The sequence below is a fragment of the Musca domestica genome, unplaced genomic scaffold (genome assembly GCF_030504385.1).
Source record: "Musca domestica strain aabys unplaced genomic scaffold, Musca_domestica.polishedcontigs.V.1.1 42, whole genome shotgun sequence".
In the NCBI taxonomy this organism is placed as follows: domain Eukaryota; kingdom Metazoa; phylum Arthropoda; class Insecta; order Diptera; family Muscidae; genus Musca; species Musca domestica.
The window spans coordinates 5035365-5099350 of NW_026712329.1; the positions used below are offsets into that span (position 1 = coordinate 5035365).

At 33.9% G+C, this 63986-nt stretch overlaps 2 protein-coding genes across 5 annotated transcripts; one reads left to right on the plus strand and one right to left on the minus strand.

Annotated features, from left to right (window-relative positions):
- Positions 1-5714: 5714 nt before the first annotated feature.
- On the plus strand, positions 5715-37276 carry LOC101890605 (leucine-rich repeat-containing protein 40). Of its 4 annotated transcripts, XM_059127007.1 has the most exons (11): positions 5715-5969; positions 6507-6843; positions 20502-20689; positions 21739-21942; positions 30781-30904; positions 30972-31141; positions 34259-34665; positions 35766-35909; positions 35978-36166; positions 36422-36613; positions 36673-37276. In XM_059127007.1, exons 2-11 carry the CDS (start codon positions 6687-6689, stop codon positions 36776-36778), a joined length of 1881 nt encoding a protein of 626 aa, XP_058982990.1. In that variant the 5' UTR covers positions 5715-5969; positions 6507-6686; the 3' UTR covers positions 36779-37276. The 4 variants fall into 4 exon arrangements, with proteins under 4 accessions (XP_058982990.1, XP_005186465.1, XP_019893356.1 ...); XM_005186408.4 differs by having other exon boundaries at positions 5715-6843; XM_020037797.2 differs by lacking the exons at positions 5715-5969; positions 6507-6843 and adding an exon at positions 19980-20034.
- A 7-nt stretch (positions 37277-37283) lies between these two features.
- Positions 37284-41056, minus strand: LOC101891475 (cilia- and flagella-associated protein 36). Its single transcript, XM_011295430.3, has 5 exons — positions 40744-41056; positions 40472-40677; positions 40241-40404; positions 37769-37925; positions 37284-37705 (listed from the first exon to the last, which is right to left on the minus strand). Exons 1-5 carry the CDS (start codon positions 40844-40846, stop codon positions 37388-37390), a joined length of 948 nt encoding a protein of 315 aa, XP_011293732.1. The 5' UTR covers positions 40847-41056; the 3' UTR covers positions 37284-37387.
- Between the last annotated feature and the right edge of the window lie 22930 nt (positions 41057-63986).

Genomic DNA, 63986 nt, shown 5'->3' on the forward strand with positions numbered 1-63986 from the left:
GCTTGCCAAACTTAACGGCTTGTTTATTTCTACCTTTTTGTTATTCCTAATACGAAACTTGGCGATATTTATAGGAAACTCCACATCGCCTAGGCATTTGTGCCTCTTCAATTCGGGTTTGTAGTACTCATATGGTGCACAATTTACTTGAAATCGGATAGAGATATATATGGGAGCTATATCCAAATCTGAACCGATCTCAATAAAATTTATCTGAGGTATTTCTAAGCTGTATCTGAGATATTCCCCCAAACATCGTTGTTACAGAGTGCATATTACGGCTGTGGAGGACAAAAATAACAAATCGGATGAATAATGTATATGGGAGCTATAGCTATATCTGAACCGATTTTGATCAAATGTGGTACACTTATTTACGACCAAATGTATGTGCAAAATTACATTACTAAAAAGATGTTTGGTATTGAACATGGAGTTTATCTGACCCCTTTATTTCGGGTTCTCGTTATGCATGTTCTATCCTCTCTGAAATTCTCATTAGGATCCTATATTTAGTATAGCCCTATATGATTACCAACCGAATTGTCTGTAATTGGTATGTTTCTTATACCCTACACAACATAGTGGCAAGAAAATTATGCCTTTGTGCATTTGTTTGTCAGATGGAGAAGAAAACGACATAGACCCATAGTTACTTTTGAGTATCTTTATATCTTTCTGAGTCTATTTTTTTTAAGTATCAGTCTTATATATTTTGACTTGCATAATTTTTGGTCCAAAGGAGTGGACTAATAATGTTAATTTCGTATCTGCACTAAGACTGATATAAATATTACACTTTGCCAGAATTGGACTACTTCGTCACTTTATATGAGATATGTGAAATGATGAAATGTGCATGAGGTACCAGATATAGTGGACCGAAGTAATCCAATTCATCTAATACTGATAAAAATATTGGAATCTACGATATTTGAAGAAATTATTTTAAATTTTTATGCGAATAATTGTTGATCAAAATTAATAATCTTTTGTGTGGGAGAAGTAGGTCGATAGTTTCCACATTCACATCAAATTTCTAGTTGAGAGAAATTTTCAGACATGCCAAGTTTGAAAAAAATCGCCAGATTGTTTCGCCAAAAGATGAAAAGATGAGCCAATATCAAGCCTCTTCGCACCTAATTTTGTGTTAGCATGTTTGATAATAATATAACGATGAACCAAGTTTGAACCAAATAGGATACTCCCTTCGAGAGTTATCGCTGGACCTAGACCGACTCCAAATGTCCTGAACGTAGACCTAGGATCTAAAAATGATAGGTACGTTTCGGACGTATCAAATGATATGTACCCTCTGTAGCCATATCGTTGAGGGTAAAAAATGTAAGGTATAAAGCATGGCATCTCATACTTTATATGAAATTGCAAAAATATTCGGTAAGAGCCATACACACAGCTAAGAAATACTTCTGTAAAATTTAGATAAAATCGGTTAAGATTTATATATGTCTTAACCGATTTATCTAAATTTTACAGAATTATTTCTAAGCTGTGTGTAAGAGCCGGTAAGAGCCATACCGAATATTTTTGATATTACTTTATTATGGCTTTAAAGAAGCATATAATGATTTCTCACACACAATAATCCTCAGTTACCCATCTGCCACAGATCTATACAGGATCTACAGGATCTTCTACTTATATAATGTGTCATCGGGATTCCAAATACAAAAACACTTTCTTATGCAGATAAAAGGTCAATGATATTTTCTAAAAACACCCATGATTGCCTAGAAAATTTTAAATGTCTTTTGCCTATAGACCCTAACCTTAACGGTTATCAACCTTCGCAAAAATCATCAAAGGTCAAAGATCTTCATATAAAGCATTGTACCTCGACAGTAAACATATTTTTTTAGAATGTAGAACTGAAAGTAATTTGCCTTTTAATTCGTTCACCAAACATCTCCCTTTTCGACAATGCCCTTTGACAATAAATCCGACTATTTCAAACAGCAACAATTTCACGTGATATGAATGAATATCAAAACCAAAACCGCAAGACAAGTCAAGACTTCTCAAATTCATGCATCACAAAAACTATCACTTTCAGTTCCTTACATCGAGTACAAAAAAGACGATTAAATAATACGCAGCGGTTAAACGTTAGATCATTTAAATAAATTTAAGCTGATTGATAACAATCAAAGTGCCTATGTTCCGATTTGGATACTATCAAGAGCTTTGCATTTGCTCCACCTCTTCCCATTTAGAATCTTCTGAGGCCCTTGACCTAGGCTCATGTACGCACAATGGGTAAATTAAACACAATGTTGTATTAGAACATGGTATATCCTACCCTCCCATACTCCTCCCACTAACACGCTCTCTGTTGTGTCAATATATCTTTGCCATGTTCACGTGGATCATCTTTGAATTGATCCACAAGTTTTGTGGAATTGTTGACTTTTTTAAATTTATTTGTTTTTTTATTCTCAATTTAAATCTAGGCTAATCTAATCTCAATATCTGGTGACTTTTAATTGATTGCATGGATCACGTTTTATATGAGATATTCTAAGAGAAATATAGAATGGGATTCTAAGATAATGGTCCAATATTAAATGGAAAATGTTTTTTCTAAAAATATTCTTAAAAAATCCACGATCATTGATCTGATATTTTTTCTAAAAATATTCTTAAAAATACAACCTTAATAATCTGCTTATTGAAAAAAAATCGTTCATTGATCTGACAGTGCCTTCAAAAATGTTCTTAACAAAGTAATGATTAGTAAAACTATTCTTGAAAAAAATCGCTTATTGATCTGAATGTGCGTCTAAAAATATTATTTTAAAAATAAATCTTATTGACATGACAGTTCTTCCGAAAAATTTTCTAAAAAATATATGATTATTGAGCAAAACGTTCTTGTAAAAATAAATATGCTTATTTACATTACAGTCCTTTTAAAATTATTCGTAACAAAATCACCGGTCATTGGTCTGATTATCCATTTAATATTATTTTTAAAAAGTCCATAATTTTAAAATATTCTTAAAAATTCTCACTGAAGTTCTCCTTAAAATATTAAAAAAATCACAATTATTGATCTGATAGTTAATTTTAAAATATTCTTACAATTCCACACTTATTGATCTGACATTCCCTTTAAATATTCTAAAAAGACCCACGATTATTTACCTCATATTTTTCTAAAATTATTGTTAAACAAGTAAGCAAAGGCTACAGTCGAGCGGGGCCGACCGTTGAATACCCTACAACACTATAATAAACGATACAGTTTATATAGGCGAGATACTCGAAAGAATTCCACAAGATATTGTGACAAATTATAAAAGATAACCATCAGGTTTCGTTCTCTAATTTTCGAATAATAGCAACTAATGTTGCACTTAAATGGTCTTCCTAGATCTGGAACCAATATTTCTCAAAGACCTATAATCTCCTAGAAGTGGCAAAAGATTAACATTTATTATTGGTTTTTGACTGAAACGCATCTATATGAGATACAGACATTTGACTATATTCTTCAACGAAATCAGCGTTAACGAAATAGTCAGAAGTGCGTCTTTCCTGTATTTGTGAATTCTCCAAAAAGTCACTGGAATCGACATTTTCGTATATATGGCGATCATCTCCAAAAAGAGTAGGCTTCTATTCTGACCCTCATCTTATCCCCATGCAAAATTTCGTAAGGATCGGGCCATAAATGCGATCTGTATATGATATTCTGATGTCATAACTACTTAGTTTTGTTAGCTGTAGAAATATTACCAAATGTTTAATTCAAAATGAAAATATGCCAAAAATATGACAAAATTGAAAAAATATGAGAAAATTTTAGAAAATCAATATTTTCATCTTTAGAGAGATATTTTTATGCGATTTTTTTAGACGTTTTTTCTTTCCAGCCAAGAGGCCATTCTGAATTAATGAGAACTGTCGAAATCAGTTCAGCCGTTCTCGACATATGAGAGATTTTCCAAGCATATCTTCTTTGATAGACATATATATCGCACATATTTTGCTATATATCCGATTTGTTGGATGTTAACATCAATGTAAAGGTCAGAAGTAACCTTGTCATGGCTTTGGGATTTCGCTGGGATTTAAAATATTCGCGGTTTAATGAAAAATTTTGAATTTTTTCAACACAAAATATATGGTCTATTTTACCCGCTAAATATTATCCGATGACCACCCAAATTGGTAGGCTTCTTCCCCGTCCTAAACTCTAGCTACATGCGAAATTCCGCGTCGATTGGTCTATAATTGCGACCTGTATAGCTACTGCAAAATCCGACATTTTTTCAGTATTTGGTCCATTTCAACCCCTAAACATTTGGCGATCATCTCAAAAAGAAATAGGGTTCTATTCTGGCCCAACCCCGACCTCCATTCCAAATTTCGTGAAGATCGGGCCATAATTGCGACCTGTAGAGTGATTACAAATTAACATGGACAGACGGACAGACGGACAGACGGACGGACGGACATACATAGCTAGATCGACTCAGCTCGGCGAGCTAGGATGATCCATATATACTTTCCTATATGGGAAACCAATATTTCGTGGTGTTACATAATTTTTGGCCCAATCAAACTTATAATACCCCCAACACATAGTGTTGTAGGGTATAAAAATCAAATTTTACCCCACACATAAATCAAAAATTATTATCAAGCACTTTATGAAAGTAGAGCTTAAAAAAGAAGACACGTGTATCGGCATTTTGTAAGTTTACATCGAAAAGTAACCAAAATAGAGAGAGCAAGTTCCAACCTCTTCGAAACTTTTTGAAATGTTCGCATTAGGATTCCTTGTATTCCTATATTGTTATATATAATGCCTTCTGCAATATTGCAAATAAAAAACAAGGTATATTTTTGTCGAAATTTTTAACAAGCAAGTAGTCCTTTAAACGGATTCGCAGCAAGTCAAAATATTCTACAAAATTATTTGTCATGAAATTCTACTATTGGCCCTAGTAGAGGTCAAGAATCTAAATCTTACATAAACACCAGAAATCCATATATATTAAAAAACTTATTGCGATTTTGTGCAATATTTTAACTTGCTACGATTCCGTTTATAGGAAGTTTTTTTTTTGTGGCAGTGTTATGATTGCTTTGACTTTCGTTCTAAAAATTACAAAAATCCACGCTTATTTTTTAGACGGTCATTCTTTAACTTTTTAAATCTCATATAAATGCTTTCAAAAAATCTTAATGCAATTGGTCTGACCATTTGGAAGAAATAATCCGAATTCAAAAAGTGTTAAAAATAAAATATTACTGTTACACTTACAATTGTTAATTGCTTTTTTTTCTAAAAACTTATTTGAAAAATCCACCATTATGTATGTGGTATGCTATTCAAAAACATTCTTAAAATCTGCAGTTTTTCCAAAATATGTCTCTTTCCGTCTTCTTTTTTAATCGTCCTTAAAAAAATATGTAAAAAAAATCTGGTGTCAAATGTTGGTTGACTTGTGTATGCACTGCGTTTTTATCTATATCAACAACCATACCAATTTGTGTATATTTTCAACGTCTCACATGAAGATGGCGCTCGTTTGCGATATGGCAACCTCTTTTTTGTGAAAGAAAGAGCAACAAAAACAGAGAGATAAATTCATTCATTCGCCACTCAATTTCCCTAATACTTCTCCCCCAAGGCACACATGTGTATCTGTCGAATACAACTGTCAAATAATAGCCACACTCGAGAAACAACAACGAATTGAGGTGGAAGCAAACAAGTAAAACAAAATTGTAAATTTACGAAATGTGAGATAACAACAAACGGAGAAAAAAAATAATAACAACAAAAATTAGTTTACTAGTTTAGTTTAGTTTGTAATTTTAACGAAGCCCTAACGGATCGGCAGCGGGTCGCAGCAAAATTCAAGTGGAATTCAAAATTCAGCAACAAAAACAAAAATTAAACGCATTGCGGACTTCGTCGTCTCGTTTGTTTGAGTGTATGGAATTTCGCTTTTTATTTTAATATTTTTATTTGGTGGGGTTGTTTGTGATTGGACTCTTCTTTTGGGCCCCCAAATGTATCCGTGACGGAACTCATCATAGTGCAGAGAGTATGTGTGTATGAAGAAGATTGTGGAGAGGCCGGGTTGCAGATAAAATTATGAGGGCATAATAATTTGGTATATTTATTTTTAGTTTAAAAAGAGATGTGAAATTGTTATTTTTTCAATATTAATCAGATAAGGTGTGCTACTGTTGTTGTTTTCCGATTCTTATGAAAACTTGAAATTTGTTGTTTTTCAATTTGAAAATTGCTAAAAAAGTTTAAATTTTGTATGCATTAATATATTTCGGCCGTGTTGTTGTTTTTTTTTTTTTTTTTTGCACTCTCTGTGACCATTGGCAACGTGAAATGCCGCCCGGGCAAAGGCAATCCAGCAACCAACCAAGCGTGACATCAATAAAAATTACACTTTAATTGCAAAGTATTTAGCATTCTTTGTGTGTTGTGTTTGTTTGTGTCGTCTCTACAGAGAAAAGTGAATTTAAATAAAAAAGAAAATTAAGTAATCAAGGTCAATAAAACAAAACAAAAAAAAAAACGACATATTATTTCTGCCCCACAAAAATATCTCACATATCCCCTCTCTTTGAATCCTTGACTCATCGTAAGTGTCGTTGACGCCACAAGTCACCCCAGCACCACCACAACCATGCGCCGCCATTCTCAACGACCCACACTAAGGAATCTTAACCCGGTATTCCATAAACGTGAAAAATCTGAAGACAATACCGCCGTTTCCGACAAGCTATTGAAATTAGCTTGGAAAACGGGGGCATTGAATCTATCCGGCAGGGGCCTGGCCACTGGTAAGTAATAATAATTGAAATCGATACTATTTCAATTCTATTGAGTAGAAAAGAAGGATATTAAAATTCCATTAGCCAACCAGCCGGTCGGGTCTGTGTCATGCGCCATCTGAATTTGTACTACGTCACAATTGTTGTGGACACTCCAATCACCCCTTTTGACTGGCAGAGTTCAATAGATTATTTTTTCAAAAGAATAGAGGATAAAAATAAGCAATTTATTTGTTTCCACAAAACATTCATATCTATATATATAAAAGGAAGTTGTGTTAGTTACTACGCTTATAACTTAAGAACCGCTGGACAGATTTTAACGATTCAAACAAATTCGGAATTGTCTCTTTTCCGAAAAGGATAATATCCAAAAAAAAATCGCGTAAAAATGTGATATATTAACATTTTCATTTTGACTTTTGAATTGTACAATAGTAATGTTTTATTTTGCATGATTTTTTTCCATTTTGACTTACTTTTTTCTAATGTACATTTGTAGTGTTTTTTATATTTTATTTTTGAATTCGAATATTAATACCAATTTATTTAATTGACTTGATTTCTTGAGAACTGAAATTGATGGCGGGTTACATGGAAGTGTAGTACCGAATTATGCGGTGGCGAAACGGAATAGAGGATATCGAAATAATTAAACGCGGTCACACCAAAGTTAAAAGATAATTACTTTTTCAAAATCGCCAAAAACTCACGAAAAAGAGATCTCATTGCACAAATTCTGAAATCGGGAAAAAATCGAAAAAAAATTTTTTTTTCAATGGAATCGATTTTTAAAATGAAATGGAATCGATTTTAAAATATTGACAAACTTTGTAAGGATCTTTAAACATTTGCTGTAAAAAATCAGGTAACAAGTTGAAGATTTTTACAATTTGTTATTCTTTTTTTGTCAATTTTTTTTTCAATTTGTATTATCATATTGAATTCAGTTGATTTTTTGTGAACAAAATAAAGAATAATTTTTCACTATATACAATTTTTCAACAAAAAAATTAAATAAGTGCGTAATAGGATGTTAACTGACATCTACCTTTCAACTCCAGGGCCTATATCGTGGTTCAGCTGGAAGATGCGAACACATTTAAATAATCAAAAATGACCAAAAAAGCCTAATGGGCCTCATCTCAAAGCGTGAACATACCTTTTTTATGTGACAATAATCCGTCCAATAATCCATCAGGAAAATACCAAATATAAAAGGTGCAAAATAGTAGAGCGATTGGGACTTTTATTAAGAAAAGGATTTCTATCCTCTCAGAAATTCTTCCCAAACATTCAAGATACCTTAAATCGCTTTTGCAGGTCATGATATAGATCATAACTCACGGATAAGGGTACAACCCGATTTTATATTTATATAACCATCGTATGATTCAAGCTATTTTTGGGGTCTTAGTCCCTTTTTATTTTTTGGCCCTTATTTGGCATCTTTGTGTCTAAGGGGGTACAGAACCTCTTCGCATAAAATTTGAAATTTTCAGAGTAGGGCCCATATTGGTCTTGAACACATTCATCAATTGATTTGGCTAAAAATTTTTGTTATGCTACCCTGGGGAAGGGAACCATCATACAGATAATTGCCACATAGGAATTATTTAAGTAAAGTCTCCACATTGGAGTATCCCCAAGTCCACTTTCACAACTAATGTGTGGTCAGAAAGGAAAATTTTGTATTCTATTGAATTTGTAACCCCCAAGAGAATATTGGTTGGGAACGTAGATTTGGAATGTACATCTATATGAAATAAATTGTGGAAACATGAACAAATTACAAATATAAGAAAGTAGTACGGGACCGAATATTTGTTGAATGGACATTGAATTATACTATGATGAAAAATATGGACTTTATGGGGTCTCCAATTTACAATTTAAATGGAAAATAAAATTATTTCCCATCTTACGGTAATGGGTGTAAAATACCTATATTTTTGATTTGGCCTCTATTTGTCATATTGGATTATAAGGGGTAGAAGAAAGTTTTCAAAGTAGGTCGATGTTTCGGAGTAGTGCCCATATAAAGGTACCTCCTGATTTTACCATATTTCAAAGGATTTGGCTAAAAATGTGTATTCGGGGGGTGAAAATCTTACACAAAAATGTCAACATATTCACAAATTTTAGAATTTTCTCAATGCAATAGTATACCCTCAAGTCCACCTTTTGGCGGACAAACAGACCGACATGGTTAGGGGGACTTATGAGGACTCTAATGCACAATCTAAGGTGCTAATGGGTTTAAAAAAGTAATTAACTTTGCCTATTCTTAAATCATTCAGCCCTCAATTATGAGGTGTACAAAATACAGTAAATTCCAAATTACTTCTCATTTGACTGTAAAATTTTGCTACGATTTTTACAATACTAAAAATTAATTTGATCCCTTACATGGGGATAAGATTCATATATACTTTTTAATAGATTTGTTAGCACATCCACACATTTGAAGCACACGGTTATAAATGGGTACAGATATTTTAAAACACTTTTAATCGACCAGTACGCGAACACTTCTATCAGTCACATCTGTGAATAATTATGCTTTTAAAAAATATGCATAATAAACAAAAACTACGGGCCGGCAACGCGGACCGGGCCAGCTAGTATATTTATATGCATACATATTAACTCATGAACTTGTATAGGAATATGAATTAAAAAATAAAAACGGGAATAGGCAGGGAAGTTCTTTGAAAAGCATGGAAAATAAACTGAAATTATGCGATGATTGGCCAGTGTTAACCCTATAAAAATATAAGTTGTTCAAACAGCTAACATTCCCGGATAAAATACTGATGGTTCTAAAAAACTTTTATTGTCAATTGTTTCAAATTTGGTATTTAAAGTTCGAAATGAATACTACAGACTACGACAGAAAATTTTGTGAAAATAATGTAATGACAGAAAATTGTCTATGCAGGTCTAGGTCTTCGTATAGCTCCGATATAACGATACCTCCCTATATACGGTATTTTGATAATTTTAGCTACATTATTGACGGTTTATTTCAAGTTTCGAATTTGAATATGGGAATGGCTTATGACAAACAAAGCCTATGTAGGTCCATGTCGTATAGACCCCAATATGACGGCTATATTCGGTATTTTTAAGATTTTAAAAGAATTTTTAACGGATTTTATTTTTTGAAATTTTTCTAAATTCGTTCCAAATCGTGGGGGGTATTCAAAGTTCGGCCCGGCCGAACTAACTGCTTTTTAACTTGTTCTCTTTAAAATCGGATCAAATTAAGATCCGTCATTAAATTTATTATCATAAATTCCACTATTATTTTTTTTAATTACAAACATTTTTTTAAAAAATCCACTATTTTAATATTGAATGCCCTTGAAAAAGTGTTCTTAAAATACAAATCTATTAAATCTATATAAATAAAAGAAATTGATTGACTGACTTAACGATTCACCAACGCCCAGACGAAGCGGCTGAATATAGAATCTAGAAATTTTGAGTGAGGTTCACTCTTTGTCGAAGGTGTCAGAAACTCGTACTAGAAGGGGTACTCTTTGCATTTGAGGAAGCAGTAGAGTTAGAACACTCAAAATTGGAATGAGGGTCACTGATGATGGAGTGTTAGTAGATGTACCAACGCGTTTTTTTTTTTGAAATTCGCACTACAAGGGTGCGAAAAGTACTAAAATGTACTACATTTGGTACAATTTCATATCATGTGATGTGGGAATCAAGGTTGAGGAGTTCGGTAGTTTTGGAAGTGTGTACTCATGTATACGAAAAGTACTAAAAGGTACTAAATTTTGTACAATTTGAATTTGATGGAATGGGGTGAGCTGGAATCCAGAAATTTGAAATGACTGACATTACTGGCAGAGTGTGGAATTGAGATATGGAGTAAGTTTTCAAAGTTTGTACTTATGTGCACGAAAAGTACTAAATGGTACTGAATTTGATACAATTTCGATTTGGATGAACCGATAGAGCTGGAATGCTGACATTTGAAAATAAGATTATTATAGCACTGTAGGACTGAGTTATGTAAGTAGTTTTGGAATTTCGTACTTATGTGTACTGAATGGTACTAAAATTGGTACAATTTAAAATTTGGCAGAGCCGATTGAGTTGGAATCCAGAAATTTGGAAAAATTATAACTGTTGTATTGCTGGATTGGAGTATGTAGGAAATTTTGGAAATTCGTAGTTATGTGTCCTAAATGGTATTAAATTTGGTACAATTTTAATTTTGGGAGAACCGATAGATTTGGAATCCAGAAATTTTGGAAATAAGATTTCTATTGCATTGTATTATGAAGGTAGTTATGGAAATTTATACCTATGTGTTCTGAATAGACTAAATTTGGAAGAATATGGATTTCAGTTAACCAATAGAGCTGGTATCCTGAAGTTTGGAAATAAGATAACTGTCGGAGTGAAGGATTGGGATATGGAAGTAGTTTTGGAAATTTTTACTTATATGTACTAAAAAGTACTAGATTTGGTACAGTTTTAATCGACAGAGTTGGAATCCTAAAATTTGTTAGAGGGTTGGATAGGTTGTATAGAAAGTTTTGGAAATTCATACTTATGTGTACTACATGATACTAAATTTGTAACAACTTGTATTTGGGTGAACGGATAGGGCCGGAATTCTGAAATTTGGAAATAAGATTTCATTGGCATTATATGATTGAGGTATGGAGGTAGCTTTGCAAATTTGGAGTGTTGGATTGCAATCATGAAATTTGCAATTAGGATTACAGTTTAAGTGTAGGATTAGAGTATATACTAAATGATACTAAATCTACATATAGATATAACCACGAAAAAATAAGTGATTGGCTGACTAACTGATTCATAAAGGCTCAGGCGAAACGTGGTGGGGATAAACATTTTGGTATTAGGATTAGGATATTAGGATTTTGAAAATCCTAATGTAATGTGTATATATAGCTTATGAAAAGAACTAGAGTTGTGAATATTGGTTTTGGATCTCTGTGACTATTTAGCGTTTAGATAAGGAGGTGAATTAAAATCCGATAATATAACATAGCAAGTGCTACATGAAATAACGTATCATATGTAGGGTAAATAAACCATTTTAATGGTTTAATTTATAACTTCAAATTAAGAAATAGTGGCCTTTAATTACATACTATATATTTGGGGTAAAAATCACGCATAAAGTTATTTAATATAAATTCCTTTTTCTGCATGCGAAGTACTGGCATTTGCTAGTTTTTTAATAATTACGGAGAAAATCCAGTATATTATAAAAGTAGGGCTAGAAAAGAAGACACGTATTTCGACGTTTTGAAAGCTTACATCGAAAGGTAAATAAAAAGATAAAAGATTCCTCGGAATTCGAATTTGGTACATAGTGTCTTCGGCAATTTTGCAGATAAAAATATTTTGGTCAACAATTTTAACCATCAAGCGAGCCAACAAAGGAGGTTCAGGGAAGCCAGACACACCTATTATTTAAAATCCGCAGTGTAGGTTCCGACATTAATTATAGCCCTTATGGTATTAAAAAATATTCATCAAAAACCACGTTGACATTTTTAAGGCCCTTAAAAATATTATATCACTGATAGCCATTTAAAAAATAGCCTTATATACTTACCATTCACGTATAACTCCCACATATTCGTTCCATCCAATTTAAATTCTAATCGCTTTAAAACAATATAATAACAATCATATTGTCTGGTTAACCCAAAATTTGTGACAATTGTTGAAAATTTTTAATGAATGTCGTCCGCTAATCAAAAGATCTGCAAGACAGCGATTCAAGAAAGAAATTTTGACGGTTAATTTACTAAGAATTGCAAATTCTTGTCTTGACTTTCTTTGAATTTCAAATCACAATTATGTTTGTGACAGCAAACTTTGTTGTCAGATGGGCTTATTGGCCGACCTCATGTTTTGAGTTACCGGAGATTTGTTTTTGTGCAAGAAAAGTTTAACATATTTTTATTTGAAATTCGCTAAATTTTAATTGTTTTAAAATTAAAATAGAATAAATATAGTAGGTATGATATATAAAGGTAGGAATGATATATAAATATAGTAGGTATGATTTAGTCGGCTTCGCCTAACATTTGTCCTTTTCCTACAGAGAAGATCATTACTTTGTTTTTAGTTCAACAACGTAACTTAATTGACCCAATTTTTATTTGTAAGTTTCTCTTGGCTCTCGATTACAATTACGAAGAACTCTTATCTTGGCTTCAAATGACAGGGTTTGATATTTAATTTTGACACTTGGTGTGAAATGTTTACACATTTCAAGCTAATTACCACCCAAAGAAACATTTCCAGTTTTAACACACCGAAACGAAATTCGGTTGAAGGACAGAGTGCAAGCTATTTAAGCGTTTGAAGTGAGATCGGAATGAGTTTAAAGATACCAAAAACGTGACTAAAATGAAACAAGTTTTTGGTAATTGTTTATATTCCGTAAACATAAAATTACCGTTAAAAATAGAGTGTTTTTGTAAAAACAACAAGGCGATAAAAGAGTATAGTTGTTAGACATGGATTCAAAATATTACAAAATCAACTTGAATACTTGTTCGTAATTTATTGCTAGAACTTTATGGATTCATGTCAGTTGTATTGTATGTGTAGGAAATGATGTGGTTAGAAGTGTTGTAAATTACATTTGGGGTCATTAATTTAAAATGGGGATATGCTTTTAAACTTGGGTCCCACCAATGTATTACAGGGTGAGATAAAAAACAGCAACAAATTCAAACGCCATTTTTTATTATTTTTTTTTTTAAATTTTATTGAATGAAAGCAGAAAAGGTCGGAAATAGCATCAAATTTTAGAATAAGTTTAGATTTGTTCGAATTAGCCACCTTTGGCACGAATTATGGTCTTCAAACCAATGAAACCGTCACACGCTGTACGAATGTTGCTCTGCGGTATTTTGGCCCATTCCCGGCGAAGCGCTTAGCGTCTACTTTACTTTGGCGGATAAATTTCGTTAATTACCGAAATTATAAGCATTTTAATTTTAACGATGTTTGTCGGTAACTCAAAAAATGAATTATAGAATTCCACTACTGACCACAATTTTTTCTTATGACAGTCATGTCATATCAACACATGTACACAGTTCCAGAGATTGGATAGGGATATGTATTGTTTTGAATAAAAAACGATTTAAAAAGTATCTGTCGGTTTTGCCGACAGATGTATACCCTCAGTATACGTCAGCTTTTTAAAAAAGTTTGAATAGAATCGCTGAAATGTTTCGCAAGTTATGATAGATACAGACATTTAAACTTTTGACCCTTTGTGGGGGGAGGTACCAGAAGACAGAGCCGATATCTACTATCTTCACAACAGATCTTGTGTTATAGAAATATTAAAATATGCGAAATTTAGAATGATTCAGATGCTCATTTCGTATTTTATGAGAAATATATTTATACAAATATTGACTCATTAGCCAGACCGACGGAACCCTTAGATTGACTCCAAATGCCCGAGGCATCATCATGATATATACCCTCTGTAGCCAATAACAATAATATAACAAACTATGCAAATAGGTCCAAGTTGTGAAATATACCCCATATAATGCTACTTTCCGAAAATCGTCATTCTGATACTTTAATTACATTTGTCAACGGAGAAGTTTCAAAGTTTGAAGTCCCCTATATAACAGAAAAATGTCTATACCTTTTATTGTTATTACCTTAGATGCAAATGTTGACCACGACTGTGCCCTAACGGTCTATCCGCTTAGTCCAATTTTGGTACACTCTTTCCAACTTTTCGGCCTTTAAGTGGTAAGGTGACATATTTTATGACGTGGTGGTAAATTCTACCCCTCTAGATTTTACAAAATTTTTGTAGTATATGTATAAGCTTGAATACTTTAAATTACAATAAATAAAAAAATATTTTTTTTATTTAAACAAAACTTTTATTCATCGTGATAGAAGAGAAAATTTCAGAAAATGTGAAGGGAAGGTAAATTTGACCACCAACTCGTTAGTTAAAGGTTAACATGACCCCATAAAAATAGTCTGAATCGTACGAACTAGGCTGCTAATTGGCCCGTGAAATAAAAGGTTAACCGATCATGCATCTCAATAAGTCCATTGTGCTGTGTGGAACGTAAATAAAGCTCTTGCTTTTTGGACAAAAAAAATATGATGACCATAAACCACACCAAACTGTGACTTTTCCTGGAATTATTTGTAGCTTTTGCAATGCTTCGCTAGAATATGTGGCTTAAATCATCAAACTACCGAATATACGATGATACGGTTGTATGTGTCATTATCGGAAGTTACCGTTATATGGGGGGCTATACCAAAACGTGGACCCGTATATCCTATTTCCAATACCAACCATCCTAGACACAACACAAACTATTGTGTCAACTTTGAAAGCTCTGCATCAAATAATGTGGTCTGTAATTATATCTCTTATAAATTGTGAAATAGGCATGAGATTCTTTTCAAATTTCTTACTTATTTTTTAATTAATTTAATTTTTAATTTATCGGATCAATTCTTCTGTTACCTCTCCCACAACGGGTCAAAATTTTGAATAATTAGGACTCTCATAAATGCGAGATAAGCATCAGATTCTCTTCAAAATTTTCACATCCCAAAATTTTTGATAACACAAGATCTAGTGTGAATATGCGATAAATCGGATAATTTCTTCTGGCACCTCCCCACAAAAGTGATACAATTTTTGAATAACCAAAATGCTTATAAAATGTGAAATAAGTTTCAGATTCTATTTAAATTTCACGCATCGTAATATTTTTATACAAGATCTGGTGAGAAGATTGTAGCTATCGGTCTAGCCCTTCTGGTACCTCCCGAAACAGGTCAGCGATTCCTTTCAATCATGGCATATCTAATTATTTCTCTCAACCAGAGATCTGTTGTGATTATGGAATTTACCGGTTTCTTCTCGAACCTCCCCCACAAAAGGTTAACTTTTTGATTAACAAACATTTTATAAAATTTGTAATAGATCTCTGATTTTCTTTAAATTTTAGATATCGCAATATTCTTTTCAGTATTAGATGAAGTGGAACACTTCGATCCGCTACATCTGGTATAACACTCATATTTCAACATTTTCGAAAAACTATTACATATCTTATACGCTGTAATATTTATATCAGAGTATAATATATATAAGTGTGGATGCATACGAAAGCATTCAGCTGCCCTCGAGAGACATCAATAATGTCATAAAAAATCCGGACAAAGCAATTAAATGAGCGACTGGATTTTAACCAATCTGCTTAGTCCACGGTATAATAATATTTTGAGGACACCCTCTGGTGGCTTAAGGTTTAATGTATTTTCTAAAGATTCAAAAAATTATTTTTTTTTTTTTTTGTGTAAAACTTTCTGTTATTAAAAAGAATCAAATTACCCCTTTTAAATACTTTGGTGCCGAAATCTTTTAAAAAAGTGAAGAAAAAACTCAACAAAAGACAGGTTGGTGAAAAACATACACAACGAGACCAAAGAAGAAATAATGAAGATAAATAAGCCTTGAGGGCAAAATTCCATTATCTCTGCCTCTAATTGTTTACTCATGATTGTGGTCGATATAGCAGCAATGGCTTCAATAAAGTGTTCATAACTTAATTTTTTTAAGCGAATAGATTCAGATTGCCTACAAATAACATACCAAAATACATACACACACATATATATGTATATATGGTGGTCGAGTTGTTGCTTTTCGCTTATGGAGGGTTCATTAAGATCGCTTTTCAATTTTTTCAATTACAAAAGTCAGACCATAGACGCAAGACAGAAGTTAGGTGGTTGTCTGTCTGCCTGTTGCTCTGTCGATAGGCATTGCTGTTGATGCCTGCCCCTGCCCTATGTGTGATTATGGTGAGGTAAATATGCGGGTATTACTGTAAATGAATTATTGTTTGCTGGTTTCGTATTTATTTACAAACCGTGTTGAACGATTGATGATATGAAAGTGAAGTTTGCTATTCTTCATTTTATTTTAAATAATTCATAGACGAAATAATGTTAAATTAATAACACACATCGAGAAATAAAGGCTTCTTTTGCTATGTATGTTAAAAGTATTCTGCGTGAAGGAGTATACTAGCCTCAGAATCGAAATATTTAACAGTCTTGCTAAGTTAGAGAAGGAAATAAATTATAGATCATTACTTAAGGTATCAGCTAATACAGTTTTAATACCCTATATCTGGGTTACTTTTGCCTGACATCAAGTTCAATTCAATACCCTCCATCATGTGAAAATTTGTCTCATGGCCAAACCGGCAATCTCAAAATTTGGAAGTTTCGTTATATGGCTGCTATATATAGTACATGATTTGTTAAGGTAATTAATACATATATAAAAGATAAAAAATAGAGGCCAAAGCCTTAAAAATCAAAATGAAAATCGTTGTTAGGAGGAGGGGGGAGCTACTCAAAAGGTGGATTTAAGTTCAATATTTTTGCGTTAAAATGTGAAAAGTCAAATTTCATTAATTTTTTTTCAGGAATTAAACTACTAAGTAAGTCCCCGAAAAACTCCCTCAAATTTATACAAAGAGTGAAACTCATTCAATTTCGAGCGAGTGCGCTCCGGAGAGCTGAAAAAAATCGAGCGAACTCAATTTTTCGATGTTGCTCAAATATGAGTAAGCCTATTTTCCTCGTTTTTGAGTGGGAGCAAAATTCGTTCGAAATCGAGTAGCATCATCGTTGCCGAGCACTCTTTTAGTTTTTTGTGGTTATATTTCTATGTATGTGTTTTTTCTTCCCTTCCCTTTCCTTACACTAATTTTCAGTCTTAGAGAAATCTCCTGCTCTATTTTGAGCAATTCTCCTCCCACTCCAATTTTTCAAACATAGGTGACAAAAACAAAACCAAAAAGAGTAGATTTCGTAAAAAAACTTCCGCTCTTCGAGCCATCCTGCTCGCGAACAAGTTTCGCTCCCAAGTAAAAATGGAAAAATCTGGGCTCGACTACTGAGAACACAAAGTGTCAAGTTGCATCTGATTTGGCTAGAAATTCATTTAGACCGACTATAATACGGAAATTTAAACCGAAACCATATATTTAAAATAGGGAGGAAAAGCTATATGCGCACTATACCAACAAGTAGATCTACATTGAGTATTTTTTATGAGACGTAAATATAACCAGAGAGCATACGAGTGGTCAGTTTATTTGGTTGAAAAGGGAAGGAAAAAAGCTCAAAAATACATTTATTTCATGAAATATAAGAACCATATTTAAAAAAAAAAAAAAAAAACATTAAAAATATAGAATACTGGGAGGTAACATTGTATGAGGTTTATAAGAAAATGTGGACCTCTTTAAAAAAATTCCATCATAGGAGATGGAACCTGTTACAAACTCTAAGTATCGAAATTCAAACGATTCCGTTTGGATATGTGGCTTAAATCATCCAAATACCGAATATCTGGATGAACGGTTATAGTGAGGTTATAAGAAAACGAGGACCTATATAGACAATGTTCTACCACAGGGGGTAGAACCCGTTACAAAACTCTAAGTCTTGAATTATAAACACTACTGTTAGAAAATGTGTTCTGAATCGCCAAAATACCAAATGTCGGAAGGTGCATTTATATGGAATACGAAAACCTTTACCGACATTGCCCATTTACAAACTTAACCTGCCACTGACAAAGTACGCATATATATCCAAATGTTATCCTTCTATCTCAATTCGTTCGAAAAATCGCGTGATTACAACAAGCTAAATCGACTTAGAATTTCACGCTGATCAAGAATATATATACTTTCCTGGGTCTAACATGAATATTTCAAGGAGTTACAAGGGAAATGACAAAATTAATTACCTTCCATAGCATGGTGAAGGGTATAAAAGCATGGGCTGTTAGTTATGAATTATACTAGGGTTACATGTTTTATGCTCTCAGACATATGGGTATCATTTGAAACGGCCAAACGAAATAACGGTTTTAGATCCTAGGTCTCTTTAAACCGAACCCGTTTCAGTACATTAGGATTCGATCTAGGGATATTCGTCCGTCTGTCTGGCTGCTGCGCACGATAACTCTCGAAGTGAATATCCGATTTGGTGCAATCGCCAAATAATAGAAATAAGAGCCAAATTGTTTTCGATATACTTTCGCATATACCAATTTTTTAACAACAATAGGTCTGGTAAGAAGATGGGATATGTCAATCTTTTTATTCTTGTACCTCCCCACAAAGGTTCAAGATTTTGAATATTTATATATCTCCCAAAATGCGAAATAGGCATTCAATTATCTTCAAATTTCACACATTCCAATATTTTTATTAAAACACAATATCTAATCAGAATATATCAGTCCACTCCTTCTGGTACATCCCTCACAAAAGGTCAATAATCTCGACGCTTGTAAAATGATCGTATATCCCGATATTTCCATACCTAAATTTCAGGGCTATACCTAAACTTGGGGCGATATGGTTTTGAATCCCAAATAAAATGACAGATAGCCTCCAACTTATGGAAGAGTGTATAAAAAGGCTTTATGTGAAACAACCGATCATTTTATATACGAAAGGTTCCAAAAATTCTATCTGAGAATGTCTAGCCTTTGCAACATTGGTCTAGTAGTCTAATTAACAATCAAATCTAAACGTTTTTCTGAAGGGTGTAATTCCAAACCACTGACGGAACGATCTAGGCTCCTTTGCCTTTGAATATTCTTATTGCATACGTGAATTGAATAATTAATTTCCAATGGAAGCCGCAGTCGGAAAATAGAATTGCCTTAAATGACGCTGAGATGTTTTGAACAAAACGTTTGCGGTTAATTGACAGCGAATCGATGCGATTGCGATTCCATAGCTGTGAATTAACATTGATGTGAAAATTGAACATTGAATGCACCGTCAAAGCATAGAGTGAAACTGGTGGAAGTGGAAATATGAGCAGCTACAAGCACCAACAGCAATATTTTCACGGTGGAAAAATATGGGCTTGTGAATCAACTTGACAGTGAACCTCAATGCGGTGCAAAGTCATTTGACACCACAAACAACATATTTTACAGCTAACTGGCTAGCTGGCCAGGCACTCAGTCAGTTGGTTAAGTTAAGTCAGTCAAGCTGTTAACAAGACTCAACAAAACGACGACAACAAAAAACATAATGACCGACAAATGCATTGTCGGTAATAATACCATAAACGGTGAAATAAATTTCATGCCTGGTTAAATGTTTTAACAAAATGAAAATCTCTCATTCATAAACAAAATATGATACGCTCATGACAAACGTTTACAGTAATCGTAGAACTTTTAAAGTGAAAAGAACAACAGCGTTATTTTCTTCTTTCTATTAATCGGAACATCCCCGAAAATCAAGCAAAATAGCTACAATAAAGAAAAAACCCAAGGAGTTGACATCCTTTTGCATGTGTCGTCGTCCTTATCCCAGGCGACGTTATTACCATATACGTCCGCTACATTTGCTGGGTCCCAACCATTCGACCAGTGAAATGGAGAGCGAGGACACAGATAGCAAAGATGAAATTGAATTACCATCGCTGACAACAATTGCAGATGATTGTAGTGTAGCATTTTTTGCATCCTTTTCTGTTTCGATTTTTACTCCAGTTTAATTGCTATTCTTATTAATTTTCTTCTTTTTTTCCAGTACCTGATATAGTCTATGACATCAATGCTAGCGACAAAAATGCTGAGGTCACCTTGGAGTCGCTGGTGGCCAAGGAGGAGGATGCCTGGTGGAATCAATTACCTTTGAATAATCTAGATTTAAGTTCAAATCAACTAATACAGCTTTCGCCAAAAATTGAAAATTTATGTTCGTTAACCACATTGACGGTGAGTAAAGCAAACCAAGGTAAAAAATTAACAAGTCAAAAAGTACCAGTCGGGTTTTCCTACAGATGTATGCCCTCAGCTTTGCATTCTAATTGTTTAAACCGTTGATCCTTTATGATAGAGGTTCCGAAGAAATGGGATAAAATGGAATGCACGAGTTACTATATATATCCGTCTTCATATCAGATCTTCTGTAAGAAGAAATTCTGAGATGTGTTAAATTTGAAGACAACCGGACATTTTATGAGAATTACAATTATTCAACATTTCGACCCTTTGTGCTGAGGTACTTGACGGAGTGGGCCGATATTGTCCATTGGCGCACCTAACCTAGCATTGATAAAAATTTCAGGATTTGCATTTAGCGTTTTATGAACTTCATAACTTTTTTAAATGTTGACCCGTTATGGGGGAGGTATGAGAAGGAGTGGCCCGTTATATCCGTCTTTCATACCAGATCTTCTGTAGTAAGAAAGTCTGAGATATGTTAAATTTGAAGACAATCGGACATTTTATGAGAATTACAATTATTCAACATTTCAACCCTTTGTGCTGAGGTACTTGACGGAGTGGGCCGATATTGTCCATTTACTCACCCAACCTAGCATTGATAAAAATATTACGATTTGCATAAAAATTAATGATTCTTTCTGGTTCTATAAGGTGAATTATTTTGAGTTTGACCAGAAGGAGTGGACCGATATTGCCCATCTCCGAATTCGATCTATGTTTGATTATAATATCACGATATTGGATGTAATTAGATACTCCCTTCGAAGGTTATCGTGAGCACCAGCCAGACAGACAGACAGGCGGACAACACCGACTCCAAATGTCTTGAACGAATTTGGTCCAAAGAGACCTAGTGTCAAAAAACGGTTATTTCGATGAAACACATTTTGTCCGTATTATATGATATATACCCTCTGTAGCTAAATGGCTCAGGGTATAAAAAAAAAACTTAAAACTCTCCGCAGCTACACTCTTTAACTCCAAATCTGTAAAATAATAATTTGCCTATTTCATTTTACTCCCTTTAATTCTTTCAGCTTCACGACAACGCCTTAACCTCCATACCCAAAGAAATTGGAAAATTAGAGAAATTGTTACGCATCAACCTGAGTCGAAATCGCCTGAAGGAGCTACCGCGTGAATTTTTCACTCTACCTGACTTACGTTACCTGAATTTGTCGCACAATCAATTCGAAGAACTCAATCCGGATATCAGCGATTTGCATATGTTGGAATTTTTGGTAAGTAGTTGAAGTCAATTAAACATACATAATTACAAAAACGTACTCATAACTTATTACTTTATTCCGAAAATATAACTTGTAGTTCATTATAAAATGTAAAAAAAACTCCAATTTGCAAAAATGTCATACATTTTATTAATGCCTGTAACAGATATATTTTTGAAACGCTTCTTAACTCAGTTAATTCTTTAAATTCAAATAACTCCTTTTTCAATTCCTATACACTAATTAATTTCATAATTCTAGCTCAGTTCACCCAATATCAATGGTATAGTATTTAAATAGCGATTCTTCAAATTTTAAGAACACATTCTTATCCAAGCTCTACATTCCAAAAGTGACTTCCATGTTCAAGATTCTGCTTTAACACCATTTAGTACTTTTAGCGAACTTATAGTTTAATTTTTTTACAACACGTTTTATACCCTCCAGGAGGCGATGTCCGTCTGTCTGTCTTTTGTAATCACGCTAGCTTTCGAACAAATTGAGATAGAAGTAGGCAGGTTAAGTTCGTAAATGAGCCATGTCGATCCACGTTTTTGTATAGCCCCATATAACGGTACCTCCCAATATTCGGAATTTTCATGATTTTTCACGTTTTTATCGAGAGTATTTACCAGAACTACTTCAAATTTCGTATTTGAAGTTAATGGATCGTAATGGATACTACAGCCTATGACAAACATTTTTGTATGCAGGTCCACGTCTTCGTACTCCCGACATTCGGTATTTTCATGATTTCAGCAACATTATTCTCCAGAATCGTTTCAAATTTCGTATTGGGAAAAAATTCGCATGCAGGTCCACGTCTTCGTATAGCCCCCATATGACGGTACCTTCCGATACTCAGTATTTTCATGATTTTTGCGACATTATTCACCGGAATTGTAACAAATTTCGTATTTAAAGATCGTCACGGGTACTACAGCCTATGACAAAAAAATTCGTATGCAGGTTCACGTTTTCGTATATCCCCCATATAACGGTACTTCCCGTATTCAATATTTTAATGATTTTAGCGACATTATTCAATGGAGCTGTTTAAAATTTCGTATTTGAAGTTCGCAATTGGTACTACAGCGTATGATAAAAAAAATCGTAAGCAGGTCCACGTCTTCGTATTGTCCCCATATAAATTAAGTGATACTTTTCGGATTTTTTGAAAATTTTCAAGTTTCTTCCAAATGGTGGAGGGTTTTAAAAGTTCTGCCCGGCCGAACTTAGCTGCTTTTACTTGTTACTTGTTTAGATTCTAGCTTTACACCTTAACCCCATTAAAATTTATTTGTGCCCAAAAAGAACGAATTTTTAAGTCCGATTTCTTCTAAATTTCAGATTGGTGGCTCCAACAGAACTCCACCTTACGTCATGTTTGGTGCGAAATTTTGAATTCTTGTCATACTTTGATTTTGGACACTTTTGCTTAATGTATAGAACACTGAAAATTACGGAATGCAATTGTTGCGAAAAGTTCTATAAAGTAAATACTGTCATTGACCGATCAGTAAGAGCTAGAACTTTAAAATTTTGCCTGAGGCACAGGAAGATACTCAATTGATTGTAAGCGAAGTCTATTCGCGTTTAGAGGGAAGTTTGTGCTTTTTCAATAGTAACATATAAAAAAGTAGCTAAGTTCGGCCGGGCCGAACTTTGTCATTTGGAAGGAACTTGCAATATGTAAAAAACACTGCTGAAAAATGCCTATTTAATTTTAAAAATGCCGAATATCAGGCGTTATGATTAAACGGGGCCATACTAAAACGTGGATATTTACAGCCAATTATCTGCCAGAAAAGGAGTGCCTATTAAAAACTTCAAACACCTAGTTTAATATAATTCTGTAGCTAAAATCATGGTACAATAAGAAGGTAGAACAGCTTCGTAAAGCTACAGAAATACAGCCCTAAGGCTATGCCCGCTTCATGCCAAATTTGCATGCAACAAGTTGTTTTCATTTATTCGATAAAGTTACTTATTTTCAAAATCAGTTGAACAGCGGAAAAATAAATGAAATACCTGGATGTTTTTTTTTTCAAAAATATAATCTAAACAGTTCTATTTTTCAATTCCAATGCAAAACTGGCTAATAGATTTAATGCGCGTCTCGCAATTTATGCGTTTTCAATTTCATTGATTTTGAAATTTTTTTACATTTATTAAAACAAAGAATACATACACAAAATTAGCAGAAGTCGGATACATTTAGAACAAATTGTAATCAGCTGGTAGCTCTACCTTACATTTTTATTGTACCATGGCTAAAATGTACCGAATATTGGTGTGTACCGTTACATGTTAGCTGCGCGAGGACGCGAATTTTTGTGGGCAATTTTCTGTCATAGGAAACAGTGTCCACTGCAAACACCAAATTCAGAATTTGAAATAATTCTTGTGAAAGGTATGACAAAAATCATCAAAATATAGGGAGGTACAATTATATGTGAGATATACGAAAATGTGGACCTGTATAGGCAATTTACTATCACAGTAGGCACGGTTAAATTTAGAAGGTAAAGTCATTCCAAATAAGTATTTCCATATTTGCATTTTTATTTGTAATTTAGCTTGTCAAATTTTACTGCATGGAAAGCAGGTTCAAAGCAAGCATCTCTGGTTTGCGTATGTACAATGGATTTATAAATATACATTTTGACAATGAGATGTTTTCAAATGAATAATTTTGAAAATAAAAACAATTGTAAACATATCATTCCATGACTTTACCTTCTTAATTCTACATTCAAATTTTAAACAAACCCGGTAAAAATTATGACACAAATCATCAAAACACCGAATATCTGAAGGTAAATTTATATGGGGTCAAAACTATATCTATATCTATAAAAGAGGAAAATGTTTGTACGTTTGTTTGTTTGTTTGTTTGTTTGTTTGTTTGTAATTTATGGACTCGAAAACTGCTGAATAGATTTTTCTGAAAATTTCCATATATACTGCAACATCGCCTGAAAGTAACATAGTCTATATACATTTTTGAATTTCCACTTGGAACTGGAGATATAGCATCAGAATCGGAGGTACCTCCCAAAAATTTAGATTTTATATGCACATATCTATTGATCGGTTAAAGATACAGTCTACAAATTTGGAATGTGTAACGGAATTTGGAACAAAAATAAGTTTGCTAAATTATATTGTAATCGGTTCAGATTTGGATATAGCTCCCATATATATTTTCGACCGATTTCGTTCATTTGAAGCCTCAAACACAATATGAATGTTCGATTCCAATGAAATTTGGAATATGTGACGGGATTTGATCCGAAAATAAATTTGTCAAATTATATTGAAATCGGTTCAGATTTGGATATAGCTCCCATATATATTTTCGGCCGATTTCAAGCATTTGATGCACCAAACACGCTATGTATCCCCAATTTCAATGAAATTTGAAACGTGTGATAGATTTTATCTAAAAAAATTTATTTCCCAAATTATATTGAAATCGGTTCAGATTTGGATATAGCTCCCATATATATTTTCGGCCGATTTCATGTATTTGGTGGACCAAATAAGATATGTATGTCCAAATTTAATGAAATTTAAAATAAGTAACGGAATCAGGAGCAAAAATGAATTTTTCAAATTATATTGAAATCGGTTCAGATTTGGATATAGCTCCCATATATATTTTCCGCCGATTTCACATATTTGATGCACAAAACACGATACGTATTTCCGATTCCAATGAAATTCGGCATGAGTGGCTAAATTTGGTACAAAAATAAATTTGACAAATTATATTCAAATACGCTCAGATTTAATTATAGCTCCCATATATATACTCAGCCGATTTCACATATTTGATGCACCCAAAGCGAGAAAGACGAAATCTGGCACCAGAAAAAATTTCCAAATTTTATTGAAATCAGTTGAGGTTTGGGTATAGCTAACATATGTGTGGTTACAATAATAAATGTGACAAATTAATTGGAAATTAGTTAAGATTTGGATACAGCTCCCATATATATATTCTCGGCCGATTTCACGTATTTGACGCACTAATTTCAATGAAATATGAAAGGTGTGGCGGAATTTGGTGTAAAAGTAATTTTTTTAAAATTATATTTAAATCGTATCAGATTGGGATATGATTTTAATAAGAACCATTGACCCACAACGCCTTAGGCTAACACTAAAAAACAACACAACAATTAATTTGAAATACGCTTATTACGGCGAAGTATGTTGCTATCTCGAATTCATTAATTGCAACAGAAATGCCACTCAACTTCAAAAGATTGCAGTTTACTGCACGCTTGGTATTTGCTATGATTGCAATGAAATTTGGAATATGTGACTGGATTTGATCCGAAAATAAATTTGTCAAATTATATTGAAATCGGTTCAGATTTGGATATAGCTCCCATATATATTTTCGGCCGATTTCAAGCATTTGATGCACCAAACACGCTATGTATCCCCAATTTCAATGAAATTTGAAACGTGTGATAGATTTTATCTAAAAAAAATTTATTTCCCAAATTATATTGAAATCGGTTCAGAGTTGGATATAGCTCCCATATATATTTTCGGCCGATTTCATGTATTTGGTGGTCCAAATAAGATATGTATGTCCAAATTTAATGAAATTTAAAATAAGTAACGGAATCGGGAGCAAAAATGAATTTTTCAAATTATATTGAAATCGGTTCAGATTTGGATATAGCTCCCATATATATTTTCGACCGATTTCATGTATTTGATGCACCAAACACGCTATGTATCTCTAATTTCAATGAAATTTGGAATCTGTAGGGGAAATTAAAACGAATATACATTTGTCAAATTATAGTAAAATCGGTTCAGATTTGGATATAGCTCTCATATATATTTTCGACCGATTTCATGTATTTTATGCACCATGCACGATATGTATGTTCGATTCCAAAGAAATTTGGAATATGTAACGGGATTTTGATTAGAAAATGAATTAGTCAAATTATATTAAAATCGGTTCAGATTTGGATATAGCTCCCATATATATTTTCCGCCGATTTCACATATTTGATGCACAAAACACGATACGTATTTCCGATTCCAATGAAATTCGGCATGAGTGGCTAAACTTGGTACAAAAATAAATTTGACAAATTATATTCAAATACGCTCGGATTTAATTATAGCTCCCACATATATACTCAGCCGATTTCACATATTTGATGCACCCAAAGCGAGAAAGACGAAATCTGGCACCAGAAAAAATTGCCAAATTTTATTGAAATCAGTTGAGGTTTGGGTATAGCTAACATATGTGTGGTTACAATAATAAATGTGACAAATTAATTGGAAATTAGTTAAGATTTGGATATAGCTCCCATATATATATTCTCGGCCGATTTCACGTATTTGACGCACCAATTTCAATGAAATATGAAAGGTGTGGCGGAATTTGGTGTAAAAGTATTTTTTTTTAAATTATATTTAAATCGGATCAGATTGGGATATGATTTTAATAAGAACCATTGACCCACAACGCCTTAGGCTAACACTAAAAAACAACACAACAATTAATTTGAAATACGCTTATTACGGCGAAGTATGTTGCTATCTTGAATTCATTAATTGCAACAGAAATACCACTCAACTTCAAAAGATTGCAGTTTACTGCACGCTTGGTATTTGCTATGAAATAAATAAATCCGAAGGACAAACCCTTCGTGTATGTATGTCATGTTACCGTTTTTCTAATGGTTTTGTATATTTACGCATTAAAGTAGTGCAATAATTTTTTTTTTAATTTTTAAATATGTTTTTTTTTTTTTTTAACCAACATATATTCGTAAATAAAATTTTGAATGCATATAAAATCAAAAGGGGTAGCGAAGCGCACCGGGTTCAGCTAGTATCTATATATAAAAGAATAATGAAATAACTGGCTGGCCTAGAATCAACGCCCAGTCAAAACGGCTGAAAATTTGCACGTTAAGGCTGGGTTTTTGAAAATTCATACCAAAAGGATACGAAAAGTATTAAAAATTGAGTGTGTGAGAATGAGCGTCACTGCTGGAGTGCAGGATAGGGGCTTTTGGAAATTCAATCTTTAAGGTTACAAAAAGTGGACTTAATCTAAAATGCTTTGGTTCAGGTTGATCGGATGAAGCTTAAATTTTGAAATTTTGTATTGTGGTTGGTTTGTGGTAAGGGGTGGTTTTGGAAATGGGTACGAAGAGTACTATATTTGATACAATTTGGTATTGGGTGAACAGATAGTGTTTGAAATCTGAAATTTGACATTAGGGTAGCCTGGATATATGAAGGTGGTTTCGGAAATGTGTACTATATTTGGCACTGGGTGAAAGACACAAATCATCAAAACACCGAATATCTGAAGGTAAATTTATATGGGGTCAAAACTATATATCTATATATAAAAGAATAATGAAATAACTGGCTGGCCTAGAATCAACGCCCAGTCAAAACGGCTGAAAATTTGCACGTTAAGGCTGGGTTTTTGAAAATTCATACCAAAAGGATACGAAAAGTATTAAAAATTGAGTGTGTGAGAATGAGCGTCACTGCTGGAGTGCAGGATAGGGGCTTTTGGAAATTCAATCTTTAAGGTTACAAAAAAGTGGACTCAATCTAAAATGCTTTGGTTCAGGTTGATCGGATGAAGCTTAAATTTTGAAATTTTGTATTGTGGTTGGTTTGTGGTAAGGGGTGGTTTTGGAAATGGGTACGAAGAGTACTATATTTGATACAATTTGGTATTGGGTGAACAGATAGTGCTTGAAATCTGAAATTTGACATTAGGGTAGCCTGGATATATGAAGGTGGTTTCGGAAATGTGTACTATATTTGGCACTGGGTGAAAGAATAAAGATAAAAATTGTATCTGTGTTTGAGATTTGGCGACATTTGAAAGTACTAAATGGTAATAAATTCGGTGTTGGATGGAGAGGTAGAGCTGGAAAATCAGAAATTCCTCCTTTATATGTACGAAAAGTACTAACTTGTACTCCCTTTGTTCAATATCTCATATGGTTTTATTGAGAAAAATGTTTAACTTTGTAGGAGGCGAACAAGTTGGCCGATGTACATACTCGATGTACTCAATATTTTCATTTCTCTAATATATGCCAAACAAATTAAGATGTGTTAAGTATGAAGAAAATCGGACACGGATTTCAAATTTTACGAGAGTTATTATTATTATTCAAAATTTTGATAATTTAGTATTACGTATTATGTCCGTTTTCGCACTTGACCTAAATAGTATCTAATTAAATATTACGATGTGCGATTTTAGTATTGTAAAACTATTACGATGTGCCAAATTTGGCCCACACCGCTAACTCCTTTCGAAGGTTATCATGCGCACTGCAAATGTCTTTATGCAGATTTCTTTTAACGTTACCTTCGGTTTAGGAAATGTGTACTCTAGTTGTACGAAAAGTACAAAATGTTACCATATTTGGCACTGGGTGAAAGGATAGAGATAAAATTCTGAAATTTGATATTTAGATTACTGATGGTATCTGTGTTCAAGATTTTCCGCTGTTCCGGTCCTATATTTGTACAAAAAGTACTAAATGGTATTGGGTGAAAGGAATTGAGATATGGAGGTGGTTTTCACAATGTGTACTATAATTGTACGAAAAGTACTCTACGAAATGTATTGTAATAAATTTGGGATTGGGTATTACTATAGAGCTGGAATTCTGAAGTTCGATATGGAGGATACTTTTGGTATAGTTTCGAGAGAAGTAGGTGGATTTGGGAATGCCCACTATGATTGTTCGAAAAGTACAAATTGGTACTTAATTTCCCGTTGAGAGAAAAGATAGAACATGAATTCGGAAATTTGATATTGAGGTCACTATTATTTTCTAGGATTTAGATATGGTGGTGGCCAATTTTTTTACGAAAAAAACATTGAAATAGATTGGCCATAAAAAACTGAATGTGGAATCATTGTGCAAGGGTTTAACTTCGGTAAACTTCAAAAGGAACGAATTTGAAGGCTTTTTGGTGCAAAAATTAATCATTTTTCTTATCCCTTTCGATAAAGGAAAAACTTGGATATGAATAAATTGGTGCAGCTAAAAAGTTAGAACGATGTATGAAGTTCTGTTTGAATGAACTGATGGAACGAAACTAACACTTTTCGCTAACGAAGTATAAGCCTTTGTTGGTGTACCAGTTCTCTGCAAGGATGTTTCTTACATATAGAAAATACATATTACCAATTTACAGCAAATTCGGTTTGAAATTGTGACTAAAACACACACAAAATTTGCGTTGAAGTTATATGGGTCTATACCAAAAGTCCTGCAGACTTAAAACACATCTGTGTAAAATTTATTCAACCTAATTCAATTTGTTCGGAAGCTAGAGTTATTTCCACAGACAGACGAACATCGCTAAATCGAAATAGAATTTTATTCTGATCAGGAATATATATAGTTTGTGAATTCTAAAATGTAAATTTCGAAGTGTGTCAAACTTAATATGCCCTCCATACTATGGTGGAGGGTATAAAAAGGGGAATATTAGATAGAATATTTCTATTGAGTGTTGGTTCAACAGCATATGACACGCTAAGCAATTTATGCTGCTATTCAAATTTCACTTGAAGTCTAGAAATAAGAAACATATCTAAGTATAACAGTTTGAGAGAAAATATGCTTCAAAATATAGCAAAAACCATGAAAATAGGAAATATTTTCGTTTTTTTTTTTTAACTATTACGGAGAATTATTTGGCAAATATACATATTTCTAACAATTATTTAATTACATACTTTCTAATATACATACTTTTAAAATATATCTAACGATTAATCCACCCCTTCCCCCTCATTCCAAACAAAAGGATGTCTCAAATAATGAACTTAACGCTTTACCTGGTGGTATTGGTTTTTTGGTGCGTCTCAACACGCTTTTACTAGCCTATAATCATATTAAAGAATTACCGCCAGATTTGGTCAATATGCGTTGTAAGTTGAAACTATGGCGATCTTGTATACGATAATGGATAATTAATGTTTTGTCTTCTCTCCATAGCTTTGCAAAAATTGGATTTAATGCATAACGATTTGATTGCACTGTCCGAAGATATGGGCAGTCTGAGGAAGCTGCAATGTTTATATGCCCAGCACAATGATATCAAAGAGTTACCAGATTTTGATGGCTGTGACCTACAAGAGCTACATGTGTCAAATAATTTCATAGAGGTATGTACAATTTTGCAGCCCATTTTGAAGCTTCTGTTTTATGTATTGCGTTAAGATACAAATACTGGCAAAAGTCAACATCTGGCTCCTTCGTGAAAGTACAAAGGAGCGTAGGGTCAAAAAGTATGTATTCCCATGGTACAATGAAGAGAAGGTAGGTCAACTTTGAAAAAATTGCAAGAATAGAGGTCTACCTGTTTGGCTTGTAATGTCAGAATTAGTATCAAAACCATAACAAAATCAAACAACTTGTTGCATTTATTTTGAATAAATAATTGAAAACCGCGAAAACTGAATGAAAGGTCAACACTTCTTTTCAAAACCAGGTTCTATATATCTCTAAAGTATTATTTTGCTACAAAAACTCCAGATTTTGTCGATGCATACGATAAAATAAACATTTTGAAAACATCCGAATTTGAATGTTTTCTGAACAATTTTTTGTTATGGAAAAGAAAACACATACATAAACAAATAAAGACGACATATTAAGCCAAGAAAATAAAAAAATTGAAATCATATGGTATCATAGCCCTACCTTGATATCATTGTACCATGTGTATTCCCATCCATGTTAGAATAAAAAGGTATAGTAGAGTTACCAGCTAATTACAATTTTTTTCTAATAGTATAATTATTATAGGTAACAGCAAGTCCCAGCTGATTTGACTCTATAGTAACACTAGTGTCCAACTCGATATGACGTTTTGTGATTTAATTCCATTTCTTAATATACAATAGGTATACCCTTATTATACCCTCCACCATACTATGGCAGGTATATTAACTTTGTCATTCCGTTTGTAAATCCTCGAAATACTCATGTCAGAGCCAACAAAGTATATATATTCTTGATCAGCGTAAAAAAGCGTTCTAAGTCGATTTAGCCATATCCGTCTGTCTGTCTGTTGTAATCACGCTATCTTTCGAACGAATTGAGATAGAAGGCTAAAATATTGCACACGTGTTTATTTTTCCAGTAGGCAGGTTAAGTTCTTAAATATTCCATGTAGGTCCACGTTTTCATATAGCCCCCATATAACGGTACCTCCCGATATTCGGTATTTTGATGATTTTAGCGACATTATTCACCAGATTTGTTTCAAATTTGGTATTTTAAGTTCGTAATGGATACTACAGCCTAAGACAGAAAACTGTCTGTGCAGGTCCACGTCTTCGTATAGCCCCCATATAACGGTACCTCCCTATATTCGGTATTTTGATGATTGTAGCGTCATTATTCAACGGAATTGTTTCAAATTACGTATTTAGAGCTGGTAATGGGAACTACAGTCTGTGACAGAAAATTTTCTATGCAGGTCGTTCGTATAGGGCCCACATACCAGTACCTCCCTGTATTCGGTATTTTGACGAGTTTAGGTACAATACCCACCGAAATTGTTTGAGACGCGTATTTGAAGTTCGTTATGGATGCTACAGCCTATGGCAGAAAATTGTCTATGCTGGTTCAGGTCTTCGCACAGCTCCGATATAACGTTACCTCCCTATATACGATATTTTGATGATTTTAGCTACATTATCCACCGTTTATTTCAAGTTTCGAATTTGAATATTGTAATGACTTATGACAAAACAATGCCCATGTAGGTCCACGTGGTATAGACACCAATATAACGGCAATATTCGGTATTTTTAAAATTATAACAGATTTTTTTAAGGATTTTATTTCCGAATTCGTTCCAAATGGTGGAGAGTATTCAAAGTTCGGCCCGGCCGAACCTTCTGCTTTTTAACTTGTTTTGGTATAAAATTTCACTGCAGGACAATTTGCCTAATAATAGAAACAAACGCCGATGTACTTAACAAAACGCTAAAGGCCATGGTTCGGAAACTTTTTTGTCGTTAAGGAACAGCGACACCACGTTATATAATATATTCGTATATTTCATGTTTCCTAAAATTGCAAAATGTAGAATACTTCATGTATGTATTCTGTTCCGCTTCAACTTCGAAGAGATATTGCCTTTTCCGCGATTTTCTAGCGATTGCTTGAAGTGTTGAGAGATTAGAACCAACAGCTAACAACTATACATTCAGGGGAATGATGTGAAAGCATTAAAATTGAACAATTTAAGAAGTATTCTTTTGCATTTGCAATTTAATAATCCAAATTCGAAAAATGTATATTTTTGAAATTAAAATAATTTATTGAAAATGTATTATTTTGTTTACATTTTTGGACACATAACTCTGACACTTGTATTACTTACAAAAACAAATTTGTATGTGGTTGTTGTTACGATTGTTGTGCAACAACACTTGAAAGATCATGGCGACGGGTCTTGCCGTCGGCATATGTGTCCGGTTTAACACCTATCTCGCGGAACTTCGCGTATTCCCTCAGAGGTAGAATATGAATATATCCGACACTAAATGGTAAGCGAGGCCGTATGGTATGACCAATCTATGGTAAATTAAAATCAAGAGAGAATACGTGAACTTTGTTTGTACTTTTCCGTTCGAGGTTGCTTATAGGTGAGACACAGCCAAATGTATACGTCGTGGGCACATAATTCCAACCACTTACTACCCCAAAATTCTAGGGGTCACAATCGACGCATATTCACGAGGCTAGCCGGCGATCTCACGAGGCTAGCCGGCAGCACTTGTGGCGCGGATAAGGACACCTTGCTGACCTCTTATTATCTTAGCTATGCAATCGCTATGGTCTGCGAATACTAGTGCTACGCAGTAGATGAATGTCCAAACATTATAGAATGCTGCCTGCGGACAGCAACAGGGTGCCTCCTCATGACTCCAGTGGACCAATTTGATGAGGAGGCCTGGTTTTTACCCTACATCAGCATAATCGTATCCTTCACCAGATTGAGTCATCCAAAACATAATATGGTGAATAGAACTCCCCCACTCAGGGGTGTCAAAAGCAGTCGAGTGATCTAGATCTAGATGAGAGCCTCTAGAGCAAGAAGCCTATCAATCAGGTCTGATTACATAAGCAACTTAAAGTCTTCGCATGACATATTTTTACATGTCATACTCGAATCCGGCCATCGTTTTAACTTATTATTATTAAAAAAAAAAAAAAAAAACAAATAAAAACTACTGTCTAATTGTTGTTCTTTTTTTATTTCATAGAAAATACCAAAGAAGCTCTGTTCCCATTTGCCACATTTGAAAATTGTCGATTTGCGAGACAATAAAATCACCGAAATACCCAATGAAATTTCTTTGCTTCAAAATCTAACACGCCTGGACATCTCGAATAATTCCGTATCAAATTTACCCTACTCATTGGCTTCCTTGGCTCATCTCGTCAGTCTGCAGGTGGAGGGCAATCCGATTAAATCCATACGTCGTGACATATTGCAGTGTGGAACGGTGCGTATTTTAAAAACTCTGCGTGATCGTCAGGCGGGTATAGAAGCGGCAGCGAAAACCTCAAATTCATCATCTTCGCTGACTGGCAGTATGGGGGCTGACGGTTTGAATAGTCCCCGAAGAGGCCTAAGTTTCGAAGAAGAAAATTCCATATTTCCCAATAGGTAAGAAATGAAGGCGTAGCACTGATTTTTCATGTCAGTGTTGAAGTTCGAATTACAAAAAAATAAATTCATTGCTATTGACTGGCCTGCTCCAGAACCTGCAAGAATCTACTAGTTTTCTTTTTTTCTATATCATCAAGCGGTTATGTTAGTAAAAACTTTTACATTATTGCAGTTCTGGTACGGATCAGATGTGTTTACGACAAGGTCAGGTCAGAATAGAAGGACTTTTTTCTGGGATAAATCATCGGCTTGGTTGCTTGCAATATAAAAACTAAGTCAACCTATCTCCTTTTTTATAGAAAAGCCAGCCGATGACTTTTCCCAAAAAGAAAATATTTCGAAGTATTCCCGCGTTTCCATTCGAATACTTAAAAGATTTACTGGGTGCATATTTTAAACATTCCCTTTATAAGTCACATTTAAAACGTGTGAATACTTTCTTTTTTCCGAATGAGAGAGGAGGTTTTTGGGACTGCTCCCGACTTCTATAATAAAATGCCTACTCTTCAGCGAGAATAGGTAGATTTTTTCTGGCATAAATCGTCGGCTGGATTTTTCTCTAAATAACAAAAGCTTATGAGCATAAATTGAATTAACTAAACCTAACGGCCTTGTTTTTCTATAGAAAAGCCAGTCGATGACACATCCCAGGAAAAAATCCTTTGATGTATTTTCATCTTTCCACACGTATACTCTCACAACTTAATGGTAGTGGCCTTTAGAACATATTTTTGAATATTCGAAACTAATAACACTGTGCGACATAATTCAATTATTTCATAAATACGGTAAAAATCCAGCAGATTATGAAAGTAGAGCTAAAAAAGAAGACACGTATATCGGTGTTTTGGGGGCGAAACTTGCCCCTACAGAAGGACAAAATATGTCACGTATTTTTATGCAATATTGTTGAATATATTTAAAATGCACAGATTCCGAGGAATCTTAATCCGAAAATTTTCAAAAGAGCAGAAAAGGTTACTTTTCGATGTAAACTTTTTTAGCTCTACTTTCAAAATCCGCTGGATTTTATCCTTAATTACTTTTTGTGTTGCACTGTGTAATCATTCTATCTCCCTTTCACCCTTTCCTTTCAGATACAAACTCCATAAAACTCGCTGCCTTACAGTGACCATGCAACAGCTGACTGAGGTGCCACGCGAAGTATTTGAAACCGCCTGCAATGAGCATGTCAACATTGTTGATTTATCCAAAAATCGTTTCACCACCCTGCCAGAGGGGTATGTTTTGATCTATCTGTGATTATGACATAGTTTTTTATATCTCCACTTCTCTTTTCTTTATTTAGTTTATTGGAAATGAAAGATTGTTGTTCGGAGTTGGTGTTTGCTAATAACCTAATCAATCATGTGCCCTCTTTTATCTCGCAATTTACCCGCTTATCATTGGTTAATTTATCCTGTAATAGTCTACAAGATTTACCTGAAGAGTTTGGAGTTTTGGTCACCCTGAGAGAGCTGAATATATCCAATAATAGGTAAGAAAGTGGCCTATGAGCAGGTCCCACAGTATGGCTGGCTATAAATAGGCAGACCGGCTTGCATTAACATTGAAAATCTGGCTGGTCCCTAAATTTGGCTATGAACCTGAACCAAGGTGACTCTTCAGCTCGCCTTGTAAAAACGGCCTGGCTGTTTTTGACCTTATTCACATATGGGGAGACTCCCACTTGGTCTATATGCTCTATATTCTAGAAGTCCACCTACATAAAAATACGCATTTTTACTTCCAGATTCGAAACCCTACCCAAATGTATTTATGATTTAAAAGGCTTGGAAATTCTGCTGGCATGTGATAATCGCATTAAATCCATTGATGCCACCAGCGATGGATTGGGGGCCCTCAAACGTCTGGCCATTTTAGATCTGCGTAACAATGATATCGATCATGTTCCACCAATACTGGGAAATTTAAAGAATATCACGTAAGTTTTTTTTCTGCATACTGTCGAAGAATCCGTTACTATACGTATCGCATTTTTAGGACCCTGGAAATTATCGGAAATCCATTTAAATTACCACGTCATCAAACATTGGAAAGGGGAACCGAGGCCATAATGTCCTATTTGCGTGATCGCATACCAGTTTAATGAGACCAAAAAATATACACAAATAATGACCTAAGCGCAGCAAAATTCAGCCACACAAAAAGACAACCAGGCAGCACAACTAGGCTAAATGAGTGGGAGAAAGAGAGAGATTGGGGACAAGAGATCAGCTTACCTTAGAATTTATTTAAAACATTTATTTAGAGTAGCATATATTTCTACACAACCGAATTTGTGAATGTGTTTTGTTTAAAAAAAACAATGAAAAAAAAAAACAGAATTTATTTGCCAAAAAACTAGTCATCATTACCAATAAAACAGTTGTTAAAAATGTGAGGTTATGGCGAAGAAAAATATAGTTTTTTTTTTTTTTAATTTACCAAATGATATAAAAAGTATACAGATTGTCCACATTATACTTTAAAAAAAAATTTGAAGAAAAATTTTCCTTTTGTTATAACTAAAACAAGCTTTTGATATGCTCACATCAATAAATTGAAAAATATTTATGTATTTAAGTTTTAGACTAAACAAGGCAAATATAGAGTTTTCTTTTGCTAGAATTAAGTAATGTTCTGAAAAATTTATTTCATTAAATGAAATAAATTTATTATGTTTAGTTTTTCTTATTCCCCCTTTTTTTGAAACACTTCAATTCTGTTCCACAACTTCAGCCTTCAAGCGTTTTGCCAACGTTTTTCTCAACTGTAATGCCGAGTCGGTCTCCACCTCGTCCGGCTTTTCCAAGGCAGCATTTGGTTTGGAAACATTTTCCATTAGTTTCTGAGCCACTTGGGCCGAAGTGGGCCTAGCACTTTTCGAGGCAGATGTCCCCGGTACTGGCGAGTTCAATGATTTGGCCACTGTCTCTTGCAACTGTTTGGCTCTAGTTTTCTTTTTCAGCTCAATGATTTTATCACGTTGCTCTCTCAGATATTCTTGGCGTGTTATCATTTCATCGGGATTTACCTACAAGGGGGGAGGTTTAATAATTGTATTGTATTTTTGATATAGGAATAATTTTTCAAATACCTGTTGATTTTTTTCAAAGAATAAATTTAAACGTTCAAACTTTTCATTGACATCCTGTTCGGTGGCATCGGGCTCTGGGGTCACAGATGCCTCAGGCGTTTCCATTTCTTTGCCCACAGATTTTGCAATGAAATTGTCCACATCGCTATGTTTGTCGCTTAGAAAAATACAAAAATAAATTGTTATTTGCAACATAATCCGGATAATTGTCCGAAGAATGTTTTCCTATAGAAAACGTTATTTGAATCAAAATTAGAAAATATCCTACATAAAATATAGCTTTCCTGTAGGAAACATAATGCGCAAAATATTATCCGAATAATGCAAATATAATGTGGATAAATTTTCCAATCAACACTATTAGCTGGATAATGTAAAATTTCAGAAACTATTAAAAATTTAAAGCTTTCTAAAAGAAAATGTTATCCGGAAAGTCAATAACCGGATAATATTTTCTATAGAAAAACGTTTAAGGGATAATATTTGCCATTAGACAACATTGTCCGGGCACTGTGTTCATTATTTAGAGTATTTTTACGTTAGAAAATTTCTGGAATGAGAGATACTGATGGAGTGTAGAATAGATGTATCAAAGTCTTTTTTTCGAAATTCGAACTTTAAGGTTACGAAAAGTTCTAAAATTGAATTAAACATTTAAAATGAAACCATTTGCTGTTATGTGAACGGTAGAATTTGGTATTGGGTGAACAAATAGTGCTTGAATTTGAAATTTGGTATAAGGGTCGCTGTTCTTGTGTAGCCTGGACATATGGAGGTGGTTTTGGAAATGTTCAAACTATAATTGTACAAAAAGTACTAAATTTGGTATTGGGAAACGAGTAAGGGTGGAATCCTCAAACTTGATATTGAGGTCTCTGTTGGTATCTGGAATTGAAATATGAAGGTGGTTTTGGAAAAGTGTACTATAATCGTACGAAAAGTACTTAATAGTGCAAAATTTGGTATTAAGTGGAGGAATAGATCTGAAATCCTGAAATTCTATATTAAGGTCTTTGTTGGTGTCTAGGATTGAGAAATGGAACGGTTTTGCAAATGAGTACTAAAATTATATGATATTCGGCATTGAGTGATTTTAAAGGTTTGGAATTCCGAAATTTGATACTGAGGTCTCTGTTGGTATCTGGAATTATTGTCTGTTGGTATTTGGAAACGTTTACTATAATTGTTCCAAAAGTACTAAGTGGTACTTAATTGAGTGTTTGGTGAAGGGATGGAGCTGGAATCCTGAAATTTGTTATGGATGTCACTATTTGTGTCTGTGGTTGAGAGAAGGTGCTTGTTTTGATAATGCGTACTAAGATTATACTAAATTTGGTAATGGGGAAATTACAGAGCTGAAATCCTGGAACTTGATATTAAGATCACTGTTGGTTTCTTAGGTTTACATATGGAGAGGTTGTAATTGTTTTGCACAGATAAATTGCATGTGAGTCCACTGTGCAATGGGTTTACTAATATCCTCTTCATCAAACATAAAAATGGAAGATTTTGAAAATTCTTTAGCGCAAAAGGTAATCATTTTCTTGAATAATGTATAAATCCTTAGAAATCTGAATTTAGTACGATTTATGAAGTAAATAGGCTTAACACTAACAGTAGGAGCGAATCTAAAATTATAAGGTGGACTTTTCGTTGACGGAGTAGCGGGCACTTACTAGTATTTAGATATATAAAATATTATCCGAATAAAGTTTTCCTACAGAAAAAATTATCCGGATAATATTTTCTATGCATTGTCATAAACCGGATAATATTTTCTATAGAAAAAAACCTTGTTCGGATACTGTCTTCAAATATTATCCGGATTGGGTTTTTCTTTAGAAAATATAAACCGTATAACAAGTTCTATGGGAAAACATTATTTAAAAAACATTTAGTTTAGAAAATGTTATCCGGATAATGTTTTACTACAGATGCTTATTATCCGCAAAATGTTTTAAATTATCCATATAATGTTTTCATATAAAAAATATTATCCGAATAATATCTGGCTAATTTTCCAGGGTAATGTCTTTTTCTAAATATTATATTTTAGTAAATATTATCCAGTTTATTTTTTCTTATAGAAAATGGTATGCTGGTAATGATTGCCTTAAATATCTTATAAAGGTTATGTTCTTCTACACAGAATATTATCCTATACTTTTTATCTGTTTTTCTATGGCAAATATCAGCCGGATAATGTTTTCTTATATTATATGGATAATGTTTTCCTTCAGCAAAAATCATCATCCTGATAATGTTTTCGTACACAAATACAATCTGGATAAATTTTCCAATAAAAATATCATCCGACTACGATTTCCCTAACCTACAGAAAATATTATCCAGATGATATGATAAAAATTATTCAGACAATATGTTCTCTTGGAAATCATTATCAATAAAATATTTAAATATGTAAAATATTAACCGAATAATATTTTCCAGTGGGAATACTTAATCACTCACTTTTGTGACTGCCTTCCACTCTCGCTGGGACTGTCGAAACTTTCACCCTGCTGAAACAATGCCAATTGATTTTTCTCTATCAAATCCAACGCCTGTAGCTGTAGTTCGACATTACGCTGAGTCATCATGCGTATGAAAATTTTTATGTCATTGGCAGCCCATATCTGGAATATGGAAAACGTAACAAATCGGAAAATATATGTCGGACCTATTCTTGTTTGTACTACCCACCTGCTGGAATAAACCCTGATGAAATTGAAAGGGATTATCCTTATGCTGCTGCCTACCCTCCAAACAGGCCATTTCAAATTGCTCTGGCGTAATTTGCATTTCTTCCATAAAACTACCCAACATGTAGTCGACAAGATTTTTATAATCTTCATGGATGCGCTTGACCTCGGGATTACTTTCGTCCGGCTGCAAATTGGGATCGAAAACTAAAAGAAGATTTAATAGTCGTTCAGGATTTTTTTTTTTTTTATAATTTTTTAAGATACGCTTACTCAGCGATTTCTCCTCAATAAATGTTTGCAGGGGAGCATTCCAAACGGGTCCGTGCAGAAAACACACCAACGAATCAAAAACCCAGGAATCATCACTGGCCATTTTTACTTTGGAATGTTTTTTTATGTTTCTTTTGCCAATGCTTTTTTGCCTTTGGTGCGTAGTTTGTTCTATTCTTATTCCTGATGGTCTGACAATAGAAAAACCAATGAGGTGGTTAGTCACCCAGTCCTTTCCTTTTTTCCAGTTGCCATGGTTTCATGTGACAGAGCAATTATACTCGCCGCTCGGTGGTGAGTGGAGGTAATTTAGCTTCATAAAAATGTCCATTTGCTTGAATAATTCCCTTCCCTTTCGAAGGTATAGAAATTATAAACTACACAAATGCAGGCAAGCGATTTACCATTATGGTCGGCAAAACGAAAGTTCTCATATTATTCATAAGCTTTCAAGAATATATTGTTAACATTTTCCTAGAAACTATTAGATACGTGATTTTCAAGTATTTTCAATGTAAAGAAAAGTTTATGCCTCTAGATTGTCGAGGGAAAAAGAGAAATATTCAAATTAGAAAACTCTTCCCACTTGTATGGTGATTGCGAGCTATCTTAAACCTCCGCTGGTTTTGGGACACAAAAAATGTACATCCGCACTACACAACCTAAACCCATAATTTAATATGGATATTAGGTGCTTACCAAACTGCCCTAAGAGACAATGAATAAGTCTAAAACAGTTGTAGTTTTTCACACCAACTGTGATAATGTACCATTTATTACATTTCGATGAATTATAGTACGCATTTGTGAAACTACCACAAGATTTCAATTCCAGATAAAAACAGAGACCTCAATATCAAATTTCGGGATTCCATTTGGAGTAGATCTAGCGAAGTCCGCCCGTCTGTCTGTCTGGCTGGCTGGTGCGCACGATAACTCTCGAAGGGGGTATACCCGATTTGGTCCAAACTTGGTACATCGTAATATTTTTGTCAAACCTAGATCGAGCTCGGAGATGGTCAATATCGGTTCACTCCTTCTGGTACCTCCCCCACAAAAGTTCGAAATTTTCAATAATATATATTTTCTACACAGAAAGAGAACCGATAATCCGATTTTGCGATATCCTAATAAGCAAATCCTTATATTTGCGTCAGTTCTAGGTCAGGTGGAAAAATAGATAATATCGGTTCACTCCATCAAGTGCCTTCTCCAAAAAGGGCCAAAATTTAGAATAATTACTTCAAATCTTCAATTTTCACACATCCCAATAATTTTTATTAACACTAGGTCTGGTGCCAAGATGTAATACATTGGTCCACTGCTTGTGGTACCTCCCCCACAAAAGGTCGAAATTTTCAAACAAAAATATTTTCTGCACAGTAATAATCCGTTTTTGCTCCAACTTTGCAAATCCTAATATTTGCGTCAGTTCTAGGTCAGGTGCAAAAATGGATAACATCGGTTCACTCCATCAAGTACCTCCCCCTCAAAGGGTCAAAATTTTGAATAATTACAACTCTTATAAAATATGATGTAAGAGTCCGATTGTCTTCAAGTTTCACACATCCCAATATTTTTGTCAACCCAAAGTCTGGTGTTAAGATGGACATATTCGGTCCACTCCTTCTAGTATCTCCCCACAAAAGGTCAACATTTTCAACAATATATATTTTCTGCACAGAAAGAGAAACGATTATCCGATTTTGCTCCAACTTTTCAAATCCTAATATTTGTGTCAGGTGCAAAAATTGATAAAATCGGTTCACTCCATCAAGTACCTCCCCCAAAAAGTGTCAAAATTGTGAATAATTACAACTCTTATAAAATGTGATGTAAGAATCCGATTGTCTTAAAATTGCACACATCCCAATATTTTTATAACCCATGCTCTGGTGATCAGATGAAATATGTCGGTCCACTCCTTGTGGTACCTTCCCCACAAAAGTTCGAAATTTTGAATATCCATTAATCTCATAAAAATGGGGTATATCAGCCCACTCCTTCTGGTACCTCCCCCACAAAGGATCAAAATTTTGGATATCCTTGAGGCTCATTTTCAATTCTGTAATCTGTCATAACTTGCGAAACAAATCAGCGATTCTTTACAACTTAAGCTATTCTAAATATATATCTCTGTTTGCCAGAAACCTGAGGTGAATATGAAATTTATGATTTTCCATAAATTAGATTTAAATGTTCGATTTTCTTGTAATATTGTCCATACCAATATTTTTATATGTATTAGATGAAGCATGAAAATAAAATACTTATATATGTCATGTAAATATGTCATGTAAAGTGAAGGAAGTTACGAATATAGTCCAAACCTAGCATGTCGCAATATTTATATCATATTTATTTAGGTCCGATACGAAATGTCCAATATTGGTGCATTCCTTCGGAACATACACCATAAGGGGTTAAACATTTGAATAATCATAACGGAAGTCAAAATATTTTTAAATAATCGTATATTGACTTAGGATATACATCTTTCGCAAAACCTACAGATACTTTTTATCTTGTTAATTATTTGTATTTTACTTGTATTAAAAAAACACAAACTAAAAACAAAGTAAAATGAAAACCAGTAAAGAAAGTCTTAAAGTCGGGCGGGGCCGACTTTATGATACCCTACACCACTTTGCTAATTTAGTAGAGCTCCACATAACAATTAAAAGTTTTTATGGGAGAATTCAATCATACACAATATTATTATAATTATAATTTAAAGTTCAAAAGACAAAATATGCCAGAAGCATTTGTAACTTTTAAATTCGGACTTGTATTGCCCATCAAATCCAAATCTGAACCGATCTTGATAAAATTTGGCAAAGATATTTCTGAGCTGTATTTCATATATTTCCCCGAATATCGTTGTTACGGAGTGCATATTACGGCTGTGGGTAACAAATATAACAAATCGGATGAACAAAATATATAGAAGCTATAGCTATATCTGAACCCATCTTCACCAAATTTGACATACTAGCTTCTACACTCAATTCGGTCGTAAGTGCCAAATTTCATCCCATTTGGGCAAATATTATACGTTTGGTGCACAATAAAAGGTAAATCAGACGAATTTATATGTGGGAGCCATATCCAAATCTGAACCGATCTTGATAAAATTTGGCGGAGATATTTCTGAGCTGTATTTGATATACTACCCCATATATTGTTGTTACAAAGTGCATATTACGGCTGCGGAGGACTAAAATAACAAATCGGATGGATAATATATATTGGAACTATAGCTATATCTGAACCGATTTCGATCAAATTTGGCATACTTATTTTCAGGCCTAATTTGGTTGTATATGCAAAATTCCTATTACTATTACTACTATTCGGGTTGATATTACACGTTTGGTGCACAATAAAAGGCAAATCGGAAGAAGATATATATGGGAGCTATATCTAATATTTTACCGATTATCTCCAATTTAACAGGGTTCGTCCTTGGGTCAAACAAATGATTTGTGCCAAATTTCGTCTGGATCGGCTAATAAATGCGAACTGTACTTTGTTCACAAAAATACATGGACAAACGGACGGACGGAATATGATTCTACGCAGATCATCAAAAGGAACTATGGGTCTATCTCGTTTCCATAATACCCTGACCACCTTGTGGTGTAGGGTATAAAGAAGGTGATACATAAAAGATAGATGTAAAAAAATAAGAAACCTTTTTTTACAAAGTATTTTACAGTATATAGTCAAAGCAGGCGTCATGTCTGTTTTTAATCATTTCCTCGGTATTAGAACCAGCAAGAATATACCAGTTTCCAATTGATGTTCGATATCATGTTACCATACACATATTTTTACAGGTTCTGGGACACAGCAATTAAATTCATCGAATGCACATTTTTGTGCATGTTGCTTTGTAAGTAGTTACTGGTGCCAAAATGTGCTGAATAAACCAATTATGTCGCTAGACACAATTGACAGACATCTTTGATCTATAGTATTTCAATCCATTTCTGAATTTGTATAACAATTATCTATACATAGCTAAAATCTTCACATCGTGTCAAGGTCAGTCTTGGTGAATAGGCGGTGATTAGTCTGGGTTTTTGGAAATCTGTACTAAAAGTGAACGTAGTGTACTAAAACGTACTAAAAAATTGAATACTTTGTATTGGACAAACGGGATGAGGCAGAATTCCGAAATTTGAAATAAAAGTCACTGATGGAGTACAGGATAGATGTAGCAAAGGGTTTTCGGAAATTCGAACTTAAAGTTTACGAAAAGTTCTAAAATAATAATACCATTCAGTAAAATGTTTTTCCAAAACCACCTTTATAGAATAAACTTACTTTTCAACCTTGATTCTCAACCCAAATTTCAAGTTTTTAGTTCTATCAATTCTTCTGATTTGATGGTAGCGTAGCCCGATGTCAAGGAAGTGGACGGAAGAAAACAGCAACATCAGCAGAAATGGTTCGAAAAGTAAAGAAGCGACTTGATCGAAACCCGCGTCGCAGTGGCCGAAAAATGGCTCGTGAGCTGAACATATTGCAATATTCCTTTCAGCAAATATTAAAAAATGAGCTCGGGGTAAAGCCATTGATATTCCAAAAAGTGCAAGAACTTACACCGCAACAGAAAGAAAATTGACTCTAAAGAGTTGCTTCTCTTGGCCGAAAGTGGCGAACTGCCGAATGCCGAATTTGGTTTACTCCGATGAGAAAACATTCGTTGTTCAGCAGTTTGTAGACAAACAAAATGATCGTGTTTACTTGCCAAAGAAGTCAGCTGAAAATGTGCACCTTCGATTGGCCACCAGAACTCAAGTGCCGGCCATGGTGATGGTCGCTCTCCGCTCGTATTAATCGACCGTGGCATCAGAGTAAATGCCGAATATTATCGCGAAAAAATTCTGGAGGGAGTATTAAAGCCCTGAGCACGCAAACATTTTGGCCGCAGACCTTGGACATTCCGCAGAGCAACATCGGGCAGCGTGTAACGGTTTCATTGGCCGTTTGAAGGCCATGATTCGTGCAAAAGTTGATCAATTCTAAACTTATTCTAAAATTTGATGCTATTTCCGAAATTTTTGCATTCATTCAATAAAATTTAAAAAAAAATGTAGAAATTATGGCGTTTGACTTTGTTGCATTTTTTTATCTGATTTCAAATTTAAACCGAGCTACCGTATTAAGCATTCAATAAGTATATAGTTTCTACAAATTACTACACATAACTACATTAACGTATATTTGTTAGGGAAAACTCTTCTAATTGGGAAAACTCCCCTTTCTTTACTGGTTCATATATGACAATTTCATTTTTCAGAAAAATAGAAGACACCTTTAGCATGTAGCACTGTTTTTTTATTTAAGTTTTATTTATTTGTATTTAATGTATAATTTCTTTTTTTATTTTATTTTACTTTATTATTATTTTTTTTTTTTTGGTTGTTATCAAATCGTACATATTTATATGTGTATAAGAAGTTCTTACATATAAAATTAAAGTATTTAGTTAATACAATAAACAATTATTTTTTCTACTCCCTTTCGATAGAAGAGAAGGTAATACATAAAAGATAGAAGTAAAAAAAAGAAACCTTTATTCACAAAATATTTTAGAGTATATAGTCAAAGCAGGCGCCATGCGTTGTCTGCTTTAAACCAACTCCTCGGAACCTGTAAGAATCTACCAGTTTGCAATTGATTTTCGATATCATGTTACCGTAGCATTTTTGTACATTTTTGCAGGTTCTGGGACATAACAATTAAAATCGAGTGTACATTCCTGTGCATGTTAAAATACAGTTCTAGGATGCTGCTCTGTAAGTAGTTACTGGTGCCAAAATGTGCTGCCATTGTCGCATCCGACAGACACCTTTGATCTATAGTGTTTCAATCCATTTCTACATTTGTATGAAAAGTATCTATATATAGCAAGAATCTGAAATTTTGCCCGAGTATTAGACTTGGTGCGAAAGCGTGTGATGAGACTGGGTTTTTGGAGATTTGTACTAAAAAAGAACGAAGACTGCGAAATCGTAGAAAAACGGGATGAGGTAGAATTCTGAAATTTGAAATAAGAGTCACTTATGGAGTGCAGGATAGTTGTACCAAAGGGATTTTGGAAATTCGAACTTTTAAGTTACGAAAAGTTCTAAAATGATACTAAAATTCTAAAATCGTACCATTTGGTTTTATGCAAACCAATACAGCTAAAATCTTGAAATTGGTATGAGAATCATGGTTGGAAAGTATATTTTTAGTATGCGAACTATACTAAATGGTACGTGCGAACTATACTAAATGGTACTAAATTTCGAACAGTTTGGTTGAGGGTGAACGGATGAAACTGGAATTTTGTATTGGAATCCCTGTTGGTGCTATGTTTTTTATAAGCATGTGGTTTATCAAATGTGTACTACAAGTGCACGAAAAGTACTAAACAGTAATAAATTCGGTACAATTTGGTATTGGATTCATAGGTAGCCTTGAAACATTGAAATATGTACTATTATTGTAGGAAAAGTAGTGAATAGTACTATCACTGGTATTTGGGGGAAATTACAGAGCTGAATACCAGAAATTTAGTATGGATGTCACTGAGATTGCATATCTGTTGGAATCTGATGTTGAGATTTGGTCGTGGTTTGGAAATGTTTAATATAGTTGTACTAAAAGTACTAAGTGGTACTAAATTTTGTAATGTGTCAAGAGATAAGGCTAAGATCCTCAAATTTTATATAGATAGATGTCACTATTGGTATATGTGGTTTTGAAAGTGTGTACTATAATAGTTCGAAAAGTAATAAATAGTACCGGCATTGGGTAAAAGAAATAAGTAAAAAAGCTGTAAGTTCGGCCGGGCCGATCTTTGAATCCCCTTCACCATTTCGAACGATTCTGGCAATTTTCAAAAAAAAAAAAAAATCCGTTAAAAATTCTATTAAAATCTTAAAAATACCGAATGATACCGAAATGAAATCTGCGAATAATGTCGCTAAAATCATCAAAATACCGAATATCGGGAGGTACCGTTATATGGGGGCTATTCGAAGACGTGGACCTGCACAGATAATCTCCTGTCATATGCTGTAGTATCCATTACGAACTTCAAATACCACATTTGAAACAATTCCGGCGAATAATGTCGCTAAAATCAACAAAGTACCGAATATCGGGAGGTACCGTTATATGGGGGCTATTCGAAGACGTGGACCTGTACAGATAATCTCCTGTCATATGCTGTAGTATCCATTACGAACTTCAAATACCACATTTGAAACAATTCCGGCGAATAATGTCGCTAAAATCAACAAAGTACCGAATATAGGGAGGTACCGTTATAATGTAGCTAAAATCAACAAAGACGTGGACCTGCATACACAATTTTCTGTTTTAGGCTGTAGTATCCACTTCGAACTTCAAATACCGAATTTAAATGTCTAAAATGTGTATTTCGAGATGTATACTATGGTGGAGGGTATAAAAACGAAAGCATGGCACCTGTGTTAACCTGTGTCCATTCACATTTTCGTAAATTTAATATATCTCACCGTAACATTGTTATTTTTCCTGTTAATATTACGAATAATAGTTAATAATTATTTTGTTTCTTAAAAACATTTTGTTAGATTTAAAACCTAAATTTTGTTTTTGTTAATAATTAATAATAATTGATATCTCTTAACTTAAAATAATTGTTTTTTTTTTAGTTTGTTGCTTATTCAATTTTTCACGAAAACCTATCAATTATTTTGTTTTTAACATTATTTATTTCATCTTTTTTTGTTTCTTATTTAACATGACAGAGATGTGATTCTGAATTGTGAACTTTTTTTTTGTTCAATAAATAAATATTACCTTCTGATTTCATTATCGGTTTAATGTATAAAATTGTAGTTTTGTTGTGTTAGTATTCGTATTTGTTTTTCTAATTCTTCTTACGGTTTCTTTCTATTATACAACAATTATATAACTAGTATTTGGTTTTTGATTTACGGTAAAGCAGAATGTAAAAATTATTTTCCAAACTTCATTTTCAAAAAGAAAAGTAGTTTTAGTAACGGAACACCTAAGTTTTATGAATAAATGTTTCATCCTTCTGTAGTGGGATTTTCAAACTTTTTTGCTATAACCGACCAAAAAATATTGACCGTTTTTAAAGGCGGCACCAAAAATAATACACTGATATATCCCATCTATACATAGGATTTAATAGGACATAAATTTCAAGAACATCTGCTATTAATTTCTCATATGATTAGAGTTATGGCTATTCAAAAATGTTACTCTTTGTGGGGCAGGTATCACAAGGATGAGATAGATATTGTCCATTATTGAATCAGAACCAATACTGGAACAAATATTAACAGGATACTCCATTCACATTTTGTAAGATAAATACTCTGCATCTTATCTAGAGCGCTTATTTACTCAAAGAGTAGTATAACCTACAAAAATGCGCTTTGTATTAGCAATTTCTGTTTTTTGCGTATTTTACTTCTTCTTTCTATCAAACTTTCGCGTTGTTATCTTTAGACCTCAAGGAGTTAGAGCTTTTTATGCCCTCAGGTATATTGCTGAAATAACGGATTTGGGCCATAGGTCTCTTTGGACCCAAACCGTTGCAAGACATTTGGACGATAACTCTCGAAGGGAATATCAGATTTGGTCCAAACTTGGTGCACCGTAATATTATTATCAAACTTAGATCGAATTCGGAGATGTACCATATCGGTCCACTCCTTCTGGTACTTCCTCCGCAAATTTTTCAAAGAAAATTATTTAATATATCCCAGAAAAAAAAACAAGGGAACTGATGAGGATTGGTGGCTCTTTCCGAAACCTAGGTATTCCCTGCATTAACCACTGGGAAACATTACCATCGTTCTTCACTAATAAACAAACGTTGTTTTATAAAAACAACAATAAAGGGACTGAGCCTGTCTATTTTGCAACAACAAAATACTATGGTATCCCAAACAAACAAGCCAACACTGTTCTGAAAATAATTGACAACATATAAAGAGAAAAAATCATTCGATTTTTTGCAAACTTTCAATTTTTGTCAGTGCTAGGTCAGGTGCGAAAATGGACAAAAAAAAGTCACTCCGTCAAGTACCTCCCTCACACAGGGTAAAAATTTAGAATAATTATAACACATATAAAGTATAAAATAAGAGTCCGATTGTTTTCAAATTTTACACGTCCCTATTCCATTATCAATATAAGATCTGGTGGGTAGATGTAATACATCGGTCCACTCCTTCTGGTAGTCATGAAGCTCATAAAACGCGAAGTGAGCATCCGATTCTTTTCAAACACGTCACACCCCAATATTTCTATTAACACAAGATCTGTAGTGAAGATGGTAGATAACGGTCATTCCTTCTGATACCTCCTCCTCCAAATCTCTTCAAATTTCACATATCCCGATATTTCCACTAAAACAAGATCTAGTGTAAAGATGGCTCAAAATTTTAAATAAAATATATCGCTTATTACATACGAAACAAGTCAACGATTTCTTAAAACTTGGTATATCTAAATATTTCTCTCTAACAGAGATTTGACGTGAATGTGAAATTTATCTGCCCACTCCATGAGGTGCCTCCCTTACAAGGGGTCAATAAGTCAGCGATTTTCATCAAACTTTGTGTATCTCAATATTTCTGTTGACCATAGATCTAAAGATATTTCGGTCAACTCCTTCTGTTTAAAATTTTCAATAACAATTATTTCTATAAAATAGTGTAAATAAGTGTTCGATTTTTTTTTATATTTGCACATGACAATTCTTCGTTCCACTGTATCTGATATATCGTGTCCATTTGAACATTTTCCAAAAATTATCACATAAAGTACATGAAGTAGTCGATATTGGGCAAATTTGGCACCTTTTAATATTTGTATCAGACTTAGATTAGATAGGAAATGGAAAATATTGGATAATCCTTTCGGAGCCTCCCCCCATAAAGGGTCAAAAGCTTGAATAGTCATAACGCAAGTCAATATATATCTAAACAAACAAGCAGACATTGGCTGGCGGGTATACATTTGTTGCCAAAACCGAATTCATTTCAACTTGTTTTTTTTTTCTTCGTCTACCGAAGCCGAGTCTCGAACTCGTAACTTCACTCTGTGAATCGATGTTATCCATTACTTTTTAATCGGAAAAAAAGTTACACTGGAAAGTTTCCTAGTAATCTACAATCAGAAGACTTTCTACTGATACCTATTGTACAAGCTACAAGTCTCAACCGTTGGTGTTCCACAGTTAAAAGATCTACTATGGGCCTTTAAGAATAAAGATGCAGATAGATAAAACTAATATTTTTACTGGATTAAGTCATCGGCTTGCTTCTTCATAAAAGAAAAAATGAATTTTAGGTTGACTTAGTTAAATGTCTGCCCCTAATTTATACTTGTTCAGGCTACGCTCCTTTAACGAAAAAGCAGGTGGGTGAGGTAAAAATGTTGTGTACATGTGCTACAATGGTGTATTATAGCTAACGATCTTATCTAGTTATATATTTATCTGGAAAGCTTCCTACTGATCCTTTAGAGACAGATATCCTTTAGTGGTCAGCATATAAGAGGAAAATCGGTTACCGTAGTAAAAAGTTTTACATTCTGGCAGTTATGCAGAGCAATTAATACAGGGTGAGATGAAAAAACTGCAACCAACTTCAGACTGCTGTCATTTCTAAGCCACTCGTCCGACATCTGTTAAAATAATTCCAGTGACAGATCATTATATTGTTTACAAGCGTATAAAAACATTTTGGTGAGAATTTTCCAGAAAAAAAATGTTATTCGTGATGGAATTCAAGCGTGATAGTGTGAATTCTTTACATTTGGCTGAAAAACCACAAGTGGCTATCGTTAGATCACTCCAGCATTTAAATGTGAATAAATCTTTTGTGTCTCGTACCATCGCCCATTACCCTGATACTGGTAGCGTAGCCCGACGTCAAGGAAGTGGACGGAAGAAAACAGCAACATCAACAGAAATGGTTCGAAAAGCAAAGAAACGACTTGATCGAAACCCGCGTCGCAGTGGTCGAAAAATGGCTCGTATAGCTGAACAAATGAGCTCGGAGTAAAGACATTGAAATTTCAAAAAGTGCAAGAACTTACACCGCAACTGAAAGAAAATAGACTCAAAAGAGCTAAAGAGTTGTTTCTCTTGGCCGAAAGTGGTGAACTGCCGAATTTGGTTTTCCCCGATGAGAAAACAATCGTTCGTTGGAAACAAACAAAAAGATCGTGTTTACTTGCCAAAGAGGTCAGCTGAAAATATGCTCATTCGGTTGGCCACCAGAACTCAAGCGCCGGTCATGGTGATGGTGTGGGCCGCCATAACAGCTGATGGTCGCTCGTATTAATCGACCGTGGTATCAAAATAAATGTCTAATATTATCGCGAAAATATTCTGGAGAGTGGGCACACAAACATTTTGGCCGCATGGTGATGATGTTGGCCGCCATAACATCCGATGGTCGCTCTCCGCTCGTATTAATCTACCGTGGTATCAAAATAAATGTTTAATATTATCGCCAAAATATTCTGGAGAGTGGGCACACAAACATTTTGGCCGCAAACCTTGACATTCCAACAGGACTCAGCACCATCGCACTCAGCTCGCGCCACCTAAGAATGGTTACAAAATGAGGTTCCTCGCTTCATTTTCAGCGCACAATGGCCAACAAAATCTACGGATACCAATCCGTTGGACTATTGTGTCTGTCGTTTCGTAGTTCGAGAAATTACAGAACGAAACGATTACAAACGTTTCATATATTTTATTTTTGTACGCTGCTTTTGGAGTAAACCTATCAAATATAGACCTACATTTTCTGAGAAACCAATGCGTTGAATTTACAGACAAATAGTTTGAACTATCTATATCTATAAAAGAGGAAAATGTTTGTATGTTTGTTTGTTTGTTTGTTTGTTTGTTTGTAATTTATGGACTCGAAAACCGCTGAACAGATTTTCCTGAAAATTTCCATATATACTGCAACATCGCCTGAAAGTAACATAGGCAATATACATTTTTGAATTTCCACTTGGAACTGGAGATATAGCATCAGAACCGGAGGTACCTCCCAAAAATTTAGATTTTATATGCACATATCTATTGATTGGTTGAAGATACCTCCTCCTCCAAATCTCTTCAAATTTCACATATCCCGATATTTCCACTAAAACAAGATCTAGTGTAAAGATGGCTCAAAATTTTAAATAAAATATATCGCTTATTACATACGAAACAAGTCAACGATTTCTTAAAACTTGGTATATCTAAATATTTCTCTCTAACAGAGATTTGACGTGAATGTGAAATTTATCTGCCCACTCCATGAGGTGCCTCCCTTACAAGGGGTCAATAAGTCAGCGATTTTCATCAAACTTTGTGTATCTCAATATTTCTGTTGACCATAGATCTAAAGATATTTCGGTCAACTCCTTCTGTTTAAAATTTTCAATAACAATTATTTCTATAAAATAGTGTAAATAAGTGTTCGATTTTTTTTTATATTTGCACATGACAATTCTTCGTTCCACTGTATCTGATATATCGTGTCCATTTGAACATTTTCCAAAAATTATCACATAAAGTACATGAAGTAGTCGATATTGGGCAAATTTGGCACCTTTTAATATTTGTATCAGACTTAGATTAGATAGGAAATGGAAAATATTGGATAATCCTTTCGGAGCCTCCCCCCATAAAGGGTCAAAAGCTTGAATAGTCATAACGCAAGTCAATATATATCTAAACAAACAAGCAGACATTGGCTGGCGGGTATACATTTGTTGCCAAAACCGAATTCATTTCAACTTGTTTTTTTTTTCTTCGTCTACCGAAGCCGAGTCTCGAACTCGTAACTTCACTCTGTGAATCGATGTTATCCATTACTTTTTAATCGGAAAAAAAGTTACACTGGAAAGTTTCCTAGTAATCTACAATCAGAAGACTTTCTACTGATACCTATTGTACAAGCTACAAGTCTCAACCGTTGGTGTTCCACAGTTAAAAGATCTACTATGGGCCTTTAAGAATAAAGATGCAGATAGATAAAACTAATATTTTTACTGGATTAAGTCATCGGCTTGCTTCTTCATAAAAGAAAAAATGAATTTTAGGTTGACTTAGTTAAATGTCTGCCCCTAATTTATACTTGTTCAGGCTACGCTCCTTTAACGAAAAAGCAGGTGGGTGAGGTAAAAATGTTGTGTACATGTGCTACAATGGTGTATTATAGCTAACGATCTTATCTAGTTATATATTTATCTGGAAAGCTTCCTACTGATCCTTTAGAGACAGATATCCTTTAGTGGTCAGCATATAAGAGGAAAATCGGTTACCGTAGTAAAAAGTTTTACATTCTGGCAGTTATGCAGAGCAATTAATACAGGGTGAGATGAAAAAACTGCAACCAACTTCAGACTGCTGTCATTTCTAAGCCACTCGTCCGACATCTGTTAAAATAATTCCAGTGACAGATCATTATATTGTTTACAAGCGTATAAAAACATTTTGGTGAGAATTTTCCAGAAAAAAAATGTTATTCGTGATGGAATTCAAGCGTGATAGTGTGAATTCTTTACATTTGGCTGAAAAACCACAAGTGGCTATCGTTAGATCACTCCAGCATTTAAATGTGAATAAATCTTTTGTGTCTCGTACCATCGCCCATTACCCTGATACTGGTAGCGTAGCCCGACGTCAAGGAAGTGGACGGAAGAAAACAGCAACATCAACAGAAATGGTTCGAAAAGCAAAGAAACGACTTGATCGAAACCCGCGTCGCAGTGGTCGAAAAATGGCTCGTATAGCTGAACAAATGAGCTCGGAGTAAAGACATTGAAATTTCAAAAAGTGCAAGAACTTACACCGCAACTGAAAGAAAATAGACTCAAAAGAGCTAAAGAGTTGTTTCTCTTGGCCGAAAGTGGTGAACTGCCGAATTTGGTTTTCCCCGATGAGAAAACAATCGTTCGTTGGAAACAAACAAAAAGATCGTGTTTACTTGCCAAAGAGGTCAGCTGAAAATATGCTCATTCGGTTGGCCACCAGAACTCAAGCGCCGGTCATGGTGATGGTGTGGGCCGCCATAACAGCTGATGGTCGCTCGTATTAATCGACCGTGGTATCAAAATAAATGTCTAATATTATCGCGAAAATATTCTGGAGAGTGGGCACACAAACATTTTGGCCGCATGGTGATGATGTTGGCCGCCATAACATCCGATGGTCGCTCTCCGCTCGTATTAATCTACCGTGGTATCAAAATAAATGTTTAATATTATCGCCAAAATATTCTGGAGAGTGGGCACACAAACATTTTGGCCGCAAACCTTGACATTCCAACAGGACTCAGCACCATCGCACTCAGCTCGCGCCACCTAAGAATGGTTACAAAATGAGGTTCCTCGCTTCATTTTCAGCGCACAATGGCCAACAAAATCTACGGATACCAATCCGTTGGACTATTGTGTCTGTCGTTTCGTAGTTCGAGAAATTACAGAACGAAACGATTACAAACGTTTCATATATTTTATTTTTGTACGCTGCTTTTGGAGTAAACCTATCAAATATAGACCTACATTTTCTGAGAAACCAATGCGTTGAATTTACAGACAAATAGTTTGAACTATCTATATCTATAAAAGAGGAAAATGTTTGTATGTTTGTTTGTTTGTTTGTTTGTAATTTATGGACTCGAAAACCGCTGAACAGATTTTCCTGAAAATTTCCATATATACTGCAACATCGCCTGAAAGTAACATAGGCAATATACATTTTTGAATTTCCACTTGGAACTGGAGATATAGCATCAGAACCGGAGGTACCTCCCAAAAATTTAGATTTTATATGCACATATCTATTGATTGGTTGAAGATACAGTCTCCAAATTTGGAATACGTAACGGAATTTGGAACAAAAATAAGTTTGCCAAATTATATTGAAATCGGTTCAGATTTGGATATAGCTCCCATATATATTTTCGGCCGATTTCATTTATTTGGTGGACCAAACACGACATGTATTTCCAATTGTAATGAAATTTAAAATAAGTAACGGAATTGGGAGCCAAAATGAATTTGTCAAATTAAATTGAAATCGGTTCAGATTTGGATATAGCTCCCATATATATTTTCGACCGATTTCATGTATTTGATGCACCAAACACGCTATGTATCCCCAATTTCAATGAAATTTGAAACGTGTGATAGATTTTATCTAAAAAATTGATTTCCCAAATTATATTGAAATCGGTTCAGATTTGGATATAGCTCCCATATACATTTTCGGCCGATTTCATGTATTTGGTGGACCAAACACGACATGTATTTCCAATTGTAATGAAATTTAAAATAAGTAACGGAATTGGGAGCCAAAATGAATTTGTCAAATTAAATTGAAATCGGTTCAGATTTGGATATAGCTCCCATATATATTTTCGACCGACTTCATGTATTTGATGCACCAAACACGCTATGAATCTCTAATTTCAATGAAATTTGGAATGTGTAGCGGAAATTAAAACAAATATACATTTGTCAAATTATATTAAAATCGATTCAGATTTGGATATAGCTCTCATATATATTTTCGACCGATTTCATGTATTTTATGCACCATACACGATATGTATGTTCGATTCCAAAGAAATTTGGAATATGTAACGGGATTTTGATTAGAAAATAAATTAGTCAAATTATATTAATATCGGTTCAGATTTGAATATAGCTCCCATATATATATTTTTCCGCCGATTTCACATATTTGATGCACAAAACAGGATACGAATTTCCGATTCCAACAAAATACAAAAATAAATTTGACAAATTATATTCAAATACGCTCAGATGTGATTATAGCTCCCATATATATACTCAGCCGATTTCACATATTTGATGCACCCAAAGCGAGAGAGACAAAATCTGGCACCAGCAAAAATTGCCAAATTATATTGAATCAGTTGAGGTTTGGATATAGCTAACATATATATTTCGGCCGATTTCATACATATTATGCACCAAACACGATATATATGACCGATTCCAATGAAATTCAGAATGTGTGGCGGAATTTTGTTATAATAATAAATGTAATAAATTAATTGGAAATTAGTTAAGATTTGGATATAGCTCCCATATATGTATTCTCGGCCGATTTCACATATTTGACGCACCAATTTCAATGAAATATGAAAGGTGTGGCGTAGTTTGGTGTAAAAGTAATTTTTTTTAAAATTATATTTAAATCGGATCAGATTGGGATATGATTTTAATAAGAACCATTGACCCAAAACGCCTTAGGCTAACACTAAAAAACAACACAACAATTTATTTGAAATACGCTTATTACGGCGAAGTATGTTGCTATCTCGAATTCACGAAATGCAATAGAAATGCCACTCTACTTAAAAAAAATGCAGTTTCCTGCACGCTTGGTATTTGCTATGAAATAAATAAATCCAAAGGACAAATAAATCCAAAGGACAAATGTATGCATGTCATGTTACTGCTTTTGTAGTGATTTTGTTTATTAACGCATTAAATTAGTGCAATATTTTTTTTTAATTTTTAAATTTGTTTTCTTTATCCAACATATATTCGTAAATAAAATTTTGAATGCATATAAAATCAAAAGGGGTAGCGAAGCGCACCGGGTTCAGCTAGTAAGAAATATAATTTGAAGCACTTGTGCATCAAATATGGCGAGAAATTTATAAATAAGTAAGACAGTAGTTACTCTTCGCCATTTGGGACAGAAAAATATTTTTTGTTATATTTTCTATATATATTTTTCGTAAGTTTAAATGGATAACGGCAATTTTGAAAAATATAATCCAAATTGATTCATTATTACAAGATGATTCTTGTTTATTAAGACTACCGTAAAATGTATCAAGAAACCCATCAAAACGGCTTTCATTACGTATAAAAGCCATTAAAATATCTGACTAAATTCATGAAAATGTCGAATATGGAGGGGTTACCATTATAAAGAGAAGCGGTAATACTTGTATCTATATAGACAATTTTCATAAAAAATTTAACAAAAATCACGAAAATACCGAATATCTGGTGGTAATTTTTAATGGGGGCTATAGGTAATAGTAGATCTATTTGCATATTGAGAACTTAACACATCGGATTCCCGTCAAATCCATTGAAAATCATAAAAATGCCGAATATCGGGAGGTACAGTATATGGGGTTTATACGATATCGTAGACCTATATAGACCATTCTCTTTCAGGGAGTAAAGAACCCGAAATGAACTTCATGTGCAGAATTTCAAAAAAATTCCATTTAAAAATGTGGCTTCAATCATCAAAATACCGAATATCGGGAGGTACTGTTATAGGGACTATACGATATTGTGCACCATTATAGGCCATCTTTTAACTTGGCCTGCCTGCAGGCCTGATCTATGCAAAATTTTAGCTTCCCATCTTAATTCGTTGCGACTCTAGAGTGATTACAAAAGACTGACGTACGGACATGTCTAAAATTTCTTATAATTTTACACGGATCGAGAATATATATACTTTTAGGGTCGAAAATCATTTTTTTGATGAGTTACAAACGGAATGACAAACTTAATATATGCACAATACTTTGTAAGTGGAGGGTATAAAAATGATTAAAAACACCTAACTTACCTGGTTGACAGCACTGAAATGTGACACTATCCTTTTTGGCTGCAAACTTTTGTCGCGGGGAAGTCATGGAAAAGCCTTAACAATTGAACCCAAAATACACATATACATAATGTACAACTATATTATCCAATGCGGTGTCGCTGTTTCTGTACCAGTCGTCCACTGGTGTCGTTATGCAAGAAGAGAAACCCAAAATCTATTTTCTTTATATTTATCGATCCATTTCAATTGTTTTTTTTTTTAAACATGAATGTTAACCAATATTATTTTTAAAGCTTATTGATACAAAAAATGTATATATAATGTTTTGACGCCTATTTGTTGATGATTTAAAAGATCTAAGAGATATTAGACGCACAAAAACAAATTCGTATGTAATTGTTATTGCGTTTGTTGTACAAACGCTGTTACCAGTATTGCCTAATGTTTCTCCATATACGTTGTAATTACATTCCAACATTGCAAAACTTGAAGATTTTGCAGGTTCTGGAACAGAGCATATTTATTTATTTCAACTGAACTTGAAGAAATTTCACACTCTTTTCTTTGTTATTTAAAGCCATAAACACATATATACAAACTGTGTATATGTTTTGATAGAATAGGGACACCAAAGAGGTAGCTGTATTCTACTATATGTTAAAGTACGTTTGGATAATATAATATTTTCTCCGGTTTAGAAAGGGTTAATGGAGAAAGAGAGAGAGAGGTAGTAAGCCAGTGAAAATGAATAGGTATTTTAATTTATGTAAATTTTTACCACAGAATACAATTTTTAAATTTTTATAGAAATACTAGCTGAGCTTCAAAAAAAAGCTTCAAAATTTTATGTACGAATATTTGTTTGTTAAAAACAAATTCAAAAATTTAACAAGTTAAAAAGCAGTAAGTTCGGCCGGGTCGTACTTTTAATACCCCCACCATTTGCAACGAATTTGGAAATTTTTAAAAAACAAAATCCTTAAAAACTTCTGTTAAAATTGTAAAAATACCGAATACAGCGGTTATATTGGGGTCTATACGACGTGGACATACGTAGGCATTGTTTGTCATAAGCCATTACCATATTCAAATTCGAAACTTGAAATAAACGGTGAATAATGTAGCTAAAATCATCAAAATATCGTATATAAGGAGGTGCCGTTAAATTGGAGCTGTGCGAAGACCTGGACCAGCATAGACAATTTTCTGTCACAGGCTGTAGCATCCATTACGAACTTCAAATACCACATCTTAAACAATTTCGGTGGGTATTGTACCTAAAATCGTCAAAATACCGAATATAGGGAGGTACTGATATATGGGGCCTATACGAAGACGTGGACCTGCACAGACAATTTTCCGTCTTAGGGTGTAGTATCCATTTTGAACTTCAAATATCAAATTTGAAACAATTCCGGTGAATAATGTCGCTAAAATCATCAAAATACCGAATATCGGGAGGTACCGTTATATGGGGGCTATACGAAGACGTGGACCTGCACAGACAATTTTCTGTCTTAGGGTGTAGTATCCATTTTGAACTTCAAATACCAAATTTGAAACAATTCTGGTGAATAATGTCGCTAAAATCATCAAAATACCGAATATCGGGAGGTACCGTTATATGGGGGCTATACGAAGACGTGGAACTGCATAGACAATTTTCCGTCTTAGGGTGTAGTATCCATTTTGAACTTCAAATACCAAATTTGAAACAATTCCCGTGAATAATGTCGCTAAAATCATCAAAATACCGAATATAGGGAGGTACCGTTATATGGAGGCTATATGAAAACGTGGACCTACATGGCCCATTTACGAACTTAACCTGCCTACTGGAAAAATAAACATGTGTGCAAAATTTTAGCCATCTATCTCAATTCATTCGATAGATAGCGTGATTACAACAGACAGACAGACGGACAGACAGACAGACGGACATCGCTAAATCGACTTAGAATTTTACGCTGATCAAGAATATATATACTTTGTTGGGTCTGATATGAGTATTTCGAGGAGTTACAAACGGAATGACAAAGTTAATATACCCTCCATAGTATGGTGGAGGGTATAAAAACGTTACTATTATAATACTTTAATGTGCAAACAAAAAAATTAGTCCGTATACACGAACGGCTGTCCTTCGGATTTATTAATTTCAAAGCAAATGTCAACCGTGCAGGAAACTGCAATATTTTGAAGTTGAGTGGCTTCCCCGTAATAATCGTATCCTCATTTACATTCTTGTGTAGTTTTTTACTGTTAGCCCAATATCATAATCCAATCTAAACCGATAATTATATCCCAATCTGAACCGATTTCAATATAAATTCACAAAATTTACTTTTGCCCCAAATTCCGTCACACCTTCCATATTTCATTAAAATTTCATAAATTTCATTCATCACCACGGCTTGGTGAGTCAAATATGTTAAATCGGTCGGTAATATATATGGGAGCTAATCCAAATCTTCATCGATTTCAAATAAATTTTTCAAATTTATTATTGTAAACAACTCCGCCACAGATGACGAATTTCATTGGAATCTGACATATATATCGTGTTTGGTACATACATGAAATGGAAGCTATACCCAACCCTCAACCAATTTCAATATAATTTGGCGAATTTATTTTCTGAGCAAATCCCGTTACTCATTCTAAATTGCATTAAAATAGAACATACATATTGTGTTTGGTGCATCACATAAACGAAATCCGCCGAAAATATATATGGGAGCTGTATCCAAATCTGAGGCCAAATCACCGCATTCGTCATCGAGTTCTGTTTCGTATAGAGAAACATTTCGATCGCTGTAAATTTTTGGATCACCGCATTCGATCCCAAATTAGTTTGCCTACTACTTTTTTTGCATTGCTGTAAACATATGGTAATAAGAAATTGGAAGCTAACAAGAATTTCAAAGTAAGTTTTTGCGATCAAAATATGTTATTTCTAAGAAATTTATATTGTTTCTGTGTGTTTAAATACATGTGTATAAATATATTATGAATGCAAGGGTTTTTTTTTTTTTTTTTTTGTTTTCCTCGTCTTCGGACTCAGAGCATGAGTACAAAGTGGCATTAATAAGGAAAAATATTCGTGACAAATTTAGTCCTATAACATTGCCTGAAGTGGCGTAAGTGATTATACCCTACAACACTATGTGTTGGGGGTATTATAAGATTGATTGGGCCAAAAATTATGTAACACCTCGAAATATTGATTTCCCACATAGGAAAGTATATATGGATCTTCCTATCTCGCCGAGCTGAGTCGATCTAGCTATGTATGTCCGTCCGTCCGTCTGTCCATGTTAATTTGTAATCACTCTACAGGTCCCAATTATGACCCAATCTTCACAAAATTTACAATGGAGGTGGGGCTATAACCAGAATAGAACCCTATTTAGGGGTTGTAATGGACCAAAAACTGAAAAAAAATCCTGATTTTGCAGTTCTTCTACAGGTCGCAATAATAGACCAATCGAAGCGGAAGTCAGCATGGGCCTAGAGCTTAGGTCTGTGCAGAAGCCTTACAATTTTGATGGTCAACGGGTAATATTTAGTGGGTAAAATAGACCATAACATTTGTATTAAACAAAAGTCAAATTTTCGATTAAACCGCGAATATTTTTAATCCCGACGAAATTACAAATAGACGAATAGGTCAATTCTGACCGTTATATAGATCCCGATAGTAAATATATCGGATACATAGAGCGAAATATATACAACTAGCTGAACCCGGTGCGCTTCGCTACCCCTTTTGATTTTATATGCATTCAAAATTTTATTTACGAATATATGTTGGATAAAGAAAACAAATTTAAAAATTAAAAAAAAATATTGCACTAATTTAATGCGTTAATAAACAAAATCACTACAAAAGCAGTAACATGACATGCATACATTTGTCCTTTGGATTTATTTGTCCTTTGGATTTATTTATTTCATAGCAAATACCAAGCGTGCAGGAAACTGCATTTTTTTTAAGTAGAGTGGCATTTCTATTGCATTTCGTGAATTCGAGATAGCAACATACTTCGCCGTAATAAGCGTATTTCAAATAAATTGTTGTGTTGTTTTTTAGTGTTAGCCTAAGGCGTTTTGGGTCAATGGTTCTTATTAAAATCATATCCCAATCTGATCCGATTTAAATATAATTTTAAAAAAAATTACTTTTACACCAAACTACGCCACACCTTTCATATTTCATTGAAATTGGTGCGTCAAATATGTGAAATCGGCCGAGAATACATATATGGGAGCTATATCCAAATCTTAACTAATTTCCAATTAATTTATTACATTTATTATTATAACAAAATTCCGCCACACATTCTGAATTTCATTGGAATCGGTCATATATATCGTGTTTGGTGCATAATATGTATGAAATCGGCCGAAATATATATGTTAGCTATATCCAAACCTCAACTGATTCAATATAATTTGGCAATTTTTGCTGGTGCCAGATTTTGTCTCTCTCGCTTTGGGTGCATCAAATATGTGAAATCGGCTGAGTATATATATGGGAGCTATAATCACATCTGAGCGTATTTGAATATAATTTGTCAAATTTATTTTTGTATTTTGTTGGAATCGGAAATTCGTATCCTGTTTTGTGCATCAAATATGTGAAATCGGCGGAAAAATATATATATGGGAGCTATATTCAAATCTGAACCGATATTAATATAATTTGACTAATTTATTTTCTAATCAAAATCCCGTTACATATTCCAAATTTCTTTGGAATCGAACATACATATCGTGTATGGTGCATAAAATACATGAAATCGGTCGAAAATATATATGAGAGCTATATCCAAATCTGAATCGATTTTAATATAATTTGACAAATGTATATTTGTTTTAATTTCCGCTACACATTCCAAATTTCATTGAAATTAGAGATTCATAGCGTGTTTGGTGCATCAAATACATGAAGTCGGTCGAAAATATATATGGGAGCTATATCCAAATCTGAACCGATTTCAATTTAATTTGACAAATTCATTTTGGCTCCCAATTCCGTTACTTATTTTAAATTTCATTACAATTGGAAATACATGTCGTGTTTGGTCCACCAAATACATGAAATCGGCCGAAAATGTATATGGGAGCTATATCCAAATCTGAACCGATTTCAATATAATTTGGGAAATCAATTTTTTAGATAAAATCTATCACACGTTTCAAATTTCATTGAAATTGGGGATACATAGCGTGTTTGGTGCATCAAATACATGAAATCGGTCGAAAATATATATGGGAGCTATATCCAAATCTGAACCGATTTCAATTTAATTTGACAAATTCATTTTGGCTCCCAATTCCGTTACTTATTTTAAATTTCATTACAATTGGAAATACATGTCGTGTTTGGTCCACCAAATAAATGAAATCGGCCGAAAATATATATGGGAGCTATATCCAAATCTGAACCGATTTCAATATAATTTGGCAAACTTATTTTTGTTCCAAATTCCGTTACGTATTCCAAATTTGGAGACTGTATCTTCAACCAATCAATAGATATGTGCATATAAAATCTAAATTTTTGGGAGGTACCTCCGGTTCTGAT

Bases quoted from the DNA above. Each gene is read 5' to 3' on its own strand.
- LOC101890605 (XM_005186408.4), top strand. From the start codon at position 6,687: ATGCGCCGCCATTCTCAACGACCCACACTAAGGAATCTTAACCCGGTA. The intron at 31,142-34,258 runs GTATGTACAATT...TTTATTTCATAG, and splicing joins TGTCAAATAATTTCATAGAG to AAAATACCAAAGAAGCTCTG. The intron at 35,910-35,977 runs GTATGTTTTGAT...TTCTTTATTTAG, and splicing joins TTCACCACCCTGCCAGAGGG to TTTATTGGAAATGAAAGATT.
- LOC101891475 (XM_011295430.3), bottom strand. From the start codon at position 40,846: ATGGCCAGTGATGATTCCTGGGTTTTTGATTCGTTGGTGTGTTTTCTG. The intron at 40,678-40,743 runs GTAAGCGTATCT...ATCTTCTTTTAG, and splicing joins TATTGAGGAGAAATCGCTGA to TTTTCGATCCCAATTTGCAG. The intron at 37,706-37,768 runs GTATTTGAAAAA...CCCCCCTTGTAG, and splicing joins TCTTTGAAAAAAATCAACAG to GTAAATCCCGATGAAATGAT.